The 72,089-nt window shown below is 34.6% G+C and overlaps 2 protein-coding genes across 2 annotated transcripts; both read right to left on the bottom strand.

Moving 5' to 3' along the window:
• Positions 1-29,880: 29,880 nt before the first annotated feature.
• Positions 29,881-31,356, bottom strand: LOC148202227 (beta-glucuronosyltransferase GlcAT14A-like). Its single transcript, XM_088109564.1, has 5 exons — positions 31,331-31,356; positions 31,097-31,188; positions 30,751-30,812; positions 30,122-30,166; positions 29,881-30,028 (listed from the first exon to the last, which is right to left on the bottom strand). The coding sequence occupies exons 1-5, from the start codon at positions 31,335-31,337 to the stop codon at positions 29,881-29,883; spliced, it is 354 nt and encodes a 117-aa protein (XP_087965690.1). The 5' UTR covers positions 31,338-31,356.
• A 22,148-nt stretch (positions 31,357-53,504) lies between these two features.
• Positions 53,505-67,821, bottom strand: LOC124847231 (protein LURP-one-related 15-like). Its single transcript, XM_088110311.1, has 4 exons — positions 67,580-67,821; positions 60,079-60,309; positions 59,931-59,993; positions 53,505-53,801 (listed from the first exon to the last, which is right to left on the bottom strand). The coding sequence occupies exons 1-4, from the start codon at positions 67,778-67,780 to the stop codon at positions 53,700-53,702; spliced, it is 597 nt and encodes a 198-aa protein (XP_087966437.1). The 5' UTR covers positions 67,781-67,821; the 3' UTR covers positions 53,505-53,699.
• Between the last annotated feature and the right edge of the window lie 4,268 nt (positions 67,822-72,089).

Below are 72,089 nucleotides of genomic sequence, written 5' to 3'. Positions count from 1 at the left end.
AAGAAAAGTATTCTCATGAATATAATTTATTTTTATGAATCTACATCACTCGTGTTTTCTTATCTTTACCGATTGAAAGAGTAAGAATCTTGTAGTTGTAACTGTGTTAATGGAAGATTTTTCTTCTCATGTTTACCTTATTCTATCTATTTTTTTTTATCTTTTAAAGATATTTTAGTTTTGAATTGAAATAAATTGAAGAATATTCTTAAGAAATGATAATGTTTTACCAAAATTAATCTGAATCAATTCTCGATCACAGTGTTTTCAGAAATATCATTCCCTCATGTATATATGGTTTAATCCACACAAATGAAATTCAATTAAGGTGAATAAAGCTAATGTACGAATATTGTTGGTATGTAGTGTCTTCATGTGTGTGTGTTTTTAATTTCTGGTTTTTCTTCTCCTTGTCTTTCTTTGTATAGATTACATAAATTATAGATGCCGAAGAATATGATATGTGTGGCTTGTGATGACTTGCAGAGTAATGAAAGATGGAGTGGTTTCTTGAGAGAATGAAGATTGAAAGAGTTTGGACCATCAGACTTTGTGGTTTTTCATCAACTTGATGTGACAGACCCTTCCAATGTTTCATCCTTAGCACATTTCATCAAAACCAGATTTAGAAAACTTGATATATTGGTTAGTGTTACTATCATAAAACTTTCACACAGGTAAACCTGAGTGTTGGAGGTGAATAATGCAGGTGTTCCTAGGGGAATAGTTAATGCACAGAATTACCTTACAAGGGTAAGGTTCCATGTTATATATGACAAGTTCTATGTCAAGTTTAATATATGACAAGTTCTATGTGGTTGAAAGTTGAAACTCTATATCAGGAGTATTGGACCATCCATGTTTGAAGCAGAGGCTCTTGGTTTAGGAGTTATGTATGAAATCGGGACTGTCTATGTACCTAACCTATATAAGGTGAGAATACTTAACATTTGTCTATGACAAACTATAATTTAGTATTTACTATCTATATCATGCTGGAGTGAGCTTGAGTTGACTTCCTGCTAGGAGTTGTAGTTTGGACTGCTACCTACTAGTGGTTCTTTCATCATCATGGAATTCATACAATTTGGTGCATCTAGAGGCTATCAGGTGAGAAACCTAGAAATTACTTCTGATTAGGAAAGTTATAGTATCAACCATTTACAATATATAACATTATGTGTATGTTGATTGGAAGCAGGTCAAGGGGAAGTTAGAGGTTGAAAGGTTGAGTTCGTAGTTGAAGTTTTGCGTAGTTAGAGCACACAGTTGCAGGCATTAAAAGCAAAGGCAACAGTTACAACAATTCGCACGGTTGCTCAATCTTCACCTACTTAATCTTCACCTGCTCGGTTGCTTTTATTTTCCCTAAACTACGGCTAAGGTTATTTTAACCTTCTCACTGGCATGCTAATTCCTTGTCCCTCATTTCAATTACAAACCAATAAACTTTCTCAATCAAAAAACATCATACACTACTGCCACAAGAACATCAAACGGATTCAAGAACAATGTATCTCATAATAAATTTTTAAATGCACAACTTACCTCAACCAAGAAAGCCCTTGACGATGGCAACCTTTGTAGAGCACGACAGTGACAGAAGCCCACAACGGCCCCTCCAACGAAGTCCCTTAAACAAGTTCCTTCAAGTTCAGAGCACACCGTCGTCAGGTCGCCACAACACCATCGTCATGTTGCGACAACAACCTCGTCAGCAAACACCTTCGAACAACCCCCTCCGAACAATGTAATCCGTCAACCACCACCCTCCTCATCGGCACTATCTTAACGTCGACATAGCAATTGTAGCAAAATAGGGGTTAAGCTTGAGTTCAGAACGAGAGAGGAAGATGCGATGCTAGGGGGGTTCTGAAGTGAAGACGAAAAATTGGGGGAAAGCTTGTGCGGAAACAAAAATTGGGAGAATGGGAGAGGGAAATCCCAAATTTTCATTTCATTAAGTCGATGCTTATACCGACGGTCTTAGTTCTTCGGTAAACTCAATGCACCTTCGATAATCAACCACTTACATGACCGTCGGTACATCCTTTGGTAAATCAACTTTACCGAAGGCCCCAGAGGCTGTTGGTTTTATTCCTTCGGAAATTAACACTTTTCCTGTAGTGGATATCAATAACAGTTGATAAGATTTTGACTGAACAACATGAATATTGAGGGACCACTGGTATTTAAGTACTGGAATCACATTTAACTACTTAACTTATATACAATTTTTCATTTTCTTTGTTGTGTTTTTGCTCCTCTTAACAAAGGAATCTCACTGATTTGTGTTTGACCTTGGGAAAACGCTTCTTCCAACATCACGGATTATGTCCTGTAAGTTGTCTTCTTCCGGTCGATCTTCCATATCCATGGTGGAATCATATATATTTTCATTTGGAGAGATAGTTGGAAAGTATGTTTCTTCGCCGTGTCATATCCATGTTGTATAACTTCGTACGAAACCATTACAGATAAGATGTTCTCTAATATTGATTGTGCTCAACTTCCTCTCATTCAAACAGTTGACATGGGGACATCTAAACTTGAGTTCATCATCACCACTTGTATTCGCATTGCGTTGCACAAACTGTATAGATTCTTCTACCCCTCTCTCGTACTCGACACTGATGCATGGTGAATTCATCCAATGTTGATTCGTACACATATTTACTGAAATTGTTTACGCAATTTTAATAATCTTCAATGATGACTTTGATCATTTTTGTATTCAAGGTGTGACCCTATCCCATTCAAGAAAATTCACTTTTTTTAGTTTATTAAACATATAAGTTTTAAACAACATATAAAAAATTTCATGAAATTTTGCCAACATTTCACATTGGTCTTCAGGTTACACGAAATGAAAGTGATTATAAATCACTATCAAATATGCACCCGAAGATCAATACAAAACACAACTGCAAAATTTCATGAAATTTAAGACATGAATATTAAAATTGATATGTATTAATAAACTATGAAAAAGTTATTACTCTTCTTAAACTGTCCAATCGGACAATTCAAGATTCAATACTTGTAAATTATTATTACCATCTCCTCTCTATTCGTTTGTAAAAACTACATTTGATCAAAAAATATGGAGATAGTAAACAATTTTTGTATTGAATCTCAAACTTTTAAAATCTTTTCCACAGAAAAATTTTGCCTTTATACTTTTCTCGAATCGCAATGTAAAATATTTTCAATGCAGCGAAAACTTAATCGAATAAGTACAGAAAGTAATGGATTGAATAAAAGAGAGTAGGGATCAGAAAATTCAAACACTACATTTTTATACTGGTTCGCCCAACCTCCTACATCCCGTGTGCTTCGAACCACGGGAAGCAAATGCACTATAATGATTCAGGTTTTTACAACAAGGTTTCTAAAGAATACCTCACGTCAAAAATGTAAAACAACTCTCTAACCCTCTAATCAAAATATAGACAATACACAACAAGACCAGAAGCATGAATCCCCTCTCCTGTCGTCTAACCCCTTTGAGGCACCCTCAAAGTCAAGAACACACGCGTTCTTCTTCCTGTAGTCATAATAGGGCACTTAAACCAATCTTCAAGAGATTGCAAAATCTGATCATTCAGTAACACCCAAATGTGCAGATTGATCAGTCTTTGAAACACGACACTCTTACTCTTCCAAAAGTCACAAGTTGTTGATCACCACGATCAATCTTGTTTCTTCGAGCTTTTCCTCTCTTTTTGTAAGATCACAACTTTCTGTAAAGGATGTGAAATTGTTAGAATCACAAAAGTTCTTACAGAATTCAAATCTGCGTCAATTTATAGTATAACACATATCAGACGCATATTAATCGATTGAGCTACTAACGTAATCAAATATAACAATTAGTTATAATAGATTTAGCAGCAGTAAAACAAATAGTTGAGTGTATAATTAATGCAATCGACTATCATTTAATGCTTGGTCAACATATTTAAAGTATGAACGTTGTGTTAGTTGTTACAAGCATTTAACAAATTTTCAAAACATCAACTAACTTATTCGAATATAGAGAGCATGCATTCAATTAAGTGAAATCTTTTTGCACAGTTTTGAAAACTTTTCTCTTTGAAAAATGTCATAGCGCACGTCAAAAAAGATTGTGCAAACAAACAAGTTTTAATCGATTCACCCAATAATGTAATCGACTTAAACTGTTGTTTTGCCACACGTTTAAAGTTCAACCATAGTGCTTGTGATTTTCCTTTTCCAAAAACATATGTCATGCATACACATAAAATCACATATTTAACACAGTGATATGCAATGAACAACACAAACATGTTCTGATATATGCTTTAACAGTTTTAACACATTAAGGAAAAGCATAAAACATGTAAACATAGAACATGTAACACATAATACACATGTGTTATTAATTATGTGTTGTCATCATCAAAAACTCAGATATCACTAAGATTGTGGGTTAAGGTTAAGTTGTGCTCCCCCTATCAATAATCTCAACAATCTCCCCCTTTTTTTATGATGCACCACCATGATTAATAATCAACCATGTTGCACAAATCAATGCATATTATCAACCAATTACAGAAACATTATAATTCTCCCCCTTTCGGCATTAGCAAAAAAGGTAAGAACACTGTAATTGATACACAGATAATCAAGCACAATAGAGATGCATCAAATATAAACATATTAAGATGCTCCCCTTGACAGTATTATTCACATGATTTAGGATATTCTCCCCCTCAAATGAAGACATGTAAAAAAGATCAATAATATGCAATGCTCCCCTGTCATTATGCATGTTTCAATCTCAAAACACATATGCACAATGCAATAATCAGAGTATATATCAGAGCATGTAAAATCATATTCCAAGTAATGAATCAAAGCAGATATGTAACAGTAGTATCAGATCAAAAGTTGATACATTTTCAATCAGCAAAAACAATTTAATCTCTTATGATCTCAAAATATGTATATCAATTAAGCAAAGAGATATAAGAAGAATAAACATTCAAAAATATATAAAGCAAGATTTAAAGATATGAGATATTTCAAGTTTGGAATCTTTAAACCCCTATTGATACTCAATCGATTTGAATCCAGTCAGAATCAATTTCTTGCTATAGCATATTGTTCATTTTCCAATTTCATCTAGCCAGCAAGTAATGTTCCTACAAAACCTTTCATGGTCTTTCTATATCAAGCATTTTAGAATCAATATAATACAGGAATTATCATAGATAATTTGTGAGTATGCAAAGATATGAATGTAATAGTAAGCAATAACTCATTTGCATACAAGAATGGTGAAACTGATTTAAGTGCTATCAGTTTTACTCAATCATAGATATAATTTTTCATTCATAGATTGAGTTAACCATAAACTTTGATTTCATTGAAATTTAATCATGAATTACAATCAGATTAAAACAAAACAAAAGTGGCATATAAAGCCAGCAATAAAAAAAAAACACAGAAAACACTACAATCAAAACACATCAACCAAAAACTCTAAATTGTAACCACATGACCCTTATCCTATTTCAGATGACTCTACAACCTTCTCATCTACACTATTCTTCTCGCTTTCAAAATAACCTACAAAGGTGTCACCAAATGCATTTATCCTTAATGCATAGTCCATTTTCCTATGCAGCTCAATAAAGGATCTTTGAAGCATTGACATTTTCTCATCAAGTCTTTTAAATCTTTCATCTACAAACTCTTCAAATCTTGTTTGAGGTCTGAACTTATATCTTGATGTGTCAATATTTATCGGATTAACTTCATCAGTACCAGGACAATACTTATCCTTGAAAATCCATCCTTCTTGCTTTTTCTAAGCCCTAAGTGATCCAGAAATAACTTTTCAATTACATTCTTTTTGTTACAGCTAATGATAATCTCATTTGTGGTGTCCATATTTTGTAATCTCAGAATTCTTCTAATGAAGACAGCGTATGGTAAATGATATTCATTTTGGTATGCAAGCTTAATCATATAATCACCGATTACAGATGCCCAGTCTGTTTGTGTTCTTGTTTGCAATTCATACAACAGGTACACATCTTCTACATTCAACAATGATTGATCTTCACCTCTTGGAAGTAAAATTCATGTGATAACATATGCACATATTCTTTCTTCTTTGCTTAGATGATCAATACTTAAGGAGTCATATTTCCCTATCACATCCTGATCCTTCAAAAAGTTGTTATAGATATCAACTTTGTTGAACCCCAGTATGCCATGATGTGCTTTCAGTCCTCTAGGCTTAAATCCAACAATATATTTCCATATGGAATCATCAATGCGGATAGTCACACCCTTTACTCTAGAAATGAGATAGTTCCTCTTCCTCTTTAAGTTGGCATAAAATACTTTCATAAGATTAGAATAACAATCTCCTTGGAGTTCAAAAAATTTTGTTAGACCAGAGTTAACTAGCCATTCTTGAAACAAGAAACCCTCTATGCGAAAGAACAAAATGCTTAAGTATTTGTATCTGATCACTTCTTTGAATCCCCACTGATAGATGAAGTCGGTTCGTTGTTCTTCATCATTAAACCAGCCAAAAGGATTTGCTTCTCTGACCAAAGAGGCAGGACGCTTTCTAGGACGAGAAGATGAAGTGGCCATGACAGATATTGAAGAATTTGCAAAGACTTCTTGGTTCAAATAAGGGTTTTGCGTTTCATAGTTTTGAGACTATCACGGTGTATACAAGTCTATCACATCATATAGTTATAAGGGCGTGCAATAGCATATTCAGTATAAAGCCCAATTTAAATTTTCAAAAACACATAAAGCCCATAACAGAGACTATTAATTGATTTCCTTAAGAGTATAGTCGACTTGGTGTTTAACACAGTGTTACAAAAAATAGCGAATCACATACCCAAAACATATTCGACTTAACACTTAATAGAATCGATTAAAAATTGAGCAACTTGATTTTCACATAAAACATTCACTCAAACAAGCATACAACAAACATGCATTTAACAATCAATCATACAAACAACTTTGATGCATATTGCATTAAGAGAATTGCAACAATTACCACTTTTTGAATCTCAAGAGCTTATGAATACTACATTGTACTTCATCCTTGAGTTCTATACTGCTTCAGCTACAGCTACTTCTTGCAAAACAATCAAACGGTTTTGACACTAGTACCCATTTGAACTTGGGTCCTCTCTTGTTAGTTGCAGGAGGCAGCTCCTTAGGAATCCATTTGTATTTTCCTTTGGGAACTCCAACCTTTTTGTAATAGCAATTTCTAACATTGTGACTAATGTTGTTGTAGTAAAAACAGGCATTAGTAGCAGGTTTACTTAGATCAATAAATTTCTAAGTTTATCTTATTACTTTTAGCCTTATAACCAATACCCTGTCTGTTGATTTCTCTTCCAGAAGCTCTTAGCACAACATCTAAATTTTCTTTACCTTGTGTAAATTTTTCTAGTGTGCTAGTTAAGTAATCAATTTTGTCAGTATGTACTTGACAGTTATCACAACTTTTATCAACAATTTGTATTTCAGTTCTAACTGTCTTTACAGATTTTAAAGCAATTTCAAGTTCTTTTTCTATCTTTTCATTATCCTTTACTAGATTATCAATTCTATATTCATAGTCTTTTCTCTCATAGGATAATCGATTTACCTTATACTGGAGTCGCATGGCTTCTGCATGAATTTCCTGAAATGCATCCAACAACAAGTGATACTTGACCTCTATTGGCTCATTTTCGAACTCTTCATCACTATCATAGTTTGAATGTGCAGAGCCTGCCATAAAACACAAGTTTAACTCCTCTTCAATGCTATAGTCATCATCACTTGAAGATTTAGTATCATTTTTCTCCCAGGTTATGTATGCTTTCTTTTGCTTTCTCCTATTATCCTGATGATAGTTTGTGATTGCTTTTTTCTTGTTCCTCATGTCTGGACAGTCAGGCTTGATATGACAATCTTTTCCACACTCAGAGTATTGTACAACATTGTTTTTTGAATTCTTTCTTCCTCTTCAAGGACCTGCATTATCAGTGGTAGAAATTTTATTTTTCATAAATTGATTGAATTTTCTTACCACCATGTTCATGATTTATTTGTCCTGCAGTTCTGCTTGTGAATCAGTTTTTGGCTCAAGTTTCTTTGAGGCTTTCTTGCTCATGGCCTTGAGATCAATTGACATCTTTTCCTCAATTTTTTCTTCCTCTTTTAGCCTTCCAAGTTCCAGTTCATGCTCCCTTAGCTTTCTGGCCCTTTTCACTTCTTCTATGTTAGCATAAAGCTAAAGAGTAGAAATTTTTTATGATGTCTCAAAGTTAAGTCTCAAGTGCTCTTATTGCAGGAAGATCTTCATGAAGACTTGTTTTTATATTAAAGCTTTTATAATTTAGTAGATTTATGTATAGGATGTGGTTTATATTTGATTCTATGTATTGTTTGTCTTAGGTTGCGTTAAAATTTATTTTGAATTAGAAAACCTCATTTTATACTCAAGATAATTTATTATTAGTTTATAATAATCGATTATCAGTAATCAATTATGACTTGCCATAATTGATTATAATGAGCAATTATGAGAATTTTTAAACAAGTTTTTTTTTTTTTACCGTTGTGCATTCATTAAATGCATAATCAATTACCATAATTGGATAATTGATTATCACACGTTAAATAGTTGACAACGGATTTTTGGAGGTATCATTGAGTGAGATCTCTATAAATCAGATTAGGACTCTCATTCTAAAATACGAAATACGAAAATATGAAATAACTGTATATCAGAAAATCTTATCTGTAGTGTGCGGTGATAAGTGCTCTAGGGTTTGCTGAACCCTTGTGTTGTGGCTTTGAGAACTTTGCGTGTTGGCATAGAGCGAGAACTTTCACAAGGAGTGTGATTGAGTGTTGTTGTTGTTGTTGAGTTAAAAGGCAATCATCCTTCGTGAAGCATTAGGAGGAGGTCTTCATCCTTTGTGAAGATTCAGAGGAGGTGTTCATCCCTTGTGGGTTACAAGGAAAGTGACTTTCATCTCCTAGGGTAACAAGAGAGGTGGTTTCTAAACTTTTACAAATTGTTTCTTTGTGATTGCAATTTGTAATTGTTTTGTGAGTAGTGAACTGTTTATCTTGTTTTGAGATAAGCGACTGGATGTAGGATTGGTAAGATCCGAACGAAGATAAAATTATCTCTGCAAATTTTTCTCAACCTTACTCTCTTTATTTGTTATTATTATTTGCTTGGTAAGTTTAATTGAGTAGAAATTAAAAGGCACACATTCGTATTAAAAACCCTCTTCGTTTGTTATTCCATGCTAACAATTCCACTGTAGTCGCTCTGACATTTTGTTCCTTCATGCGTCACTTCAAGAACCTCCCACATTTCTTTGGTTGTTCTACTTTGGGAAATCCTGAAAAATTCATTCATGGTTAGTGCAGACGCAATAACATTTCTTGCCTTTACACATACTACGCTCTACGATTTTCATCCGGAGTCCACTCTGAGAAAATTTTCAAAACAGATTTTCCATTTATAACATGAGTGGGCTCATATGGACCATTTAGAGTTGCATCCCAAACTCATTTATCCACGTATTCAAGAAAGATTTGCATCCTTATTTTCCAAAAGGCATAGTTTTCTCCAACAAATAGGGGTGGTCTATTTGTGGAATTAAAAGCCATTTTCCAGGATTGAAAGCCATTTTCCAGAATTGAAAAGGCATCCTTATTTGAGAATTGAAAGCCATTTTCCAGGATCGATCGATTAATTGAAAATAGTAATCGATTAGTTTTTCAAATATTTTATGAAAACTAGCTTGGGTGTCAATTGTTAAAATAGAATGACTCAATTTCTCACACCAAGAGGGGGGTGAATTGGTGAAGTGTAAAAAACAAAAGCTTTTAAAATCTTTTCCACAAAAAAATATCCCTTTATACTTTTCATGAATCGCAAGGTAAAAGATTTTCAATGCAGTGGAAACTTAATCAATAAGTATAGAAAGTAATCGATTGAATAAAAGAGAGTAGTGATCAAAAAATTCAAACACTGGGTTTTTATACTGGTTCGGCCAACCTACCTACATCCAATGTCCTTCCAATCACGGGAAGCAAATACATTATAATGATCAAGTTTTTTACTGCAAGGTTTCTACAGAAGACCTCACATAAAAAATGTAAAACACCTCTCTAACCCTTGAATAAAAATATAGGCAATACACAACAAGACCAACACCAAGAATCCCCTCTCCTGCCGTCTAACCCCTTTGAGGCACACTCAAAGTCAAGAACACACATGTTCTTCTTCCTATAGTCACAACAGGGAACTCAAACAAATCTTCAAGAGATTGCAGAATCTGATCACGCAGTAACACCCAAATGTGCAGATTGATCAGTCTTTAAAACAGAACAGTCTTACTCTTCAAGAAATCACAAGTTGTTGATCACCACGGTCAATCTTGTTTCTTCGAGCTTTTCCTGTCTTTTTGTAAGATCACAACTTTTTGTAAAGCATATGAAATTGTTAGAATCACAAAAGTTCTTACAAAATTAAATTTTGCGTCAATTTATAGTATAACACAATCAGACACATATTAATCGATTGAGCTACTAACGTAATCGAATATAACAATCAGTTATAATAGATTTAGTAGCAGTCAAACAAATAATTGAGTGTACAATTAATGCAATCGACTATCATTTAATGCTTGGTCAACATATTTAAAATATGACTGTTATGTTAGTTGTTACAAGCATTTAAAAGATTTTCAAAACATCAACTAACTTATTCGAATACAAAGAGCATGCATTCGATTCAGTGAAATCTTTTTGCACAGTTTTGAAAACTTTTCTCTTTGAAAAATCTCACAACACACTTCAAAAAAGATTGTGCAAATACACGAGTTTTAGTCGATTCACTCCATAATGTAATCAACGTAAAAATGTTGTTTTGCAACACATTTAAAGTTCAACCATAGTGCTTGTGATTTTCCTTTTCCAAAAACATATGTCATGTATACACATATAAAATCACATATTTAACACATTGATATGCAATGAACAACACAAACATGTTCTCAGATATGCTTTAGAAGATTTAACACATTAAGGAAAAACATATAACATGTAAACATAGAACATGTAATACATAATACACATGTGTTATTAATTATGTGTTGTCATCATCAAAAACTCAAATATCACTGAGATTGTGGGTTAAGCTAAACCTGTGCTCCTCCTTTCAACAATCTCAACACTATATCGCCTCAGTTCAATGTCCAACCGATGCCTATTCCTTTCAAAGAATGGCAGATTTGAGGCTGAAAAGAACTGAGGCAGTATCAGTTGACAAAATGGAGTTGGAACGTTCCATTTCAGAAGTTTCATGTGTCCGACATGACATATTGCCTCGGTTCCCCTAGCAACCGAGGCAATATCCCTGTTTCAGAAAACATGTCAAGTGTAGAGTTTGAGTTGCAGAAGGGGTAGGTGATTTTGTAGGGTATTATGCCTCGATTCCCCTTACAACCGAGGTAGTAGCCCCTGTTTTTCAGATGTAAAGTCTGACTTGCAGATGGGGCAGGTGATTTGTGCACGGTGTTATGCTTTGGTTGCCTATATAAATGATGCAATAGACCTTTTATACTTCGGTTGCCAGTGAACCGAGACATATAATTTCGTCATATTTACATAAATGCCACTGTGTTTTTATATGGTTTTTACGAAATTGAAGCATATAATGCGTGTTAAAAAAGTGTTCTTTTACTAGTGTCTTGATCACAATTACCCTATCATATCCTTGAATACCTATGAAGAACACAAAGAATGAGTAAGAGATTTACATGTTGATGACATGACAAACGATGTCATTGTTATAAGAGCAACTGCATCTTAATTTATTTTCACTTCCTTTCACTTGTACTTCAGAAGTCCCATTTCTTTCCATATTGCATGGATCTACGCTTAAATCCCAATCCTTCTTCCCAAGTGTGTTAGTATATCTGTAAGAGCTTCCACTATCATAAAAAAATCATCAACAACTTATTTATCATCTTTCATTTGATACCAATTTCTTATATGAAACCATGTCCATCATTATGAACTTCGCACAGATAAACAATAAGATTCACTAAGGAGTGGTTCTTACTAGAAGTGCTTAGCATAAGCTAGAACTTTATCTTTGTTGACCAATGCAAAAGTATTTTAGATTCATAATACTAGCTAACAAAAGATGGCATAATTGTAACATAAGAAATCAATATCGCATGGCACAACATAACCAAAGTAGCATATTGATTTAGGTAAATTCCCAGGCTCAAATCCCCAAGAGAAATCCTCAGACTCAAATCAAAGATTATAGCAAGTGTATGCTTAAATTAAAAGTCAACTTTCATGAATCAATGTTCTCTAAAATTGCTCTCCACTTTTTCTTCATTATACTTGACGGAAGACATAGGATAAAATCGACACAAAGAACATACAAAATCAAGAAGCCTTTTGGATTAAACTCCTTATTACTCTACACCATTTCATTCATATAAGGACAATAAATTAAGTATCCCAATAAATGACTATTGCAGACCTTTCTCTTTGGATAACCTTGTCAATGGCACACAAATTCATCAAACCTTACCACGGTGATAAAAAATAAGTAATTGTAGCTCTACTTATATACAACTTTTGGATAATAGTGTTTGATAACTTGCACAAATTTCATATAAAACCTGATTAACTAAGATGTGAAACTAAGAATATAATGAACTAAAGTTAAAAGTTTAAATTTGAATAAGGTATATAGAAGTTCTAACATCTTGCCAATAAATGGTCTTATAGTTGGTTCTCCTCTGAGTTGCGTTTCTCCTCGATATTACACTGATTTGTCGATGAAGAATAAGCACAAACTCTTCCTTAGTCAAAGCTCTCATCTGCAACTCAATAAAATCATGAATTAAACTGTGACAAAAAAATCAAATAAAATTGATAGCTTACCATGCTCAATAACTGCTTCAAATCCTCCTCATAATCTCTCAAAATAAATTTTATATCAGCATATACTCCACGATAGCAGCCTTATCGTACGCTCTGTGCATAGAACAATATCAAGTTTGCGAACAAGTGTTACAAATAAGTAAACCATAAAATGTGGTTGCAAACAATGCAGTTTTAGCTCAGTCAAAGTGCAGTCCTTACCTTGCAACATCTAGAGCAGTGTCAAATCGACCTAACAAACATCAAATTAGGCTTACTCAATGAACGAAATACACATATACTTGAAACTACATTTATGCTTATGAACATTTGTGGTTGCAAAGACCTCTAAAACCATGTCATCAACTATAATCACAAAAGTTTTAAGGAACTTTCTACAACCAATTGGAGCCGCAATGTCAAGGCTTTTTTGGGTCTCTACCACCACATAGTTACCACAATTATAAGGCAACAACAACATTGTTCACCACTTTCTACTATGTTATGGATCGTTGTAACTTTTAAGTTCCTCTATAACTATGTCCAAAGTACATTGAAATAAGTTCAACAGAAAAACCACGTCCTCATTCTGATATGCAATGGGCTTTATCCACAACAAAAATACTAATTCCAACCTTTAGTAAGTTGGACTAGAAACTACAAAAATAAGTTCAAGTGAACAAAATATCATAATCAAGTCCAACCTTTAAAAGCCATCACTTGTTTTTCCATCTATTCTTATTAGAGAATCACTATTGACAAGTATAGAAAGACATTGAGAGCATAAAAATGTGAAACAAGAAGATTCGTTTAAAAGAACCAATTAATTGACCTGGTCTTGCATCAACAATTTTAGAGGGCTCACAATTATTCTAGTCTTTTTAACAGCATGGGGAGTACCTGTTAAGAAATAAAATAACGTTCACCTTTGAACTCTCCAATTTAGGAAATTAGGTTCAAAAAGAGGTAAAAAAAACACAGAATGAGACATTAAACTAAAGAAAAAATTTCGCAAAAATGCCTGAAGGTGGTGGGCCACATTCTCCCTTGTAAGCTTTTTTATAAAGTATAATGCAAATTCTAGAAGAATGTAGAAGCTCCTTAGATAGAAGAATTGAAATGTAATATAAGTTCTAGAATATTGTAGAAAAAACCAAAGATAGGAAGAAAAATCAAGAATATTCTACATAGGTAAAAATCTAGAACATTCCACATAAGTTGTGGCTAGTATGTTCTAGAATAATCTATGGGTTTATAAATACCCATGAACTCTATCATTTGATGGAAGATGTAGCCAACATCTACCATTTGTAAGAAGCCAACATCTACTACAACTAAAGACAACTACAACACTTCTTTCAACTACTACTTCTATATTCTACTATCTCTACATTTTCTCTACCACATCAACTACTCCTTTCACAACCTTAAAATACTAACAGTGGTACCAGAGCTACGTTCTGTCATCTACTGGGCGTAGATAAAATTTTCAACTACCTCAAACAAAACTATAACTCATTCTACTACTTCCAAATATATTCTCAACACATGGCTACACTACTAATCAAACATCATCAATTCCAGTACCTATTTTCAAAGGAGAAAATTATGATTTTTGGAGTGTCAAAATGAAGACATTCTTCCGCTCTCAAGATTTATGGGATATCATAGAAGAGGAATTCACTATTCCAGAAGACACCTATACTCTTACTGCAGCTCAAAAGAAGGAGTTGAAAGAAAACAAGCAGAAGGATTCAAGGGCTTTATTTGTTCTTCAACAAGCAGTTGATGACACGATTTTTCCAAGGATAATTGGTGCCACAAGTGCAAAACAAGCTTGGAACACAATACAAGAGGAGTTTCAAGGAAGTGACGAGGTACGCAATATTAAACTTCATTCTCTAAGACGAGAGTTTGAATTATTAAGAATGAAAGAATCTGAGACCATTAAAGACTACTATTCTAGAATAAAAGAAATAGTTATTCAGATGAGAGCCTATGGGAAAAATATTCTTGACAAAAAGATCGTTGAGAAAATTTTAATTTCTATTCCCCAAAAGTATGATGCAATCGCAACCGCAATTGAACAAACAAAAGATTTGGCTACATTATCAGTCACACAACTAATGGGCTCTCTTGAAGCTTATGAACAAAGATTGAAAAGGCATGAAGAAGACTCGGTTGAAAATGCCTTTCAATCAAAACTAAAATTACGGTCTCAGAATAAAGAATATGAAGGAAATAAAAGTAGAGAAGAAATTTCTAGAAATAAAGAAAATCCTATAAGCTTCTCTATGACTCGTCAAGAAAAATATCCTCCATGTGGCATATGCAAAAAGACAAGTCACTTGGAAAAAGATTGTTGGCATCATGGAAAACCTCAATGCCACTATTGTAAGAAATTTAGTCACATAGAAAAGTATTGTTGTAATAAAAATAAGCACCAAGCAAACTTTGCGGAAGAAGATAATCAAGAGAAACTCTTATTCTACGCCAATCAAGAATCTTCTAGTAGAGAAGGAAGTTGGTACTTGGATAGTGGATGCAGTAATCACATGGCAAAAGATCAAAGTATCTTCAAAGACATTGATAAATCTGTCAATGTCAAAGTTCGGCTAGGAAATGGCACCACAGTGGAGTCTCGAGGCAAAGGAACTGTCATGGTGGAGACAAAGAAAGGTACGAAATTCATCAAGGATGTTTTACTAGTTCCAAATCTTAAAGAAAATCTTTTAAGTATTGGCCAAATGATGGAGAATGGATATTCTCTTCATTTTGAGAAAGATACATGCAAAATTTATGACAGTAAAATGATAGAAATTGACCAAGTAAAAATGGAGAAGAGAAATAGAAGCTTTCCTATAAGCTTCAAACCTGGAACTAATATTGCCATGAAGGTAGAAGTTGATGACTCATGGCTTTGGCATAGGAGATTTGGCCACTTCAACACACATGCCTTAAAGCTTCTATATACGAAAAACATGATGAGAGATCTTCCATGCTTGAAGGAGAATAATGAATCATGTGAAGGATGTCTCCTCGGAAAACAACATCGATTATCATTCTCGACAGACAAAGCATGGAGAGCAAAAGACTTATTGGAGTTGACTCATACCGATGTTTGCGGACCGATGAGAACACCTTCACATCATAACAACAGGTATTTCATCCTCTTCATCGATGACTTCTCTAGAATGACATGGGTCTATTTCTTAAAGGCAAAGTCAGAAGTTTTTGGAGTATTCAAGAAATTCAAGGCCCTTGTTGAGAAGCAAAGTGGAAAACAGCTAAAAGTACTTAGAAGTGATCGTGGCAAAGAGTACACATCTCACGAGTTTGAAAAATTCTGTGAAGATGAAGGCATAGAGCGAGAACTTACAGTCGCATATACTCCACAACAAAATGGCGTGTCAGAGAGAAAGAATCGCACAGTTATGGAGATGGCAAGATCAATGCTGAAAGAGAAAAGTATGCCTAACACTTTTTGGGCTGAAGCAGTTTACACTACAGTTTATATTCTAAACAGATGTCCAACTAAAGCAGTCCAAGACAAGACTCCTATTGAAGCTTGGAGTGGGAGAAAGCCATCAGCTAAACACCTACGAGTATTTGGATCTATCTACTACATACATGTTCCTGATCAAAGGAGGCACAAGCTTGAAGACAAAACTATACGAGGAATATTTTTGGGATATAGCACACAGTCAAAAGGCTATCGAGTTTACAACCTATAAACAAAAAAGCTCATCATCAGTCGAGATGTTGAAGTTGATGAAAATGCTTCTTGGAATTGGAAAGAAGAAAAAGTTGTTAAAAGCAACATTCTACTTCTAGTGCAACAATCTCAAGAAGAAACTCAAGAAGAGGAAGAAAATTCAGGTACGCTTTCTCCACCTCCACAACAAGATTCTTCACCTGAATCTAGTCCAAGAAGAGTAAGATCTTTGGTAGACATATATGAAACTTGCAATATGGCCGTGATTGAGCCTAACTGTTATGAAGAAGCATCAAAGCAAGAAGTATGGGTCAAGGCTATGGAAGAAGAGATTAAAATGATTGAGAAGAATAACACTTGGGAACTTGTAAATTTCCCTCATGGAAAAGACATCATTGGAGTCAAATGGATATATAAAACAAAGCTCAATCCTGATGGAACTATACAAAAGCATAAAGCAAGATTGGTTGCCAAAGGCTACTCACAGCAACCAGGAATAGACTACAATGAGACATTTGCTCCAGTTGCTCGCTTAGATACAATTAGAGTTTTAATAGCTCTTGCAGCACAAAAAGGATGGAACATCTATCAACTAGATGTCAAGTCAGCCTTTCTAAATGGGGTGCTCGAAGAAGAGATTTATGTTGAACAACCACAGGGCTTCATCAACGAAGGCAATGAAGGCAAAGTACTAAGACTTAAAAAAGCATTATATGGCCTGAAGCAAGCTCCTCAAGCATGGTATAACAAGATTGATAAATACTTCATCGATCAAGGATTCAGGAGGAGCAAGAGTGAGCCAACACTATATATTAAGGCACAAGGTCAGTACCATCTCATTGTCTCTATATATGTCGATGATCTTATCTATACAGGAAACAATATAGAGATGATGAAAGAATTTAAAGAAGACATGATGAAGACATTTGAAATGACCGACCTTGGCTTGATGAACTATTTTCTCGGTATAGAGGTGAAACAAGAAAAGGAAGGTATATTTATCTCTCAAAAGAAATACATTGAAGCTCTATTAAAGAAGTTCAAGATGAATGGTTGTAAACCTGTCACTACTCCACTGGTGGTAAACGAGAAGCTACAGAAAGATGATGGAGCACAAGAGGCAGATGCATCACACTACAGGAGTTTAATTGGAAGTCTCCTGTATCTCACAGCCACACGACCAGACATTATGTATGCTACAAGTCTTCTATCAAGATTCATGCAAAACCCAAGTCAGATTCATTATGGAGTAGGAAAAAGAATTTTAAGATATCTACAAGGCACAAAGGAGTTTGGTATATGGTACAAAACCGTGACTAACTCAAGGATGATTGGCTACACAGATAGTGATTGGGCAGGATCAGTGGACGACATGAAGAGTACGTCAGGATATGCTTTCTCACTAGGATCGGGTATTTTATCTTGGGCATCAAAGAAGCAAGTAACCGTGGCACAATCAACAGCAGAAGCAGAGTATGTAGCAGCTGCTGAAACCACAAGTCAAGCAATATGGCTAAGAAGAATACTTGAAGAAATGGGTGAACCACAAGATGGACCGACTATTATCTATTGCGATAACAAATCGGCAATAGCAATAGCAAAAAATCCAGTCCATCATCAAAGAACAAAACATATAGCCATTAAATATCACTTCATTCGAGATGAAGAGACAACTAAACAAATTCGACTCGAGTACTGTCCAACAGAAGACCAAATTGCAGATATATTTACGAAGGCATTACCAAGACCAAGATTTGAACTACTACGCACAATGCTTGGAGTTACCGAATCTGCATTAAGGAGGAGTGATAAAGTATAATGCAAATTCTAGAAGAATGTAGAAGCTCCTTAGATAGAAGAATTGAAATGTAATATAAGTTCTAGAATATTGTAGAAAAAACCAAAGATAGGAAGAAAAATCAAGAATATTCTACATAGGTAAAAATCTAGAACATTCCACATAAGTTGTGGCTAGTATGTTCTAGAATAATCTATGGGTTTATAAATACCCATGAACTCTATCATTTGATGGAAGATGTAGCCAACATCTACCATTTGTAAGAAGCCAACATCTACTACAACTAAAGACAACTACAACACTTCTTTCAACTACTACTTCTACATTCTACTATCTCTACATTTTCTCTACCACATCAACTACTCCTTTCACAACCTTAAAATACTAACACTTTTCAACATTCATCAGGTCAAGAACCTGTTTAGGCACAGGTTCTGCAGAAAGAATTATTAACAATAAAATGGTTAAGGACCTGATACAACTGGGAACATTAGGCCCAAAAGAATGACCCGAAGGCCTGCAGGGTGGTCAAGTTTTATCCATTCTTAGAATGTTTCACTGTCGTACACATTTCTTAAAGTATTCTAGAAGGAGTTTGTTTTATTTCTGTTAGGCCTGTGTGCCACGTAGCTAAAGGAATCTTATCTCTATCTTTCTTTTAAATTGTAGCACTTTTGCATTGAATGAGAAAAAGGAAAATTGTATTCTCTTCTTCCTTATGATCTTTTCTAAGGAGGCTGCACTGACCTCGAATCCAGTGCCTAATTCTCTCACTTTTAACAATTGGTGCTTTCATTGTGCTTTTTCCATGGCTGACGGTACACGTTTAAAAAATCTCTCTGACAAATTGGATGAGGTGCTCACACAAATATCCCTTTTCTCCACACAAATGACAGACATCCATACTCGTGTCTCCCACCTCGAAGCTCACCCCCTCACCCCTCCTTCTGCACCGCACCGTTTCCATTCCAGTGCCACCTCCTCTTCTCAACGCCATTTTCTAAAACTTGATGTGCCTCGTTTTGATGGCACTGACCCACTCGGGTGGATCTTCAAAATCACACAGTTCTTCGACTATCACAATACTCCTGAAGAAGAACGCATTACCGTCGCTTCGTTTTACTTAGACGGCGCTGCCTTGGCCTGGTTCCAATGGATGTATCGTAATGGCCAGCTCCATTCATGGCAACAACTGCTCCAAGCTCTGGAAACGCGATTCGCCCCTACGGCATTCGACGATCCAAGGGGCAAACTCTTCAAGCTAGCCCAAACCACAATTGTCTCAGATTTCCTCACCGAATTTGAATCGATTGCTAACCGTGTGGCTGGGTTACCTCCTTCGTTTTTTCTCAGTTGTTTCATCTCCGGTCTTAAGCCAGAAATCCGCCGTGAGGTGGTGGCCCAACAACCCCCAACACTATCCCATGCGGTGGGATTAGCTAGGTTGCAAGAAGAAAAAATTTGGGATCTCAACCGTGTCCCGAAACCCAAATCCGTGTCTCCTTGGCCTCCTCCCTCTATTAACCGCACTATTACGTCACAAACCCACTCACAAACCACAAAACACCTTCCCCCACTCCTAACCTCTCCTATCGAAAAATCCCTTCCGCCACTTCTACCCCTCCTCCGCCCAAAACCCGTTACCGACAACTCACTGAAGCCGAGATGGCGGACCGCCGTGAGAAGGGTCTCTGTTTTAACTGTGACCAAAAATATTCCCGTTCCCACCGTTGTCCAGCTCGTTTTCTTTTTTTTATTGCAGAGGAAGCTGACTCTGTTGGGGAAGGTGACTCAGAAATGCCCACTTTCGATGGCGTCTTGGAGCCAATGGGTGATAGCCCAAATCAGTCAGCCCAAATCAGCCTTCACGCCCTTTCTGGCACTGGGGCTCCCGAAACATTGCGTCTTATGGGCCAAATTGGGCTTCATCAGATCAATGTTTTAGTAGATGGGGGTAGCACCCACAATTTTGTTCAACGCAAGGTTGCTCAATTATTAGGTCTGGCCCATTCTCCTTCACCTCCTTTGAAGGTTCTGGTTGGCAGCGGTGAGGAGCTGGCCTGTGCCCATGTGTGCCAAGGGGTAGAGCTCTTTCTTCAAGGTCACTCATTCACATTGGATTTGTATGTCCTGGACATGGGGGGTGCCGATGTGGTTCTGGGAGCCCAATGGTTGAAGCAATTGGGGCCTATTTTGATAGACTATCAAGCTCTTACCATGAAGTTTGTCTTCAACGAAACTACGATTGAACTGCGCGGTGATTCGGGATTGAAGCCTTCATCTATTTCACTTCATCAACTGAGGCGGGTTGCGAGAACAGACCCTTCAGCTCAATTCTTTTCACTTTCGGTTCGTCCGTCTCACCCTCCAGACCCTTCTCCATCTCATCATAACACTCAAGTACAGCAGTTGCTTCAATCGTATTCCACACTGTTCTCTGAACCATCGTCCCTCCCCCCTCAAGAGCCACCGATCATGCCATTCCTTTATTCTCACATGCTCAACCAGTCAATGTACGACCTTATAAATACCCCCACGCACAGAAGTTCGAAATCGAGCGTCAGATTTTGAAGATGCTCGAATTAGGATGGAGCCAACCTAGTACCAGCCCATTTTCCTCTCCGGTCCTTCTTTTGAAAAAGAAGGATGGCTCTTGGCGCATGTGCATTGATTATCGGGCATTGAATGCAATAACGGTGAAGGATCGCTTTCCTATCCCAACCGTGGATGAGCTACTGGATGAATTGGGTTCTGCTCGTTGCTTCTCCAAATTGGACCTCACTTCGGGGTTCCATCAGATTCGGTTACAGTCCAGCGATGTGCACAAGACAGCCTTTCGAACTCATGATGGCCATTACGAGTATCGTGTGATGCCATTCGGATTGTGCAACGCCCCAGCAACCTTCCAATCCACGATGAATGAGATTTTCCGACCCTTATTGCGTAAATTTGTTATAGTTTTTTTTTTATGATATCTTGGTTTTTAGCACTAATTTTGAACAGCATTTATCTCATTTAAAGCAAGTCTTCCATATATTAGAGCATCATCAGTTCTTTCTGCAGCCACACAAGTGCTATTTTTTCCAGCCACAAATCTCTTACTTGGGGCACATCGTGGCTAATGGGGGTGTGTCTCCTGATCCCGTGAAGATACAAGCGATGGTTCAATGGCCTACACCCCAATGCATTAAAGGGTTACGTGGGTTTTTAGGACTCACTGGATTCTACCGAAAATTTGTTCAAAATTACGCTGCCATTGCACTGCCTCTCACGGATTTACTCAAGAAGGGGAAATTTCAGTGGTCTTCATCAGCTCATTCAGCCTTCGAAGCCTTGAAGTCAGCCATGACCAGTACCTCTGTCCTCAAACTTCCAGATTTTTCTAAACCATTTTATGTCCAGACGGATGCTTCGGGTTCGACCATGGGAGCTGTTCTATTGCAGGACAATCATCCAATTGCTTTCTATAGTAAGGTTTTTTGCCCTCGCTTGTCTAAGTCCTCCGCATATATCCGTGAGCTACACGCCATCACAAGCGCCGTAAAGAGGTGGCGTCAATATTTATTGGGTCATTTCTTCATCATCCAAACAGATCAAAAGAGCTTGCGTGAGCTTTTAACTCAAGTAATCCAGACGCCAGAGCAACAACATTACTTAGTAAAACTGTTGGGTTACGACTATGAGATCCAATACAAACCAGGAAAATTGAATGTTGTAGCTGATGCTTTATCTCGTTCTCAAGAACAAATTCCAGCTAATCTTCTCGCCCTCACTATTCCCCAGTTTGCTTTCCTGCGAGAATTGAAGGCTTCCTTGCTCACTGATCCCGAATTCATATTGATGCGTGATAAGGTTATCGCTGATCCCTATTCCCATCGACTATTTCGAGTGCATGAAGGGTTGTTACTGTTTAAAGGAAGGATTTGGCTTAGCAATAAATCTCAATTTGTACCACTGTTATTGCGTGAATTTCATGAAACTCCGATAGGGGGCCATGCTGGCGTCAACAAAACTTTAAAGCGTTTGAGTGCAAACTTCTATTGGGGGTCTATGGCTAAAGATGTGAAGACCTTTGTTTCTCAGTGTGTGGTTTGTCAACAAACAAAGTACAACACTAAACCTCCAGGGGGACTTCTTCAGCCCTTGCCCATTCCGACTGGAGTTTGGGAGGACATTTCTTTGGATTTCATCACCGGCTTGCCTCCCTCAAAAGGTTACACGGTTCTCTTAGTGGTGGTGGACCGTTTCTCTAAGGCTATACATATAGGTGCCTTACAATCCAATTTCACTGCCTACAAAGTTGCAGAGCTCTTTGTCTCTATTGTTTGCAAGCATCACGGTTTACCCCGCAGCATAGTGTCCGATCGCGACCCCATTTTTATCAGTCGTTTTTGGTCCGATTTGTTCAAATTCAGTGGCACACTTCTTCGTATGAGCTCCTCGTACCATCCACAAACAGACGGACAAACCGAAGTTATGAACCGAACCATCGAACAATATCTTCGTGCTTTTGCTCATCACCAACCCAGTCTTTGGTTCAAATTTTTGCCCTGGGCTGAGTACCATTATAATACTTCTACTCATTCTGGTTCAGGTTTGTCTCCTTTTGAAGTAATGTTTGGAAAGCCGCCACCATCAATTCCGCATTACATCGAAGGTTCTTCCCCTAACGATGGATGTGACAATGTGCTCTCCTCACGTGAAGAAATACTTTCGCTATTAAAACGTAATCTGTTAAAAGCACAAGGGCGTATGAAAAAGCAGGCGGATGCTAAACGCCGCGACGTAAATTTGGAAGTTGGTTCATGGGTCTACGTAAAACTGCAGCCCTATAGACAGATTTCACTATCTGGTAACAAATATAATAAGCTTTCTAAGCGTTTTTATGGGCCCTTCAAGGTCTTGGAGAAAATTGGCCCGATGGCTTATCGCATAGAACTTCCTTCCCACTCAAAGATTCATGATGTGTTCCATTGCTCTATGTTGAAGCCACATGAGGGTCCGACTCCGTCCCTCATAGATCAGATTCCTCCTACTTCTGTTGATAATAATCCTCTCATTTCACCCTTGGCAATCTTGGCTTTCAAAAGAGTGAATATGGGAGGTAACCCAACGCGTTATGCTCTGGTTCAATGGAAAGGACTCTCGCTAGATGACACTTCTTGGGAAAACTGGGATGAGCTTAAATCACTCTTTGACCTTGAGGACAAGGTCAATGTCGAAGGGGATGGTATTGATACAATTGGGAACATTAGGCCCAAAAGAATGACCCGAAGGCCTGCAGGGTGGTCAAGTTTTATCCATTCTTAGAATGTTTCACTGTCGTACACATTTCTTAAAGTATTCTAGAAGGAGTTTGTTTTCTTTCTGTTAGGCCTGTGTGCCACGTAGCTAAAGGAATCTTATCTCTATCTTTCTTTTAAAGTGTAGCACTTTTGCATTGAATGAAAAAAAGGAAAATTATATTCTCTTCTTCCTTATTATCTTTTCTAAGGAGGCTGCACTGACCTCGAATCCAGTGCCTAATTCTCTCACTTTTAACAGGACCTCAACATTTCATTGTTATCACCTACTCAAACAGTTTTATCTAATGCACAATCCTTCTATTATGGCTCATTAATCCTCTATCTTAACTATAAGTGTCTTTGTAATAACTAATAGCAATGATGCTTTGGCATACATTCTCGTGTGAAACTCCTAACAATTTTGTTTTTATTCATAAAAAATCAAAAGAAATAAATAATTTACCATAGTCTTTCTTCTGTACGAGTATCAAAAGAAATATGTAACTTTTCAATTATTATTAGCAAAACAGTATGTGGTAAGAGAGAAAAAAATAATGTCTCAAGCATGGAGTATTTGAATGTCTTTATGAAATATGTTAGTATCTCATTATTTACAATTTTGTAAGTATTTAAAAAGACTTTAGTTTTATCTTTTTAGTTAATATATCAGTATCTCACCGTATAAATAACTTTTAAATAAAATACAATCTTATATTTCTCTAATTAATATATATATATATATATATATATATATATATATATATATATATATATTTGTAATAGATATGTAAAATATATGAATTAGATTTATTCATAAATCTGTGATTAATTTATGAATTAGATTCTAAATTGGTCTTGAATATTAGTTATCAAGGTAAACTAATGTTAAAGATAAATTTAGATTTAATTTATATATTAATTATAACTTTGTATTATTAATAAAGATAATTTAGGTATTAATAATTTTTAATTTATAAAATAGTGTTTAACTTAATTCATAATAACTAATTTTTTTTTGTTTATAAAATAGTTGTTATTTAAAACCAAGTAACTTAAGAAACATAAACATAATTTTATATTGCAGTAGTTTTTAACCAAAATGAAAGATTAACCATTTATTAAGGCTGGGCATAATTAACTCAAATATTCTAGACTGTAATTTATCTATATTGTTTTATAATCTAAGAAACTAAACTATTTATACTAAAAACTAATCATACTATTTAGTAGTTCAGTTTAGAAAAAAACTAAACTGTTATAACTTGCAGTTAACTGTTTTGAACCGTAATTTTATTTCTGTTTAATGGTTTTTTCTTTTTTATCAAAATCTTTTCTCCATCAAAATTCAAGAGAACTCGCTGTTTTTGCTTTTGTTTTTGTTAGCGCAACGTGCTTGATGAAATTATGCAGAAGGAAGAAAAGAGTGTTACGAAAGAGAGGGAGAGAAAGCGAGATATTTCTCATTAAGCATGAATGAAAGAAAACAACAGTATTTGTGGTAGAGGAAGAGAAAAGGTCTTACTGTCATTTTGATAGTTAGAGTAGTTTGGATTATAAGAACAGTTTTTACTTATATGCTTGGTACGTTTTTGGTTTGTGTCACTAATTATCTATTTTTTTGCATTAATATTTAATTAATAGTATAATCACTCTGTTGGTTTTGAAAGTGTTGTGTTTTTGAATATGAGAGAAAAAAAAGTGTTGAAATGTTAATTAATTGTATATGGCATGTATAAGGACTGTACTTTTAAATGTTCTTATAATTATCTGAAGTTTATTATTAATAACCATCTTTTATTTTTAGATAAATTCTAAGAAAAGATAGATTAGACAAAAGTTAAATAAAGTTAAAACAATAAAATAGTATTAATTACCTTCCTTTTTCATCCTCTATCAATAAATTTTTCTTATACTTTTTTCAATATTTAACTTGTGTATTCATGCTACCTAATATAGCTAAATCTGTGTGGTCTATTTAAATTGATCTGAGTCTTATAAAATGCATTGAGTGTTGGTTTAGAATTGTTTTACTGCAATGTAATTGCAGTATAATTGGAAAAAATTAGTATCATTTAAACATTGAGAAACAATTTATTACCATTCCAGATTATTCAAATTGAATAGTATAATTTCTATAGGTTTTCAAACCTCCTTATTCATTACCCACACTGATCTATGTTGAATACAAAACACAAACAATATTAGTTCGACTCAAAATTAGTACAATTAGCAGTTTAGTTTAATTCAAAATTAACATGGTTAGCAGTTGAATTTCTATTTTAGTTCAGTACAATTCACTACAATTACATTCAATGTAATATGATTAAACAAATTTTAGTGCACTTCAATTCAGTACAATTAGATTTAGTGTAGTATGATAAAAAAAATTAGTTCAATTTGTCTTAACAATTCTTTAATTCAGTTTAGTTTAGACAAACTAGAATTTAGTTCAATAGTTTATAATAGTGCAGTTAAATTCAGTTCGTTTTTCCCACCCTACCATTTATGGGCTAATTTCATCAATATAGATGAAGCTTTTCTTCCTTCAACATTTAATCAGTTAGTATTGTTTTTTCTTTTAGTGGGATTATGTTTGGTTTATCATCACAATAATTTGACCATAAATTGTACCGATAACAATAATATCAAGAGTTTCAATAATTATTTCATTTTAAATTCCAACAAATTGGTTATATTGAATGTGGTCACTTCGGACTAATTTGGCTGGATGTTAGTTATTTTAACGGATTTTCTACATGTTCTTTAGTCAACTAGTTTTGAGAGTTGACCAAAGTCTAGTATTTAAACTAAGTTTATTTGCAAACACTTCAAAAAAAAAAACTTTTAAAATTAATTTATTTACTATTTAAATTAAAAATTTAGAAAATTTATATGAGAATCTAAAAATTAACTTAGACATTAATCAACTTAATTTATAAAACATATTTATTTTATTTTTCATTCTTGTTTTTCTTTTATAAAAAATATTATGCGAGAAATTTATCCTAAAATATTCGTAGTTTAATTTTGACCGTGATGGTTTGAAGCGTTCATCATGTTATCATAAGAAAACAAATTTGGAAAATCTAAATACTTATTTTCAAAAGAGAGTAGAATTATAAATTTTAACCAATTACAAAGTTGATGGATTGTTTTAGCCGTAGTAAAAAGTCCATTCGGCGATATGTCTCTTCCATCATTTTTTTTCTTTTCTCTTCTTTCTTTTTCTCCTTCTTCTCCTTCATTGTCGTCATTGCCTATGCCTTTATCCTATTAGCATCGCCTTCATTGCAGCTGGCGTTGACTCTACGACAACCATGATTGTCATGGACTCCTCTTTATCAATAAAAATATTTAATTCACCAACCAATTTTATCAATTAATTTATTATTGTCAGAGTTATCAATTAATTATTAAAATTTTAAAATTTATTACTAACTCTAGTAAAAAAAGTTTCTAACGCGCTATATACGCTTCGGTTTCGTAAAAACCAAAGAATATAAAAACACAAAGGCAGTTTCGTAATAATAGCCAAAGTATACGCTTTGGTTCATAAATAACCGATACCTAAAGGCTTTATTGTCTCGATTAAAACAACAATCGATGCATAAAACACTACCCCAACCACCTACCCTATCTACAAATCAGACTTGTCTGACACATTTTTGGGAATAGCATTCTACCTCGGTTATCTATCAACCGAAGCATATAACTCTGCAAAATCCCTCTGCAAGCACTGATATCCTCTGAAAAATCCCAGAGCAGGGCATAATGCCTCGGTTGTGCTCAGAATCAAGGCGGTATGTCCAGCCACAACTCATCAACCTCTGAAACTGAATGTTTCAAAATCCATTTTGGCAAGTTGTATTGCCTCGGTTCCCGCCTAGTCGATGTCGTAGGGGATTTAGGCTTCGGTTTGCCCATGGACCGAGGCATATACATTGGCTATAATTTCAAAATTGCTATTACAGAATGTGTTTTGAATTTTTTTTTAAGGGTTTAGCCATTAGTTAACTATACAACCAGGGCAGTAGAGTGCCTATTGCCTCGATTATTTTGAGGAACCGAGGTAGTAGTTCTTTCGTATGTTAAAAATTGAGAGAGTGGAAACACATTACCCACTGGTAATTATCATGCAAAAAAAATTCTTTGTCCGATGGGTATGGAGTATAAATGGATACATGCATATTCGAATGATTGCATATTATATAGGAATAAGTATGAAGTTTTGACAAAGTGTCCAAAATATGGATTATCACGACACAAGTCAAAAAATAATAGTGAAGATAGTCGTCGCATAGAAAAGAATGGTTATGCTTTGAAAGTAGTTTGGTACCTTCCACCCGTGAGCAAACTTCAACGTTTGTTCGCGAATACGAAAGAGGCTAAAAACCTAAGGTGACATGCAGATGAGAGAACAATTGATGGGTTGCTTCGGCATCTATCTGATTCAAAGAAATGGAAAAAATATTGATAATGAATTCCCCTAATTTGGTCAAGAATGTAGAAATCTTAGGTTTGGTTTAGCTATTGATGGAATGAACCCATTTGGTAATTTAAGTACCAATCACAACTGTTGGCCCATTATACATATAATTTACAACATATCTCCTGGATTGGGCATCAATAGAAAGTACATGATGTTCTCAATGTTGATATCTGGTGCAAAGCAGCCTGGAAATGACATAAATGTTTATCTCAGGCCACTAGTTGAAGACTTAAAGTTGTTCTGGGTTGATGGGATTGAAGTATTTGATGCCTTTTCTTCTGAAACATTCATGATGCATGCCATATTATTTAGCATCATTAATGACTTCCCAGCTTATGGTAATTTATCAGGGTACAGTGTGAAGGGTCATAACATGTCCAATATGTGAAGAAAATACTACAGCTCATAAATTAAAACACGGAAGGAAGACAGTGTATATGCATCATTGGAGATTTTTACAACCTAATCATCCATATTGAAGGTTAAAAAAAGCATTCAATGGACAACAAGAGAAAGACGATGCACCAATTCCACTTACTAGCTTGAAGTCCTTGAAAAAGTTAATAAAGTGCTTTATGTATTTTGGAAAACATCCAAGAAGTCATCTGTAATGAACCCTTGGAAGAAGAAATCAATATTCTTTTATCTTCCATATTGGTCAAAGTTAGATGTTAGACATTGAATATATGTGATGCATGTAGAGAACACTACAAGAAAGAGCGTTATTATCGACGGGTATTTACCGACGGTCTTTAGGCCTTCGGAAAAATGTTGTTGACATAATATACTGAAGGCATGTAGGCCTTCGGTAATGTCAACGATGGGTTAAATTAGAAATTTGGGTTCTTTTGCCCCAAATTCCCAAATTTCAGAATTCCCTCTTTCCCCTTCTCTCGTCTCCCCAGTTTTAGAAATCCCCACTAGTAGAAAAATGACATTTTATAACATATGACAAAGATATTATAACGTAGATGTGTTAATACGTTATAATATGTGATATATTATAACGTAGATATGATTTTTGGAATCAACGTATTATGACGTACATTGTTTAGTACGTCATAATATATGTTTTTTTTATAAAAAAAAATAATTATTACAACCACCTCACGGGCACTACTATATTAAATAATAGGAAGTTTTTAAACTCCTAACTTTCAATTGCTTAACCAGCGTGCTAAGAATACTTATTAACATTCTCTTTGCTCTTATTTATTTATTTTTTTTCATAAAGCTGAATAAAAGTTCTTATTCTATTGACAAACCTTCTCGATTAGACCAATAAATATAAATATAAAAATTAATGTTAACCTATCTAAACCAATATTCACTATATATTCTAATTTCTCTGCATATGTTATTTTATATATATATATAAATTATATAAAAAGAAATTGCGATGTTCACCATATGCTTAAAATTCCTCAAACTCATGGTATAACACTTTAATGGAGTGATGTCTAATATTTAGTTTAATGAAGCTCAACCTAATAAGAGTAATTTGCTGACTCTTAAGAAAGACCCAATATATTATCAAGTTCAGAGTTAAACAACTATTAATCAACAGTTCCAATAAAAATTAACAAGTAGCTCAGAACTCACTGTCTCTAAAATAGGTTTTTTAAATGTTATAGATAATGGATAGGGACATACCACTAAACAGTTTAAAAGACGTGGGAAGGGTTCTTCGTTGAGTGGTCAATGCTAAATCAGATTTCTTTGATAAGTAAAGGGCAGGATCAATAATGATGGGCCTTGCTCTTTGATTCCTGCATAGAATAAGTAATATAAGTCAGGGGAGAAAAACATGCAGAATATAGTCTACAAAAATTTTCAGATGCATAATAATCAAATTCACTTACAATTTCCAACCAGCAATGTGTGTATGCTCAATGAAATTTAGATTCCTTGACAGATTCGAGAAAACATAAAGCAAATGTGCAAAAGTACAAAACAAATATCAAATGGGTTCAGGGAGTAAACTTTTTGCATGTTTGTCTTGATAAATGCTTAAACTAAAACTATAAACAGCATGGAATGATCTATACGAATCTGGATTTATGCCAAATGATACACTATCAGACAGAAAGAAGATGTTGAAACCAGAAGACTAAAATCATTGAGTACAAAATACCATGAAGCAAATTGTTACGCAGTTATGCAGGTACTATAAGCTTTCCTTCTTGGTAACAGAATCTATTTCAACAACTTAAAGAATAGAAGAAAAAAATCAAGCAACCTCAAAGAAAAGTGAGACAAATTATAAGATAATATATTCATATGTACAATAATCATATAAACTATATACCATGAAGCTGCAAATTCAAGTGCACAAGTCTCATTACTATAGTGCATGTGCAAAATCTTAACTACACTGGCCAATTCTTAAGCAATCAACTTTGCAACAAAGGAGTTACAAGTTTTCAGAACAACAAAAAACATTAATTAGCAAATATAAGCTCAATCATTAAATAAGAGGATATCCTAGTACCATAAATGCAACCAAAAATGCACTGCAAGGTGGATGGGAAATTGTTTTCTGCTGCAATTGACCTGCAGAATATAAACATCAATATTTTAACTGTTTACAACTATTGATAGTACATATAACTTCACAAAAATGCCAACTAATAAGAGTAAATTTCAATGTGCATATTAGAAAAGCTACCCTTCAAAGTAGACTATAAGCTTAAGCGATTAAAGGAACTCGTGGTCAATAAATTTTTGTGAGTGGAAATTGACAAGCTATATAGAGAGCACAACTTGCACAATCTAAAGTTAAATATCCACATGGTTAAGAGAGAGGAAAAAAAAATCAGCACATCTTGTTTCCTTACTAATTCACCACTCAGATTCATGTAAGTCCGAGGAGGCTTTGCAAGGAAGACAAGAACTTCACCAACAAAACCTGCAACAAACCAACTTGCGAAAAAAATTCATCAATACAATAAACATAGAGAGAAAAACAGAAAATAGAAATATCTAAGCAAGGCAGGCGGGCAAACCTTTTCCGAAAATGGCTTTGGAATAGGAAGTCTTCATAGGAATCCCCTACGACTCAGCAAATGCATCAATCATCTCAAAGCCCACCTAGACAAACACTGAGGGAACCGATTTCAATCGGTGAAAAATGAAGGAAAAGGCAAAACAATCGGTCAAAAGGTGAGAAGATGAAAATACGAAGAAACCCTAGCAGTTGAGGGTGAAAGATGCAAGTGAGAGGCTGAGAGGTAAAGGAAAGTGCTTAGGGCTTGAACTGTTGTTCAACGAGATGATGGAGAGCCAATGAGAGCCTTCCATGATGGAGAGGCAGCGAAAGCCTTCGATGATGGAGATGAGAGAAACGCTCTCGTGAGGCTACGCGAATGAGAAATGTGGCGGATGAACGGCGGAACGAGAGTGAATGATTGAGTGAATGACGGATGATGGAGAGGGAAGAAAAGAGGAAGAGAGGAAGAATGGTTCAATGGCAATGGTGTATTACGGTGAACGAAAGTGAGGAAGAGAGGGAGGGAAGAAAAATCGTGGGCGAACAAAATTTTTAACTTTATGACAGGTATTCAAAACTCCGTAATAATAAGTTTTGACGTTATTTACAAGTTTGCCACCGCGTTTTATATTATAACTGGTTTTTTTAACTACGTAATAATATGTTTTAAACTTATTTACAAGTTTGCCACCGTATTTCATATTATAACAGATATATAAAACTACGTTATAATATATGTAACTTTTATTACAATTCTGCCACCGATCAACCTATTATAACGGATGATTTTCATCAGTCATAATATATGTCGTTATAATATGTTATTTTTCCACTAGTGCCCTCTCTCCCCTTCCGTGGTCTGTTCGTCATTGCCCTAAGTTGAAGTTGGTCACCCTAAGCTATTGTCGTGTTGCTAACGCGGAGGTGGGCTCGTTGGCGGCTATTACTTTGCGGTTTGTGTGGCTAGGGTTCGTGGCGTTTGAGGTAGGGTGGTGACTCGTGGAAGTTGGCGTTTACGTTAGGGGTGGTGGCGGTCAGTCGATTCAACACTGCGGTTTGACGGTGCACGTTTGGTGGTGTGGACGCTGATGGAGGTTCGTTGCTGAGTGGCGCTCTTTCATTCCCTACTCTCTATTCCAAGCGGTTCGTTGGTTTGAAGCGTGAGGTTGTCGCGCTAAAGCGGTTTGAAGTGGTTGTTGTTGCAGATGCTGACGGCGGTTCGTTGGTGGCTGGTTTGCGGCTAGGGTTCATGTTTTGGTCCTTGTGAGTGTTGTGACAGGGGTAGGCGTTGTTGGGGGTTGGCGTGTCGAGGGCGTTGCAGTGAAGTGGTGTTGACTGATGCGTAGTGCTCAATTGCCACAACAAAAGGCCGTGTTTTGGTCTGATGTGAGATTAGTCTTCAACTTACTAACTAGTTGTACTAATGTAGTGTTGTTGTATCCTGTGTTGAGTGCATAATTGCTTGTGGTAGATTGTATGTTAGATTTGGGTTGTATGTGAGGATGTTGGCTGGTGCGTATTTCATCTTGGGTGTGAATGCTTTAGTAGTGAGTAAATGTTATTTGATGAGATGATTCTAGTATGTGATATTACAAAGTGCCTTTGTACTTGTCGTGGTGCCTCATTAACCTATTAAGGGTGTCTCTGTTGTGAATCCTTCCTGTGTATTCTAGTGGTTATTTATGGGTTAATAGTTTATGTATTTATGGATTAAAGTTGACTGAAATTAACTAGATGCTATCTTGGGCAGTTTATTTGGAGACTGGTACAATTTTGATTGGTGAGTGATGTTTTTTATTTCCTGTTTCTTAGAGATAAGAAATATAAAAGTGAATATGTGTACTCTGTTTTACATGTATAGTGATGATAGAATGTGGAATGATTGGGTTAAATCGTGTAAAATTGTTGCTTGAGTCATGAAATAGATGTGGTAAGATACTCTATTTTAAATGTGAAAGTGATACATGCCAAGATTTAATCCATGTGTATTGTAATAATGTATTGGTTGTGAAGAGAGCATGGTGTCGTGAGCAATATTGCGTGATTGGAATGTTGTCCTATCACTTTTAAATGCATTAAATCAATTGATGAATGATAATCAAATGATAAATGTTGTAGTATAGGTAAATAAAACTGAGTTGTAGGTAAGTTTGAATAAAGTTGCATGATCGATCTACTATGTCTCTTTATATGTATAGTTAATATAAGTTGGCTATGGATGCTTTGGTTGTGTGTGATCAGTCCGATCATAAATGTTGTGAGTACTATAATATGACATGAATGGCTAATCTTTGGATTTCATATTAGATGCTACACATCAGTTATTGTGACTGCATGAACTCTGTTGCTGAATAGGATAATGTTGACCATGGAATTTGAAGGTTATTTCATTTGGAAGTGGCAATGAATTTGGGCAAGATTAATAACCTATTGAAAATTATTCCAGTTGCTGAATGGTAGATAATAGGTTTAGAGGTATGTTTGAAAATTAGTAACTGGTTGGTGTTAAAAAAAAATTGAATTAGCCTAGATGATGTGAGCCATATGGTGGCATTAATAGGACATTGATAGGGCAGGGATTTTGGTACATTGGAATTAATAAGGGGTGGGACCCTTTGTGTACTTATGATGATATAAGTTTAATGTAATTAATAAAAGGCCTAGGTAAGTACGTAAAGAAATGAGGGTGATGCAATGTCTGGATATAGGGGTTAATGGGGTAGCCTTTGAAAGATACATATCTATGTAGGAGACAATAATAAAATAGTAAGATAACATGATATTGGGGGAAATAATGAACTTTTAACAATCGTGAAACTCTGATGGTGTGATGCAATGCTGATGTTTGTTGTTGAAATTATTTCAACTTTGAAATAGAAATTTGTTTCCAAAATAACTAGTTTGGATGTGGATGGAAATCCTAACTAATTGTTTTTATTGTAAGGAAAAGTTTAAAATTTAAAAAGTGTTACTTTTGGTCGTGATGTGTTAGGTGGTTGTTATTTGTCTTTTCTGTACTATCTATTTTGTTGCACGGTTTGAATGATTCTGTGCGTTGGTTGAGTAATATGAATGCATTAGTTAACATTGTAATTGAGTAAAAGCTGTCATAAACCAGGTGTAACCTGAATGCCTATTTCTCTTAGAGGTTGTTGTCACTAGTACAGAAAGAAAGGGTTTAGACGTCTGTTACTTTGGGCTTTTAACGTCAGATCCCGATCCGACGTCTTTACGAGTGACGTTAATGGGACGTCAGACTCTTATGAAAGACGTCGGATTACACCAAAACTGACGTCTAAAGGCACTATAGACGTCGGACAAGGATTAACCGACGTCTACAGTAGCTCGTATCTTTGGGTAGCGTAGTAGCACCTTCTTCCTTTTGCTAGTTTCCTCATAAGAAAAGCTTGCGTCTTTTGAATCTCTAGTGGCATTTCAATCGAAAACCAAATCTGGGTCCTTGTCCAGTTCCATTCCAACCGCCAATGAAAAAGAATACAGTGACATGAGAACTAGACAAGGACCAGGTTCGATTTTGGGTTGAAATGATATAAGAGATACAAAAAACACAAACTTTTCTTACGAGGAAACTAGCGAAGGGAGAAGGTGCTACTACGCTCCCCAAAGACACGAGAAAAACTACACGAAAACACAACGAAAACTCATTTTAATCGGTTTAAATGGAACATAATCCATCAAAGACTAATTTAATCGAAGTAAAAGTAAATTTAAACGGTTCAAAAGAGATAAAACGCACCTGGAAATGCAACGTCGCGGAGAGAAAAGGCGAGGAGAAAGATGGTGAAGTGTGCGTAACTGCAGGTTCGTGATTTCTGATTTAACAGGAATCAAGACGTTGGTGCCCCCAGTGCCCGACGTCTATTCTCAACTAGACGTCGGGGACCTCACTAATATGACGTCCATTCGATTTAAAAATTAGTATTCGCAATGTATATAAATGTCGGACATCGCGGGATCCGAGTCTAAATGGCGAAAAAAAATGACTTTTCACCTACCTATTATGCATATAGACGTCGGGTATGGGGGACCCCGACGTCTATAATATTATAGACGTCGGGGCCCCTCCTAACCGACGTCTAGATGCCCAACTTATTTACGAAAATGCCATCGGTCAATAATATCCTGGTTCTTTGATTATTGCAATATGTTATGATGGGTGCAATAAGAAGATGAGGGTTTTGATTTATTCTTTTTGCGAATGGTTAATAGTATGATTATCTATGTTGTGTATGAGCTGGAATAATTGAAATACATTCGCTGAAAATGTATGTAATAACATGATTAACATTGGTTTGGTATGTGTTTGAGTTAATTAAGGTTTGTAGGGATTAAGGGATGTTGGAGTAAGATTGTATCTGACTTGGGAACGTATTTAAAGTTGAATAAAACATGTCTCTTTCTTTTGTACAGGTTGAAGCAATTAAGAATATATCAGAGTATGTGGCTCAACTGAGGAGGGTTGGAAAGGGTCACAGTATGTTTTGCTACCATGACTTCTCATATTGGTTGAAAAAATATGCCTTTGATGTTCATTTCCAATAGTATGGTAATTTTCTCCCAATACCTATGACTTCTACTTACATTTATACTTTATGGCTTCCAGGTGTGTGGCACTTTGATGAAAGTCTACTTCATGATGCCGCTTGAACTTGGATAGTCTTTATAGTCTATATTAGTTCTCGTTTACATTTTCTCTTTCATTGTCTTCTCAGCTGTTTTCTTTTTTAGAAGTAGAATTTAAATGTTTTTCCTCTGTATTGAGGTATAAGAACTTGTAGTGTTGTGGCAGCAAGTATATTATGTAAAAGAATATATTATGCAATATCATTTGATATCTCCTTTTCAACTGTCCTTCTCCAGTACAAATATCAGTGGTTAGTTTGACTTGATGCCATGAAAAATTTCATAGTCTAAACTAGTGGAATGAAACTTCTTTTCCCTTCGGTAACTAAAGGGCAAAGGCTGTCGCTAATTCGTCGGTACCGACGACTTGTTGCTGTTTCCGACGGACTCGGGTCGTCGGTAATGCTCTTTTTTGGTACACTACTCAACATCCAGGGAAAAACAAAAGATGGAGTGAATGTTCATTTGGATTTGGTTGACATGAAGATCCGAGAATAGTTGGCACCAAGAGAGATTGCTAAACGTACTTATTGTGCATGTTACACAATGTCTAGACAAGAGAAGATAAGTTTTTGCCTTTGTTTAAAGAGTATGAAGGTACCACAAGGATACTCTTTAAATATCAAGAGCTTAATGTCAATGCAGAGTTAAAGCTTGTTGGACTAAAGTTTCACGATTGCCACATCTTAATGCAACAACTGTTACCGGTGGAAATTCGTGGTATTTTGCCCAAAAAATTTAGGCACACCATAATCGATTGTGCTCATTTTTCTCATCAATATGTAGTAAAGTCATCGATCTTGTAAAGTTAGATGAACTTCAAAACAACATTATTATCATCTTGTGTTAGCTAGAAATGTTTTTCCCTCCACCTTTTTTTGACATCATGGTGCATTTACTTGTTCATTTGGTTAGAGAAATCAAGTTGTGTGGACCAGTATATGAAGATTTTGAAACGATACGTCAAAAATCAATATAGTCCAGAAGATTCAATGATTGAAAGATATATTTTTAGCAAAATTATGAAGATAAAGTTTTGATGATGTCCAAATCAAGTCAAGATATATCAAGTTTCAAGAAGATCCTTTGGAGACTTGTAGTATTATAGAAAGCTTTTGTAATAATTATAATTAAGTGTTTAGGACTTAAGTTCTTAGTAGTTTTTTATTACATGTACTTTCACATTTCAAATTTGATGTTTAGAGTAGAAAACATACCGTATTAATCGATTAAACCTAGTGATAGAGAAATAACTGGTTCATTCACTTAGATCATATACCAGTTAAGTGCGATAATACAAGTGTAATTAATCTTACAAAGAAGCCCATAATGCACTTTAAAACCAAGCATATAGAGATTAGGCACCATTTTCTTAGAGAATGTGTGTAGAAAGGAGTTTGTGAGATAGAATTGTTACCAATAAGGAGTATTGGTAAATCTTGAAGAAATTTGTTTTGATGATGCTACAAGAAGTTTTAGTTGAAGAAGATATTAGAATTAGTTAAAAGCAAGTTGTAGAAATTAAATGTAGTAGGAAATTCTTGTAAACCTTGTAAAACTTGCATTTTTAACCTGCAATAATCGATTATGATTAAGCAATAATCGATTATCACAAGTCATACTTGAATAATCGATTATCACTTCATATAATCGATTATCACATTTTTGAAAACCTGTAACGGACTTGAATAATCGATTATCACTTACAATAATCGATTATTCATGGCAGTTGGGAGCTGTCCTTTGGCATTCAGTGTACTTGGCTATATATTTTGATTTGGAGAAATCAGAAGGTAACGTTGTTGAACAGAAGCTCTTGCAGAATACTGTTTGTCAGAGGAAGTTCTTAGAAGCTATAGTTCAAGTTCCCTTGCTTGGTCTCGTGAACAGGAGAGGCTCGCGTGTCGTGTGTCGATAGTCGGAGCAAGCTCTCTTCGAGTTAGCAAGGTGCTCTGCCTGGTCTCGTGAATAGGAGAAGCTCGTGTTTCGTTTGTCGGAGCGGTTCTCTTCGAGTTGGCAGAGTGTTCTTCTTCCGGTTCGTTCGTCGAAGGAAGGTTTATTTATCTGCTTTATTCACTATTTCTTGTAATCTGTTAAATAACTTTTTAGTGAAAAAGGTTAATCACTATTTATAGTGATTAACGACTGGACGTAGATTCTTTTGAATCGAACCAGGATAAAAATTGCTTGTGTGATTTTCTATTCCCTACACTCTTTATCTTTTACGCATATCAACTGTTTGATAAATTTTCTCTAAGAAAATTGTTTTTCTAAAATGGACCATTAAACTTGATTTGTGACCGTAACACGCTTTCCGAATATTTTATTCCGCTGCGCGACTCTATAACGGTACCGATTGTTCCAACAATTGGTATCAGAGCTTGCTTTGATAGTTTTTCAAAATTTGTGAAAATGGCTGGTCACAATCAAAACCATGTATATGCTGAGGGTGCTTCCATTAACAGACCTCCATTGTTTACTGGTGATAACTATGCTTTTTGGAAAGTCAGAATGGAAATTTTTATGGGGTCTGTTGACAGAGGCATCTGGGAAGCTGTACTAAATGGTCCCTATATTCCAAAAAGAACTATTGATGGTGTAGAAGTAGAAAAACCATACTTTAACTGGACTGTTGAGGAAAATAGAAGAGCCCAATTTGATATTAAGGCTCGGAATATAATTTTTTCTGCACTAACCATTGATGATTTTTTCAAAGTTTCTGTTTATGAAAGTGCTCATGAAATGTGGGAATTTTTAAAAGTCACTCATGATGAAGTATCGAATGTGGCTAAGTTGACTTGTTCGAATTCATGCTCTACATCAAACTCCTCAAGCTCAAGCGATTCTAATGAGCAAGAAAATCTATGCTTGATGGCCAATGATAAATTATCTGAAAGCAAAATCTTGAAGGAAAAGAAGGACTATCAAGGTTCCTCTTCAAGTTTCAAATGTTATGGATGTGGTGAAAGAGGCCATGTGAAAGCTTATTGTTCAAGCAACAAAAGAAGTAAAGAAAGAAAAGAAAAGAAAATTCACAAGAAGAAAAAGGTTCACATTGCGTCGGAGGATAATGCATCAACCACCTCTAGTTCAAGTGATTCAGTTGAAGAAGTAAACTTATGTTTGACAGCTAATGTTGATGACACTGCAAGCCAAGTAAGTTGTTCTAATTCTGAATCTAGTGAATTTGATTTGCAAAAAGCTTTTCTTGAATTGCTTGATGAATCTGAAAATTGAATGTTGCTCATAAAAATTTGAAAAGGAATTTAAAGAATTGCGAATTAAATATGAGAAGGCATTAGATGAGGAAGTAAGTTTGAGAAATAAAATTTGCAACTTGGAAATGAAAGAGTCTTCAAATGTTGAACATCCTGTTGAATGTCTTTCATGTAAGAATCATATGCTTGATATTGATATTCTTGAAAACCTTCTTGAAGTTGCAACTGGAAATAATAATGTTGAAATGCCTATAACTGTTAGAAAGGTTTATAAAAACAAAAGTGTTTTTAAAAGTAAGAACCAAATTAAAAGAACCCGTAGGGTATGGGTTGAAAAAGGAACTGTGTCTTATAGAAATCCAAATGTTGTCACATGCTTTTATTGTATGAAAAAGGGGCACACTTCTAACAAATGTAGAATTAAACATTTTGATGTTCCAAATGGAAAATATGCTTGGATTCCTGTTATAAAGTAAATTGTCTCTAACCTCAAAGGACCCAAATGAGATTATGGGGACCAAAACTCTATTGTTTTGCTTTGCAGGTTAATTTTTCAAAAGGAAAAGAAGACTCTATGGTATCCTGGTATTTTTTAAGAGCCTTGAAATAATTTATGAATGTTAGATGTGTCTTAAAGTTGAAAATTTGGCCCAAATTTGTGTTTTTCGGAAATTAACGTAAATAATCGATTACCAAAAGTAATAATCGATTATCTCGTCCTCAAAAATTTGGATTTTGACAATTTGGCTTGTACATAATCGATTATTTAAAGTAATAATCGATTATCTTAAGTTTTCGTAAAAAAAAAAAAAAAAAAAAAAAAAAAAAAACTTTTTTTATATTTTTTATTTGGAGTCTGTTTCTAAAAGGGGATTATTACATTCAGGGGAAGATATATGAGGTATTATGCTCTTTCATGTTATGAAATTTCAATTTTATTTATGTTTTGAATTGCATCTTTTGATTAATTGAGGGGGGAGATCATATTTAGGGGGAGCCTTTAACATCAGATCTTTTTGCTTCTGATCAAAAAGGGGGAGAAGAATAATACAAGGGGAGAAGTATAAATTATTACAGGTATTGCTAACCTTATTGTTGTTTGTTAGCTTGTATGTTTCGCAGGTAAGCCAAACTTGCTTTTAAAATTTGAATTTTTGATCATCATCAAAAAGGGGGAGATTGTTACCAATAAGGAGTATTGGTAAATCTTGAAGAAATTTGTTTTGATGATGCTACAAGAAGTTTTAGTTGAAGAAGATATTAGAATTAGTTAAAAGCAAGTTGTAGAAATTAAATGTAGTAGGAAATTCTTGTAAACCTTGTAAAACTTGCATTTTTAACCTGCAATAATCGATTATGATTAAGCAATAATCGATTATCACAAGTCATACTTGAATAATCGATTATCACTTCATATAATCGATTATCACATTTTTGAAAACCTGTAACGGACTTGAATAATCGATTATCACTTACAATAATCGATTATTCATGGCAGTTGGGAGCTGTCCTTTGGCATTCAGTGTACTTGGCTATATATTTTGATTTGGAGAAATCAGAAGGTAACGTTGTTGAACAGAAGCTCTTGCAGAATACTGTTTGTCAGAGGAAGTTCTTAGAAGCTATAGTTCAAGTTCCCTTGCTTGGTCTCGTGAACAGGAGAGGCTCGCGTGTCGTGTGTCGATAGTCGGAGCAAGCTCTCTTCGAGTTAGCAAGGTGCTCTGCCTGGTCTCGTGAATAGGAGAAGCTCGTGTTTCGTTTGTCGGAGCGGTTCTCTTCGAGTTGGCAGAGTGTTCTTCTTCCGGTTCGTTCGTCGAAGGAAGGTTTATTTATCTGCTTTATTCACTATTTCTTGTAATCTGTTAAATAACTTTTTAGTGAAAAAGGTTAATCACTATTTATAGTGATTAACGACTGGACGTAGATTCTTTTGAATCGAACCAGGATAAAAATTGCTTGTGTGATTTTCTATTCCCTACACTCTTTATCTTTTACGCATATCAACTGTTTGATAAATTTTCTCTAAGAAAATTGTTTTTCTAAAATGGACCATTAAACTTGATTTGTGACCGTAACACGCTTTCCGAATATTTTATTCCGCTGCGCGACTCTATAACGGTACCGATTGTTCCAACAAGAATATATCAACTAAAAACACTAGTTAGCTTATATTTTCACCAAAGCTTTGCCGAAAGATAGATTTTTGAGCTTAGGAGGGATTTTGGAATATTAGAAATCTCTTAAAATTGGTTTTTCTTATTTTTTTTCATGTTTGTCAAAATTTATCGTTTTTAATCGATTTGTTAATCAATTAAAAGCGTTACCCCTTATGAGTTTATGTATATTATTGAGATTATACATGAAAGGTAATAAGTATTGTGTTATGAATTGTGTGACTAATGAGCAACGCATACTATTGAGAATGGTGTTATAAATATTTTGGTTAGATGAGATGATACATGTGCTTGTGATTCGATGTGTAATTTAATGAGAATTATGTTTAAACCTTGTGGTTGGTTGTATAATACTATGATGCATGATAATGAGAATGTGTATAGAATTGTGATGTGAACATGAAGCTATGTTATTTCCTTGAACTGTCGTCGGTCATGGTTGAATTTTTCATACTAAGCTACGGTAATAATGTGTTGGACTCTTGTTTAAAGTTAGTGATTGGAGTGTCACTTTCCTCTGCGGAGGGATGTGGATGTCTCGCCCAAAATGACTTCGGCTCGTGTGAGTATAGTGTTCGATAGGTGTGCCTAACCGAAGTTTTTACTCGTAATTCCTTGAGAAGTCAGGGAGATAGGTCAGAAGTTGCGATGGAAGACGACTCAAATTGCCTTGTTAGTGAGAACAGGTTCCTGCTAGTGATAACAGGTTATGACAAAACAGTATAAGAAAACGACATTGGTTCATGAGTGGATTGACTATGATGTTAATATTGTGATGGTATGTTGTATGGTTATATACTTTGTAGTTAATACGATTATTGTATATTGTATGCTATGATATTTCTAGTTTCTCACCCTTGCATGTTGTGGTTGTGGTTTCCACCTACGATGATCGTACTTGTACAGGAGTAGATGGTGTTAGAGATAAAGGCTGAATCGAAGTAGTTGGCGAGAGTTGGGATCTTTATAACGGGATTGATTACTTATTATGTTTAAAACCTTTTCAAACTTAGTATTTTTATGTAAAAGTGATATTCTAGAATTTCAAACAACGTTTATAATTATGTCTTGCTTCCGCATTTTATTTAAATATAGTTTGGTTGTCTTAAAGAATTGTTTTATCGAAATATTTTGTGAAAAAATTTTACATCGTGACATTTTGAAAATTGGGGTGTTACACAAACTATTTTCAATCGTTCTGTGAGATTTTTTCAAAGAGAAATTTTTTCAAAACTATGCTTAACATTGTTACATAATTGATTGCATGCGTGCTATATTCGATTAAGTTAGTTATTGTTTTGAAATTCTGTCAATGCTTGACATAACTATCTAACGGTCATATTTTTAATTGTGTTGACTAAACATTAAATGTTAGTTGACTACATTAATTGCACATTCAATTAATTGTCGTGTTTGTTGCTAACTGTTATAACAAAATTGTTGTATTCGAAGGCATTAGTAGCTAAGTCGATTAAAATGCGTCTGAGATGAGTTATTCTATAAATTGATGCAGATTTGATTTTTGTAAAAACTTTTGTGATTCTAACATTTTCATATATTTTGTAGAAAGTTGTGATCTTACAGAAAGAAAAGAAAAAGCTCCAAGAAACAAGAGTGACCGTGGTGATCAACTGCTTGTGATTTCTTGAAGAGCAAGGCTGTTGTGTTTTGCAAAGGCTGATCAACTTGCACTTTTGGGTGTCATTGAGAGATCAGATTTTACAATCTTTTGAATATTGGTTTGAGGTTCCCTGTTGTGATTACAAGAAGAAGAGCGTGCGGCGTTCTTGACTTTGAGAGTGTCTCAAAGGGTTTAGACAGTAGAAGAGGGGATTATTGTTGCTAGTCTTGTTGTGTACTGCCTATATTTTGATTAGACAGTTAGAGAGGTGTTTTATATTTTTGACATGTGGTCGCTATAAAAGCCTTGTTGTAAAAACTTTGATCATTATAGTGTATTTGCTTCTTGTGGTTGGAAGAACACTGGATGTAGGCTTGGTCGAACAAGTATAAAAACACAATGTTTGAATTTTCTCATCCCTACTCTCTTTATTCAATCGATTACATTCTGCATTCATTTGATTAAGTTTTCGCTGCATTGAAAATCTTTTACCTTGCGATTCAAGAAAAGTATGAAGGCATCATTTTTGTGAAAAAGATCTTAAAATATTTTATTTTTACATTTCACCAATTCCCAACCCCCCCCCCCCCCCCCCCCCCTCTTGGTGTGAGAAATTGAGCCATTCTATTTTAACAATCTTTTCATTCCAAAAATGTTGTTTCTAGTTTAAAACCCTTAGAACTTTTGCACATGGATTTATTTGGTCCTTCTAAGATAAAAAGTTTTGGAAGAAATTATTACGCTTTAGTTATAGTTGATGATTATTCAAGATATACTTGGAATTTCTTTCTCACTCTTAAAAGTGAAGCTTTCAAAGAATTTTAAAAAATTGCTAATTTGGTTCAAAATGAAAAGGATTTGAAAATTCAAGCTATTAGAAGTGACCATGGAGGTGAATTTCAAAATGAATTATTTGAAACCTTTTGTGAAGAACATCGCATTTCTCATAATTTTTCTGCACCTAGAACTCCTCAACAAAACAAATTTGTAGAAGGAAGAATAGATCCTTAGAGGAACTTGGTAGAACTATGTTAAATGAATATAATGTTCCTAAACAATTTTTGGCTGATGTTGTGAGTACTACTTGTTATGTATTGAATATAATGCTTATTAGGCCTATTTTGAAATGTACTCCTTATGAACTTTTGAAGAGTAGAAAACCAAATGTTTCACATTTAAGAATTTTTGGATGTAAATGTTTTATCTTAAATAATGAAAAACAAAATTTAGGAAAATTTGACCCCAAAGCTGATGAAGGCATCTTTCTATGATATTCTCTAAAAGTAAAGCTTATAGGGTATTTAATCGAAAAACATTTGTAATATAAGAATCTGTTCATGTTGTCTTTGATGAAATTGTGGACCTTAGGGAAAAATCTCTTGAGTCAGATGAATCAGATGCAAGTAATGATGCAGACATGTAGAAGACAACAAATGTAGCAAAGAATGATGACAATCCTCAAGATGAAGATCTAACAAAACGTGACAACAACCTAGAGGATTATCATTGGACAACATTATTGGAGACATATCTAAAGGGGTAAACACTAGAAGAAATATAGTAAATTATTGCATGAATGTTGCTTTTGTTTCACAGTTAGAACCGAAAAATATTAAGGAAGCTCTTCAAGATGAAAAATGGTGGATAACAATGCAAGAAGAACTCAACCAGTTTGAAAAAAATCAAGTTTGGGAATTAATTCCTAGGGAAGACACTCATCAAGTAATTGGAACCAAATGGGTGTTAAGAAAAAAACTGGATGAAGATGGAAACATCACCAAGAATAAAGTTAGGCTTGTAGTACAAGGATATAGTCAAGAAGAAGGTACATATGCTCTAGTTGAGTCGGAAAACATTTTCTTATTATTCAAGTATACGTTGATGATATTATATTTGGTTCATCTAATAAATGTCTTTGTGAGAATTTTGCTAAGACTATCCAGGGAGAATTTGAGATGTCAATGATGGGAGAATTAAAATTCTTCCTCGGCCTTCAAATTATGCAAATGGAGGAAGGCACGTTCATTTCTTAAGGGTATATTGAAATATCTTAAGGGAACTACATCCTTTAGTTTATGGTATCCATTAGGAACTGAACCTAGTCTTGTATGTTTTTCAGATGCAGATGAGGGAGGTAGTAAGATGGATAGAAAAAGCACAAGTGGAACATGTCATCTTCTAGGTAGTTCCTTACTTTCCTGGCACTCTAAGAAATAAGCCTGTGTAGCCTTATCAACCACTGAGGTCGAATATATTGTTGCTGGTAATTGTTGTGCATAAATCTTATGGATGAAACAACAATTAGAAGATTATGATATTCACTTAGATCATATACCACTTAAGTGCTATAATACAAGTGCAATTAATCTTACAAAGAATCCCATAATGCACTCTAGAACCAAGCATATAGAGATTAGGCACCATTTCCTTAGAGATCATGTGTAGAAAGGAGTTTGTGAGATAGAATATATCGACTCAAAACACCAATTAGCTGATATTTTCACCAAAGCTTTGCCTAAGGATAGATTTTTTGAGCTTAGGAGGAATTTAGGAATATTAAAAATCTCTTAAAATTGGTTTTTCTTATTTTTTTTCGTGTTTCTCAAAATTTAGCGTTTTTAATTGACTTGTTAATCCATTAAAAGCGTTACCCCTTATGAGCTGCAGAGTTGTTTTCGAATTAATCGATTAATCCAAGTTTTAATCGATTAATTGGTATTTTAATCGATTAAATACGCTCCAGCATGTTGGTTTTTGAATTTCTAGCCGTTGGCAGCGTCTCTAAACAGCTATAAACGGCTATATTGTGATTTTTTTGACCGTTTGGAAGCTCCTCTTATCTAACTTATATCCCTTTTATGCTTCCTTACTTTACTTTGACCTTCCAAACTCTTTTGTGCTGCATTCTTTAGTCCCTTCACAAATGGCTGAATCATTTAGAAGGAGGAGAAGGAGAAGCATGGCATCTGAAAGCAACCCTCCGCAACGTGACGTTAATCTTAAAGGGTGGATTTCTGATGCGCAAGAACAACAAGAATTCTTGCAATTTTGGAAGGATTGGAAAGTTATCACATCTTATGGATTCAACTTTCCTCATCTCATTGTGGAACAAGGGGTGCAATACTTGATGGAACTTCGAGGGAGCTACTATCCCGATCTTGTTCGGATTTTCTACTACAACCTCAAAGTTCATGCTTGTATTTTTCACACAAGGGTCAAGGGGGTTGATATTGTCCTTGACAATGATGTTTGGGCAAATGTTGCTAAGATTCCTATTTTTGAAAATTCTCAGATTATTCCAAGTGATTTTGCCCAGTTTAACAAAAAGATTGGATTCTGCACCACTCCCTTATCCGCTCTTGGTCTCCCGCATATGCAAATATAAAGGTGTAAATGTCTTTAATGAACGTGCTGACTATGTGCTACCTAATCACAAAATTGGAGATAATTCCCTGAGGCAAATGGGTCTTATAAAGCAAGGAAATTTATATATTCATTCTAATGATGTTGGTGCTCAAGGAGATGAAGACAATGAAGATATTCACATGCCATGAGGAAATTTGATGAGAGGATCTGTGGTTTAGAAAAACATTTTCAAGATAGTGATGAATTTTAGGTATTCTTGTTTTTCTAAGATGCTTTATGTTTTTAATTGTATGCATTGAACGTTCTTGTGTGTTTAAATGTTTATTGATATCAAATAAAATATATTATGTTTGTTTACATCTTATGCATACCTGCTTTTTATTAAAGGGGAGCATAACTTTCGATGGAGATATCTTAACACAACTTTTTCATCATGATCAAAAAAGGGGGAGAAAATTATTTAAAGCTTTGCTTATAATTTATCTGTGTTTATTCACTAATGGTTTTTTCTTCCAAAAGTTGTGTTTTTTTATCCAGATTATTACTAAAAGCTTTTAATCAAAAGGGTTTTTGATCATCACCAAAAAGGGAGAGAATGTTAGCAAAATGATGAAGATAAAGTTTTGATGATGTCCAAATCAAGTCAAGAGATATCAAGTTTCAAGAAGATCCTTTCGAGACTTGTAGTGTTATAGAAAGCTTTTGTAATAATTGTAATTAAGTGTTTAGGGCTTAGGTTCTTAGTAGTTTTTGATTCCATGTACTTTCACATTTCAAATTTTATGTTTAGAGTCAAAACGTACCGTATTAATCGATTAAACCTAGTGATAATCGATTAATCCATATAGGAGCTGAAAAACTCTAACTTCCTCTACAATAATCGATTAAAACTTTGTTTAATCAATTAAAATGTGGATTAATCGATTAAAGGTGACCATTGGAGTTTTCTCGCTGTTAAAACTAGTCGTTGTATTTATTTTAATCGCTTAATAAGAATATTAATTGATTAAAAGCGTTAAAATGGCTGGAAACGAAAAACCGAAGAGTATTTGCTTGAGTCTATAAATAGGCTCTCATTTTCCTTCAACAACAACTCTTCCCTTGGGCTCTAGAACTCATAAATCATTGAGAATTGTGTGATCTTGTTCAGTTAAAGAAATTCTTGTTTGTGGAGCTGGTGAAGTGCTACTACGGTGATAGAGAAATAGCTGGTTCATCATTGGTGCATCTAAGGAAGTGTTCGGAAGGGAAAGACATCTTTCGTGAAGTATTCAAAGGAGGTGTTTCATCCTTTGTGAAGACTCAAAGGAGGTGCAGGTTCATCTCTAGTGGTATCAGATGTGGTTTCTAAACTTTTGCAAATTGTTTCTTTGTGATTGTAATTTGTAATTGTTTTATGAGTAGTAACTATTTATCTTGATTTGAGATAACTGACTAGATGTAGGATTGGTAATATCCGAACCAAGATAAAATCATCTTGGCAAATTTCTCTCAACCTTACTCTTTTTATTTATCGTTATTATTTGCTAAGTAAGTTAAATTGAGAAGAAATTTTAAAAGGCACACACTATTATTAAAAACCAATTCACCCCTTTCTTGGTTTCTTATTCCACACTAACCATTCCGCTGTCGCCGCTATGACAATTGACATCAGAGCTTGATTTGATAGTTATTCAAATGACAAGATCATATCAAACTTTTTCAGAGAGTGTTTCTATCAATATACCACCCCTATTTACAGGTGAAAATTATGCATTCTGGAAGGTTAGAATGAAAATATTTATTGAGTCTATTGATGTTGAGATTTAGGAAACTAACCCTTCTGTTCCTACTAACAATATGCAGGAACCAAAGCCCCGTGTTCAATGGACTGCTGAAGATAAGAAGAGATTTCAAAACGATGTAAAAGCTCGTAATATTATTTCATCTACTTTAATTGTTGACGAGTTTTACAGTATCTCTTGTAATATTATTTGATGTTGTATGTTGTACAGACTATGAAATTAATAATTACACATTCTATACGAAGACTATGCATGATAAAAGCATAGTACAAAATAGTGGCGTCATTCTAGAAGCTGAGTCGCTACAATTTTCCACATCCAAAGATCAAAATCTTGTAGTTGATCAATGAGATATTATGGTAGAATAGAAGAGATATGGGAGGTTGATTACATTAAGTTTTCTATTGCCCTCTTCAAATGTAAGTGGGTTGACAATAAGAGTGGTGTCAAAATAGATGAATCTGGTATGAGACTAGTTGATTTTTGAAAGGTTGGTTATGGAGACGAACCGTTTATCATGGCATATCAAGCAAGTCAGGTGTTTTATGTCAAAGATCCTGCATCTGACCATTGGTATGTCGCACTTCAAGGAAAATGACAAATTGAAGATAAAGAGGAAAATCTAAGTAATCTTCATATTACAGACAACCATCCATTTAAAACGACAATAAATTTGGATGACGACCCTCTAGTTGATGATGTACATGCAATTCGAGAAGATCACAACGAGGGAATATACATATGACAAATCCATATGATTATGTATGAATTTTATATTTGTGTAAAAATTTATGGCTTTTGTTAAATAATATATCTTATTTTATAAGTCTTTTATTAATCTTTCATCTTATTTATTGTGACAGAGATATGGCTAAGGCACCACATTCGTCAGGGGATGAAGTCCCCACTTCTAGACCCACTAGAGGAGCGATGACGTTGGGACAACTTATACTTAGGAGAAATGAAGATGAGAGGACACCTGTTATTATTGACGTGGTCACAAGAGTAAGTGTTTATCTGCAATTGCTGAAAGATCTTGGGGGTTTTAGACAAAACTGATGTCAATATATATATTTGGAGAAAAACCTAATGAAACTCCATGTTCTAAATATTCTGCAATTTGCGAAGAAACTTGGCGTCAGTTTGTATAGCTTTGTTCATCCGAGTCGTAGGTAAAATAATTCAATTCATCATCCATAATTATCTCATAACAATTGTTTCATTTTACCATAGGAAACAAGGTCTAAAGCATAGGGTATAAGTGCTCAGAATAAAAATTCACACCTACTATCTCGTGATGGATACAGGAAGCTTGAGGAAAAAATAAAGCAGAAGTCAACTATTTATAAAAGATAATTCTTACTATTTGAAAATTTGGCAACTATATTTGATATTTATCAACTATATAGAACTTTTAATTATTGAGTGCATACGAGAAATCACAGTTTTTTTTGTAAAATAATAAATTACATACGGATTTTTCCGTATATAATTACATATAAATTTTTTTTATATAATTATATACGGATTTTTCTGTATATAATTATATACGAATTTTATATACGGATTTTTCCGTATGTAAATTATATACGGATATATCCGTATGTAAATTTTATACGGATATATCCGTATGTAAATTATATACGGATATATCCGTATGTAAATTATATACGGATATATCCGTATATAATTTACCTACACCCTTTTTATATATGGATTTTTGACCGTATATAATCCGTATGTAATATCATGTTATATACGAATTTTTGATATTATATACGAATTTTGGCTGTATGTAATTGGAATTTTTCTTGTAGTGAAATAGTAGGCTTCCACCTTCCGAGGGTGGTGACCCTCATCCTCCTCCTTCATCACCATCTCGGCACGTGAAGTGGAAGTTAACTCGTCTAAGATCATCGGGCTCCTACAATTCTGACAGTGCTAGAGACATATCAGAAAGAATTGTAAGATGTCATTTCTCTTATTTTGACAACTATTTTTTTATATGTATTGTTAGAATCGCTGCAACGGAATTATTAGCATGGAACAAACCAAGAGGGGCGGTGAATTGGTTATATACTTTTATTGTGCCTTTTATTATTTTTCTCTTAATTTTTCTTACTGGGCGAATGATTAAATATAAATGACAGAGTAAGGGAAAGAGAAAAATTACACAGGTGATTTTATCCTGGTTCAGATCACTAGGATCCTACATCCAGTCGCTTATCTCAAACAAGATAAACCTTTTTCACTAACACAAAACACTTACAAATATTAGTCACAAAGAAAAACAATTTGTAAGAGTTTAGAAATACCACCTCTCTTGAAACCACAAGAGACGAACTTACACTTCCTTTGAATCTTCACAAAGGATGACCACCTCCTTCGAATGCTTCACGAAGGATGATTCTCTTCCAGGCACTTCCTCGGATACACCAAGGATGAACAAGCTATTCCTCTATCACCGCAGAAGCACTTCAGGACTTTGCAGACAAGAGTTTCCTTAGCTTCAACAATCTCACAGAGTTCTCAAAGAGTTCAGAGATCTTTTGCACAAGGGAAGAGTTATTTTTGAGATAAAGAGTGAGCCATTTTATAGACTCAGCCTAATACCCTTCCATTCTTCGAAAACGGGTCCATCTAACGCATTTAATCGATTAACATAAATATTAATCGATTAATAATGAGTACAACGGCTAGTTTTTCAAATCTGAAACCCCCAACGACTAGTTTTTCAAATCTGAAACCCCCAACGGCTAGTGTTTCAAATCTGAAACCCCCAACGGCTAGTGTTAATTGATTATTCTCAGGAATAATCGATTAACTAATCGATTATTATTAGCTTTAATCGATTATTACAGGGGCAATTGGGTTTTCAGTGCCAGCCTCGTTTTAATCGATTAAAACTGGGTTTAATCGATTAAAACAGCTTGTGGATGATTCTCAACATTAAATAGATCAAATATAAATTACAAGAATCAACCCTAATACATATTTGAGCACTATTACATCAACTTTGATTATTATAAAAGCTTTATAAAATACAGAGATCTTCAATTTGTCTTTATGGATCTTGACTTGTGCAAATCTGTTCATCATCAAAACTTCATCTTTGATTTTTGCTAACATGTATTACATATTTCTTTCAAATAATTTTGAAGTTATGTTATGTTACATGAGTCCTTGGTTGAGCAGAGCTCCTAAGGTCAATACACACAGGAAGGTTGTCATGATATTATTTTCACTACTATTGGACAACCTGAGCACCCAGGACGGGTGTGTGCTGTTGGAACTAACATAAGCATTAGACGGTTCTTTGGGTCTTCCTCGCGTCCATCTTCATACGGATTAAGTAAAGAGTATGAACAAAATCTGACGCAGAACATCACAAAAGAGATCACGCAAGAGATCACAAAAAAGGTCAAGGCAGAGTTGTATGATGAAGTTGCTGAAATGGTAATGCGTCAATTCCAACATTATGAGAGTCATGGCATGCGTCTGCAGCCATCTCCTGTAGTGGAACATGTTGTGCCCCTACAGATAAACTTAATAATCATTTTTTTTTGTTAATTTAATTTTTGTATAACCTAATATTTTATCTGTGACAGGTAGAAGTGACAAAGGAAGTTGCTCAGCTGCCGGTGCCCTAGGGGATGACATGGACGAGACTCATCCATGTCAGCCATGTATTCTCTCTCCTACGGGGACTATGCTAGTGGCTCATGTCGGAACAATTGGTACCGTTATAGGGTTGCGCAGCGGAATGAAATATAGATAGCGGAAAGCGTGTTCGGTCAAACTCGTATTAAGATGGTCCGTTTTAGAAAATTAATTTTCTTAGAGAAAATTATCGAACAGTTGATATGCGCAAAATGTAAAGAGTGTAGGGAGTAGAGAAATTCAAGACATAATTTTTATCCTGGTTCGAATAAAAAGATTCTACGTCTAGTTGTTAATCACTATAAAAAGTGATGAACGTTTTCACTAAAAATCAGTTTCACAGATTACAATGGAGTGAAAGAATAGAATGATAAAACCTTCCTTCGACGAATGAACCGGAAGGGTGCTTCCTTCGACCAACGAACCGGAAGCAGGAATCTACACTTTCCTTCGACCAACGAACCGGAACAGTGCAGATAAAATCTTCCTTCCACAAACGAACAGGAAGATCACAGCCTTGCCAACTCTAAGAGAACCGCTCCGACCTTTGACCCACAAAGTGCGAGCTTCTCCTATTCACGAGACCATGCAAAACACTTGAACTAGCTTTTCGGAACTTCCTCAGACAAACTGTACTCTCAAAAAGCTCAGAGTTAACCCTCTAAGGGTTTTGGAACAACTATATATAGGCAACTGGTCTGAGTTTGAAAAGACAGATTACAACTACCACTGATAATCGATTATTGTTAGTGATAATCGATTATTTAAGTCTGTTACAGGTCACAACCGAGATAGTAGAGTCCGAGATACTGCCTCGATTCAGAAGCAACCGAGGCGAAAACTCATTTGGAAAAAAGAGAGTAAAAAAATCAATAACCATAATGCTTCGATTACCTTTGAACCGAGGCATAATAGTATCCCTTTTTGCCTCGATTGCGAGGCAAAAAGGGGTAGACTTTTTACCTCACCTGTATATGTATCGGTTCTGGAACCACTATCTATGGACAAAAATAACCGCTGTCGTTTTCCTTGACTACACTAGTGTAAAACTTGTTGATAAATTTTGTTTTATAAATGAATTGTTTTAAATCAATAAATGTACATTTTCTTGTAATGACAAAGGAAAACACTTACTTTTAAGTGTGCAAAGTACAACTTAATTCATTCTTTATTAGTGAGAGTCTAATTTAGAATGAATAATAAGTTAAAATTTTGGTAGTTACATACCAATTTAAATTCTAATTAAAAAATAAATTATATTTTTTTATTAATGAGAGACTGTTTTAAGTACTATTTTTAATTTATAACATTGTTTCTAATTTGGAAAATATAGACTACTTAACTTTTTATTTCAAGATTAGTTGTTATTTAAAAAATTTCTTATAGAGAAATATATATTCATAAAACAGTTAAAAATAATTTTACATTTTTAACCATATTTAAAATTTAATATTTTACTTTACATTAGAAATAAATCATTTCTAATAACATTACATTATGATCAATTTTAATATTTGAAAGTTAATCCGATATATTTGAAAGAGAAAGATGATAATAAGATAAATTTCACACTGAAATTATATTGTCATGTAAGTCTAATTCGCTAAAGAAGAATATCTTAAATCAGTACAGACTATATGTTAAGAAATAATTTTGTGTCATGTAACACTAAAGTGACACATGGAAATAAAATTTAAAAATTGAAAAGAAAAAGAGACTATGTTGGAATGTAACATACTTTATTTATAGTTTAAATTTAAGCAATTTAACATAAAATAAAAAATTACAAGACTAAAGTTACTGATTTGGTAACTTATAAAACTAAAAACAGTAAAACATAATTTCATACACTTTGGAAACACGCATTAACATGAAAATGGTCGAAAACCAAACCCAATGTTTTCTACATGAAAACTTGAATCAAGCCAATCATTGTTTGCTTTAGGTCTTTCCATAATCCGAGTAAAATTATTAGGGAAGTCCTTTAGTTCATCATGATGCGGAATGCCAGTGGCGTTATTGCCTTTGCAAAATTCCGCGTTCCATCGTAAAAGAAGTTGATATCTTTAACGATCATAAGTAGTGCCTGATAAAATAGCAGAGTATGAAATTGACCTAAACATGTTATATTAACATCACAGTAACACATTCAGATCAAAAACAGCGGAAGCGAAAATGAAAGAATAATGTGCGTACCTCCTGCCATTGCAATTTTGTAAATCTAACCACAGACAGCTTTATTTTCTAAACCTTGACTCACTCAAACTCGATGGTGTGTTTTTCTGAATAGAGGAGTAGGCTTAGTGATCAAAACTGAGAGTAACCCATTCCCTTATATAAAGTCTGGCCATCACAGGTTTCAAAATAAATGGGCTTTACGTTTAAAAATTAATAACTGCTCTATAACCTCTATGCAGTTAAAAGCATAAAAATAATGGCTTAATGGACCACTTTATGTTCCTTAAAAATAGGAACTGAAAATGCTATAATATTTATTTTATATTTAAAATAATGCTAACATTCTCCCACTTGGTCCATTTATCCAATTATTAACCACAACAAGTGACAGAATATATACGAGTCATGGCGATAGGTCCTCTGATAGTGAGTGTTATCTTCCATGTACCACAATATATATTTCTCTCAACATTAGCTCTCAACTTAATGCATAAACCATATGTTTATGCTAGATCAAAACTAAATGATATCTTCTCAAAATAAATGTGCACAAAAACATATGAGAAAAACATCAAACTGAATAAGAGTTTTATCAAAATGAAAGTACTTACAATGATTGTCACAGTCATGGAACCAAGTCCCATTCGCGTTACATGATCCTTAAAATTCTTTGGTGGCATGCCTTTAGTTAAAGGATCAGCAATCATCAACTCAGTGCTAACAGTGCTCAATAACCACTTTCTTTTCTTTAACACGTTCTCTTATGGCCAGATATTTAATGTCGATGTGCTTACTTCGACTTCCACTTTTATTATTCTTAGCCATGAAAACAGCAGCAGAGTTATCACAGTACAACTTCAGTGGCCTAGCAATTGAGTCCACAACTCTAAGCCCAGATATAAAACTCTTCAACCATACACCATGTGAAGAAGCCTCAAAACAAGAAACGAATTCAGCTTCCATAGTAGAAGTAGCAGTCAAGGTCTGCTTTTTGCTACTCCAAGATACTGCTCCATCAGCTAACATAAAAATGTAACCAGACGTTGATTTTCGTGAATCAACGCAGCCATCATAGTCTGAATCGGAGTAGCCAATCACTTCTAAATTAGCAGTTCGTCTATACATGAGCATGAAATCTTTTGTTCCTTGAAGATATCTCATTACTTTCTTTGCAGCTTTCCAGTGGTCAACACCTGGATTACTCTGATATCTTCCTAAAACTCCAACTGCAAATGCAATGTCAGGTCTAGTGCAAACTTGAGCATACATAAGACTTCCGACAGCTGAAGCATATGGAATATTTTTCATCTGTTCCCGCTCAAGATCATTTTTCGGACATTGACTTAATTCAAGTTTGTCACCCTTTACAATGGGAGCTACACTTGGTGAACAATTCTTCATATTAAACCTCTCTAAAACTTTGTTGATATAGGTCTCTTGAGACAAACCCAAAATGCCTCGAGATCTTTCCCTATGAATCTTAATGCCGATGACATAAGACTGCCTCTCCCATATCCTTCATGTCAAAGTTATTTGAGAGAAATTGTTTCACTTCATATAGCATACCCTTGTCGTTGGTTGCAAGCAAAATGTCATCCACATATAAAACAAGGAAACAAATCTTACTCCCACTGACCTTTTGGTATATACATTGATCCATGATGTTTTCTTCAAAACCGAATGAAGTGATAACATCATGAAATTTTAAATACCATTGGCGGGAGGCTTGTTTTAATCCATAGATGGATTTATTAAGCTTACATACCAAGTGCTTCACTGTCTTTAGAAAAGAATCCTTCAGGTTGTTTCATGTAAATCTCTTCCTCTAGATCACCATTAAGGAATGCTGTTTTCACATCCATTTGATGTAACTCAAAATCAAAATGAGCTACTAATGCCATAATTACTCGGAAGGAATCTTTCTTAGATACAGGAGAAAAAGTCTCTCTGTAGTCAATTCCTTCTCTTTGAGTGAATCCTTTGGCAACAAGTCTTGCCTTATGTCTCTCAATGTTGCCTTGTGAGTCTTTCTTGGTTTTAAAGACCCATCTACATCCAATGGATTTTACACCATCAGGCAACTGAACGAGATCCCAGACTTTGTTGGATGCCATAGAATCCATCTCGTCTTTCATGGCATCATACCATAGGTTTGATTCTTTAGAACTCATGGCTTGTGAAAACGTTTCAGGATCATTTTCGGCTCCAATGTTGTAATCCGATTCTTGTAAATACACTTCATAATCACTAGAAACTTGCTGGTCTTCTGATTCTAGTAGATCTTCTTAATGTTGTGTCAACATCTTGATGAGAAGCTTGTTGTTCAACTGGTTGTTCAACATTTACTTGTTGCTCCTCGTTAACAACTTGATCTATATTATCATTTTCAGCAATTTGTGGAACATCAATTATTGGTTGTTCAATACGCTTTTGAACTGAAGGAGCGTGAATGACTACCAATCTTTCATTTGATTGAGAGGTTTGAGCTTCATAGTGATCTTTTTCAAGATCAACGTCTTGATTTAAATCACTCCCACTAATCAAGTCATTTTCAAGAAACTTTGCATTTCTTGATTCCATAATCCTAGTGTTATGATTTGGACAATAGAATCTATACCCTTTGGACTTTTCAGCATATCCAATGAAATACCCACTAATAGTCCTTGGGTCTAGTTTCTTCTCTTGTGGATTATAAATTCTCACTTCAGACGGACATCCCCAAACGCGTACATGTCGCAAACTAGGTTTCCAACCTTTGAATAACTCAAAAGGTGTTTTTAAAACAGCCTTAGTTGGGACCCGATTTACTATATACACAGCCGTCTTAAGTGCTTCAGTCCACAAGAACTGAGGAAGTTTTGAATTACTTCTCATACTTCTCACCATATCCATCAAGGTTCGATTTCTTCTTTCTGCTACACCATTCTGATCTGGAGAGCCAGGCATGGTATATTGGGCAACAATCCCATGTTCTTGAAGAAATCTAGCAAACGGACCAGGTGCTTGTCCATTCTCCGTGTATCTCCCGTAGTACTCTCCACCTCTATCTGATCTCACAATCTTAATTTTCTTTCCGCATTGCAATTCTACTTCAACCTTAAAAACTTTAAAGGCATCTAAGGCTTCATCCTTAGAACGAAGTAAAGTACAGATACATGTATCGTGAGTAATCATCTATAAAGGTGATAAAGTATTTCGGACTACTTGCATCCATATCCGGACAACAAATATCTGTATGAATAATTTCTAGTAAATTTGAACTCCTCTTAGCACCTCTTTTGGACTTGTTAGTTTGCTTACCCTTAATGCAATCCACGCAAGTCTCAAAATCAGTAAAATCCAAAGTACTAAGTACTCCTTCATTTACTAATCGCTTAATTCTCTCAATGGAGATATGTCCCAATCTTCGGTGCCATAAAACAGAAGAATCCTCATTCATAACACATCTTTTTAACCCAGCGGAAACATGCATAGAACTATAGGCAGCGTTGTTTTGCAATTTAATAAAGTAAAGACCATCGCATAATTCCCCAAAGCCAATAACCTTGGATTTATTCAATAAAGTAAAACCAGAATCCATAAAATTAAAGGAAAAACCCAAAGGTGCAAGTTGTGAAATAGAAATCAAGTTCTTGCTAAAACTAGGAACATAAAAGGTCTTTTCTAAACATAAAACAAAACCACTGCTTAAAACTAAATTGCACGTCCCAATGGCTTCAACATGTGAACTCATCTTGCTTCCTGAATAGATGTGTTGCTCACTTCCCATCGGTTTCCTTAGGTTTTCCATACCCTGCAAGGTATTAGAAACATGGATTGTAGAACCAGAATCAATCCACCATGTGTTATGATTAAAACTAGTCAAATTAGATTCATAACAGACAAAAGCAAATGGAGATTTATCAGATGTCGTAAACTGCTCATCAATAGCCTTCAGTAAATCCTTGACATTCTCATACTGATCAACCGAACCCCGGATTCCAGCGGAAATATTGGTTTTTATGAACGTTACGGAGAGACGATTTGACCTCTCCCATTTTTCATAAAGTTCAATGGCATCTGAATTGCTAGTCTCAGTAATACCCGGTGGTTCAGGTTTTCTAATAGCATAATCTATGTCCATCCAGCCTAAATGAAGAAGAATTCTCTCCTTCCAAATCTTATAATTATCTCCTTTCAATTCGGGAATACCACACTTGATATCAGAAATATTCACAGATTGAGAAACTGCAAATTCAAAATTTTCATGTTCATTATCAAAATTTGAGACTAAAATAAATATCATGTTTTACCAATGTAAAACATGTCTTTACCAATAAGTCTATTAACATAAAACTTGCCTGTGGGCTAAAGTCTTACTCAATTAGACTCATTTAACCTTATGATAAAACTATTAAATTATATCACATTCCTAATTCCTGTGGGAAATTTAAGAATTATAATAAATATTTTATCTTAATTAATCATACAAATGTAAGGAAAATCCTGTGGGTATATTTCATCACATTATATATAATTATTTACAACTAATGTTTCTCATGTAGCAAAACTTTATATACAATTTTAATTTATTAAAGATGCTGTGGCTACTCTTTAATTTATTAAAATTATATTACTAATAAAACATTAATAATATATAAATATTTACATAAAATTCATAATATGTAAATATAGTAATAATAATGTATATTTTATTTGCACGTATAACAACAAATATATACATACAAATAATATCCATAAAATATACATAATTATCAACCCAAAAAGATTTAAACATATATATATATATATATATATATATATATATATATATATATATATATAACATGATATGCTTACGTATCATAATAAAACGTAATATTATAAAAACATATTCTATATAATATGTTAAATAAAAATAAAAATAATAATAATATTATTTAAACATAAAAGCATGCATTAGCATTTAATGTATGCGTGCAAAATAAAGCTGCAGAGCATTCTTCAGGTCATTAAAATGACCTATAAAAATAAAAAATAATTTCTGAATTCTCCAGTACGTGGCAGAGGATTAACCCTCACTTTCATTATAATATTGCAATGTACAACAATCAAGAAAAAGAATAGGGTTTATAGACTACAGAAACCCTTTTAAGCAATATGATCATGTACGTATCCCAATCAAAATAATTGCCTTTTACTGCAATTCTGTAGAGGGGAAAGCTGAGAAATTTTCTAAGCCCAGCAATTAAATTGGAGACACGCAGTATAAAAAAAAAAAATTACAATGCTGTAACAGGTCATGAGATGACCCAAAAACTGAAACGCAGAAACAGGGTTCCCTCTTTATATTAAAGAGATGAAGTCCTGAAACGGGAGAGAAAGAAAAAACGAACAGACATAAACTGTTTATCGACTTTAGACAAATCCTCTTGATCCGGTTTTAGTTTTATCTTTCACTTTTATCGTTTAAGATTACAAAAATTGTAATCAAATTTAACGTTAATTTGGGAAATATTATTTGGATCAAAAGAATCAAAATAATAAAAACCATAAATCTAAAATCCAAATCAACGAAAAACATGCAAGGCAGAGGAATAAACAATAGCTCTGATACCAAATGATAAAATAGCAGAGTATGAAATTGACCTAAACATGTTATATTAACATCACAGTAACACATTCAGATCAAAAACAGCGGAAGCGAAAATGAAAGAATAATGTGCGTACCTCCTGCCATTGCAATTTTGTAAATCTAACCACAGACAGCTTTATTTTCTAAACCTTGACTCACTCAAACTCGATGGTGTGTTTTTCTGAATAGAGGAGTAGGCTTAGTGATCAAAACTGAGAGTAACCCATTCCCTTATATAAAGTCTGGCCATCACAGGTTTCAAAATAAATGGGCTTTACGTTTAAAAATTAATAACTGCTCTATAACCTCTATGCAGTTAAAAGCATAAAAATAATGGCTTAATGGACCACTTTATGTTCCTTAAAAATAGGAACTGAAAATGCTATAATATTTATTTTATATTTAAAATAATGCTAACAGTGCCACTATGAATGCATAGTCCACGTTGCGATAGACAATGACATTGAAGCCACCATTATTCTGCATCTGCATTATAGTGACAGAAACACTGTATAATTAACCTCGTACAACACTGTTTCTATGTTGTTTGAAGACGTAACAGAGTACATACCGAGGCAACAACTGTGGGAGATTCACCTGCATATACATGGCATGATCTTTTGCCACTCACAACATCTACCCTAAAGTCACACTCACTTTCTTTTTTGTTGTATGCAAGGAAGACCTCTAATCTCATCACTCCACTCTGGAGAAGTTCTGCCTTTTTCACTGAAAACAGCAATCTGGAGGAATCATTGCTTTCACCCATGAAAACTTGGCATCGCCGGTGCATTGTCATGATCTACATCAGAACATTCATTCATAATGCAGTAACTGAGATGGATTTGCTGGCGTATGGAATTTGTTAGAATATCATGCGTGAATAGGCTTTAAGAGGGAATTGATACATGAATACAGTATGACCTATATATTATCCCATCAATCCTTAGAGTAAATGGAAAAACTATAAAATCATGCCTAAAATTAAGGTTACGGATAATAAGAAAACAGCAACTTCCATGAAATACAAATGACACTTGACATGTGTTAGAGGTTTATCAATCACATTACACCCCCACAATCCTTGTTGTTATTGTTGTGATGTGCTTACTAGGTCATGCATGTGCTAGATATTCATGAATGTTTTACAAATCATACCAAGATCTCATGTAAGCATGATTGGCCCTTAAGGTATGCTGCAAATCATACACTACCCGTAAGGGATATGAAAATTATTAAAACCTTTGTTTAAACTAAAATTTTTTCACTACGTAGAATTTTAATAACAAAGTTTAACATCTCAATAATACAATCTCTAGCACTTTCACAAACACACACACCATAGAAATAGACATATTTGATTTAAAATCAACATAGTGTTATCGAAACTAACAAGTGACTTATTTTTATCCATATGAACCTTATTCATTGGATCTTTAATCACAAATATTTTTTTACCATCACTTGTTTGTTTGGAAGTGGCTTAAGTCCCCTTCCATCGATATTTCTAAGATCATATTTTTTTCTCAAGAGTTTAGTTAGAGGATCTGTTAGATTCCCTTCTGACTTCACATAATCAATGAAAATAGTTTCACTATTTAGCAGCTGCTAAACCAAATTGTGTCTCAATTGTATATGTCTGTTTTTTTCATTGTAATTCCTTTTTAGCTATAACTATTACTGATTGACAATCACAGTGTATTGACACTGATGACGTTGGTTTTATTCCTAGTGGAATGTTTGTTAAGAAGATTTCAACCACTCAACCTCTCTATCAGTCATCTCAAGAGAAACAAAATCAAATTACATTGTTGATCTTGCAATATTAGTTTGTCTGACTGGTCTCCATGTAATCGCACCATCCCCTAGTGTGAATACATAATCACTAGTGAATTTTTTCTCATTTGAATCAGAGATCCAATTAACATCATTGTAGCCTTCTATAGTACAATAGGAAATCCACTATATTCAAGGGCATAATCCATTGAATCTCTTAAGTATCTCACAAGCCTTGCAACTACATCCTAGTGTTCCTGATTTGCTATATTAGATACGAAAAACTCATTAAATGTAGTAAGCTCCCAATTATTTGGGCATAGTGAGGCTGAGATATAGATTCTCCTCTATTTTTTATTAATTTAGAGTTAGCATCATAAGGGGTACTCATAGGTTTAAAGTCATAATACCCTAACTTCTTAAGAAGTTTCTTAATGTATTGTTCTTAGGATAGTAATATACTATCTCCCTTCCTTATGATTCTAACACCTAAATACTTTACCTTCACCCATGTCTTTCATTTCAATGTTCAATCCTATAAACGACAATCTCATTGCATGCACCAAAAATTAACATGTCATCCATATACAAGCATATAATGACACAATCACCATTTTAAGATTTAGAGTACAGACATTTATCAATATCATTAGGTGAAAATTCATCACATAACAATACATTATCAAGTTTTCATGCCATTTTTTTGGTGTTTGTTTCAACCCACACAAAGATTTTAAAAATTTTCATACTTTATTCTCTTGACCAGGTACAATACATCATTCAAGTTGAGTCATATATCTAAATCACCATTCGAAAAGGTAGTTTTAATGTCCATTTGATGTATCACTAGCTTATGGATACCTGTTGAGTTTAACAACACTCGAATGAAGCAAATCCTAGTCATAGGGATAGGGATAAAGGTGTCAAAATAATCTATGTTGGGTTTTTGTTACTAATCTTGCCTTATACTTCTTTATAGATTCATTAGGGTGATATTTTTCTTAAAGATCCACTTGCAACCAATGCGTTTTGCTCTTTTAGGCAAATATACTAAGGTCCAAGTATTATTTTTCTAAATTGATTCAATTTCAGTTCTAATGGCCTTATCCCACTATTTTGCATCAGAAGCACTAATAGCTTCTACAAAGCTACTTGGATCATTATCAAAAAAATAAGTATAGAAATCATTATCAAAGGAAGTTTCCTTCCTCTGTCTTTTTCAAGGTATCACTATTATTATTATCAACAGGTTGAGACGTTTCACTAACTTTTAAAGGAAACACATGTTAGAAACAATCATTGTTCTTCATCTCCACTATAGGACTACTATCAAGTATATCACTTTTAAGAACCAAAAACATATAGGCACCACTATATTTAGCATAGCCTAAGAGCTTATTTTCCTTTTCTTAGGATAAAGTAACATCACCTTAGCTAGGCAACACCACACTCTTAGATATTTAAGGTTAGGTTGATTAACTCTCCACAACTCATAAGGTGTTTTACCAGTTTTCTAATGCGGTATTCTATTTTATAAAATGCATGCAGTAAGCATGATTTTGCTCCAAAGGTTATCAGGTGCACTAGAACTAATAAGCATGACATTCATCCTTTTCTTAAGAGTTCTATTCTTTGTCTCTATTAGACTCAGGTGAATATGAATAAATAATTCTTTCTCTAACACAAAATTAATTAAACAATACATAAGCTTTATCTAATATAATCCTCTTAATTCTCTTATTTAGTTGATTTTCTACTTCTGTTTTATAAGTTAAAAACACATCAAAAGCTTCACCTTTATGTTTGATTAAGTACACTTTGGTGTATCTAGAACGATCCTCTATAAAGGTTACAAAATAATTTTTTCCTTAAGACATGGTTTGCTTTAAATGAGCTAGATCTGTATAAATTAGCCCTAACAATTCAATTTGAAGATCTAAAAAATAACATGTTTTCTTTATTATTTTAGATTCCACACATATGTCACATTTACCGCTCTGTTTATCATGCATATTAATTAATCCCTATCAATATAATTTCATAATATATGAGGAATTCACATGTCCTAATCTAGCGTGCAACATATCATATGAATCAACAATATAAGCAGAAAAATAAGATTCATTAATATTTTGAGAAATGTTACAAAGAGACCTTGATCACAATATCGTTGCCCAAACAAAACATTATTTTGTCATTACAATGTTAGACTCAAATGACACTTTAACCTCCATTTTTCCACATAGTACTATAAAGGTTAAATTAACTTTGATTAGTGGCATGTGTAGCAGATCGCTCAAGGTTAGAGCCTTTCTATATGTGAGTTTGAAAAAAATTTGCTTTTCCAAGAACAAAGTTGTCTTGGAATCACCGAGGTAACAGTTTCTTCTCTATCCTTTACACTAATGTAAGAGGTAAAGACACTTCTGTTTGCACAGATATGCAGTAACGTAAGAGTCTACTACTTATTTGCTCACATTGGTAATCAAATTTACTTGTGAAATGACACCAACAATAATATCATCTCTTTATTTTCCCTTTCAGGGTTGTCATTTCTTACTCTGTGCCTACACTGTGATGCATGATAACTCGACTTTTCACACAGGAAGCAATTTCTTTTCTTCTTAAAAGAAGGGTTAGATTTGTTGGGGCGAGATTTTTGAAAATTATTTTTTCTATTGTTATCAAGTTTGTGTTTGTACCTTTTTAGAGCATGTTTGCCCTCTATCATAATTGTTTTTACAAACAAAGCTTTGACCCTTACAATAACACATTTTTTTCTGTTGATATCTTCAGTAATTATGTGTGTGATGACCTTTGGATACCTTTTTGGAGCATGTTTGTCCTCTATCATAATTGTTTTTACAGACAAAGCTTTGACCCTTACAATAACACATTTTTCTCTGTTGACATCTTCACTAATTATGTGTGTGATGAGCTTTGGAAATAACATCTATTTGTGTTTGTGTTTTAGTTTTTGTTTGTAATCAGTGTAGACGGTGGCTCTCGATCAGAAGTTTTGAAATAAATTCATTCGTACAAGACTGTTCTCCGCTTTGATATCTTCAACCAGCTTGTGATTCTCGTTAATTTGAGACTTTATATCCTTATCTTCAATAATTTCCCAACGATAATAGTTCTCAATGATGAACCTTTGTCTAATGACAGCTTCAATAGTCTATTTGAGAATAAACGAATCCTAAATGTCTTTTGCTTCCTTACAGGAACAATACACATCAAATATGTTTCACGAAGACCGTATAAGTTCTTGAAACAATGTTTTGATCCTTCAAAACTGGATTGTGGATGTGAGTTCACTAGTACAAAATGTGTTTTTAAACTCGCACATTAGACCTCTGTTTACACTAAATCGCTGCCTATTCAGACGCGGTGGCAGTGTCGTAATTAAAGAAACCTTATAGGCCTCGGTTCAAAAAAGACCGGTGCAGAACAGCTCTATTACCTCGGTTTCAAAGGCAACCGGTGCCTAAACATGGTCAGAAAAAATAATACTGCTTCGGTTGCATGCAGAACCGAAGCATAAAAATCTGCAACTCGTCAAATCAGTCAAATCAATATCAATAGGCACCGGTTAAATTAAAGAATCGAGGCCGTATGCCCACAATAGGCACCGGTTAAATTAAAGAACCGAGGCCGTATAGGCCCAGATCCTCTGCGCGTACCAAGTGGCCTAGACCTAATTAATTAAGGGTGAAACTTCTTTCCTAACGCGCACCGCCAGATCTCTTTCTTTCCCTCGCACCGCACCAGATCCCTTTACCAAGTGGCCTCAGATCCTCCTCTTTCTCTTCAATGCGCCCCAGCAGCCACGCCACGCTTCTTCCCTTTCTCTTCTTCCCTTTCTCTTCTTCCCTTGAACGTGGACGAGCAGAGTGTTGTGATGGAGGTGAGTGGCCAGCGAAGACGTGGAGAGACGCGGGGAGGCGCGACTGATAGCGGCGAAGCGAGGCGCGGCGAGGCGCGACGATGCGAGGCGCGGCGATTCCAGGAGCGGCGAGGAAGGCGGTGGCGAGAGAGAGTCGGTAAGCGGAACAGTTGTACGACGGTCCTCCGGGGGCAGCGGCGGTGTCGGTTCGACGATGGGGAGAGCGGTGGCGAGCATGCAGGGGATGGGAGATTTTGGATTCGGAAATTTCATTTTCAGATTTGGGATTTTGTTCTTGTGTTTGCAATTTAGGGTTTCTGAAATTTCATTTTCAGATTTGGGATTTTGTTGTTGTGTTTGCAATTTAGGGTTTCTGAAATTTCATTTTCAGATTTGGGATTTTGTTGTTGTTTTTGCAATTTAGGGTTTCAGTTATTCATCTTTTTGGGGTTCCATTGTATTATCTGAGTTTGTTGAGTTTCTGAAACATTGTATTATCTGAGTTTGTTGAGTTTCTGAAACAGTGTGGTGCTTATCTTTCTCTGATTATTCATTTTCTTATCTGAGTTCTTGGTCATTTTTAACGTTTTTCAGTTCATTTTTCGGTTCGGGGTTTGAAATTGAAATCAGAAACTGAAATCAGAAACGAAACAAGCTAAAAAAAATATCCTACTACCTCGGTTTAGGTTCTAACCGAGGCCGTAGAGACAAACAAAATGACACGGTTCAGAATCGAGGTAAAATGGCTATCACTTTTTGCCTCGTCTGAATATGCCTCGGTTCGAAAACCGAAGCCTATCAGTGAAATTAACCGGTGCCGTATCTTCTTTCTGCACTAGTGTTATAAATCCTTAAGATTGTTGTAAATGCCAATAAAAAATAAAAAACGTGAAAAAAATTTCACGAGACGTGCGAATCAACTATCCTTAGGGACTTATCTGCGGTGTATTGTACAAATCCCCAGAATACAATAAGAACTTCCCATAAATTTATGAAGATTTCAGAACGAGTAAAGAACTCTAAAATGAGTAAAATAATAAACCCATAATATAATAAGAAAGAAAAGAGAGAACGAAAAAAATAAAAGAAAAAAGAAGAATGAAAGAAGTGTTGTATATTTTGAAATGATCACAAAAGAACTATTTATAGAGTGTGGAATGACCCATCTTGGGAAAGAAGCACTCCAAAACTAACTCCCAAACCTTACGGAAAGAGAATTGACCAATGAGAAAGAAAAAACGTTCATCCAGTAACGTTTCTAAGCCTTTTTCAAAAAGATTTCGCAGCACTGCTGTATAACATATATCAATGGTCTTGTGGGTATTCTTGTGTAAGTCTATATATATTGTTTGTTTATACATGAAGTTTCCATTTTGCTGTGTTTATTTGTTTTGGATTCTTTGCAGGTTTTAAGTAAATGGCCACTATGTACATATTTTTAAAAGGATTAAAATGTTATGTTATACTAGTCTACTATATTTATTATATTATTTGTTGATAAAAATAAAATTGTACATAATTATTTAAGCTGAATAAAAAGACTGCAAAATGTCCAAGATTTTATCTTAACTTCATTCTTGTCCTTAGGGTCTTTGGTAATGAATTATGTAATAAATTTATTTGAGTAAAAGAGAAGCTACGTATAAAAATGAAAATAAGACAAATTTAACTTCCCTACTTATTTTGAAAGATGATACTAGTGATCCATATTATTTAGAAACTCCTTCTTAAAGATTCAAACAATAACATATGACGAGTTTCTTAATATTCATAATAATTTAACTTCAAATAATAGTTTTCACCAACACATATAGGCGATGAATGCAAATAACTTCTATTAAGGTGTCACTTTTGTGCTTGAATGTCTTTTATCTGTGTTTCCCATTATATTTTTTAAGTTGTTTTTGTTTTTCTTGTTGCGATATATATGGATGAAGCTTGTTCTGACAAAAAGATACTTAAGAGCGATCAATTCAAAACATTTAAAAGTGTTCTATCCTTCTCCTATATCTCAGATTCCTTTTTATCTTCATGTCCTCTAAGCCCTTGAGTTTCTCCCTTTCTTTATTGGCTCCAAATGCCCTATTCATTCTCATTTTCTGTCTTTATAATGTCCTATATTTATTCTCCGACCATTTACCTTGTACATATAACCATTCTAATAAATGTAAAACTTTTTCCACCACTAACCCAGTTTGTATCTGACCTAACACCACACAAGCTGATAGTTGGAGATAGCTTATAGTGACAATTACTATACTGCAATAGTGGGACACCAGAAGGGATATACAACAATGGAAAAAGGGAGTAAACAAGTTTAATAACAAAGAAATGGATTGATTAAATAGTTATTCAAATAGACTAAACGAAGAAACATCCTTAACAATAATATAGGTGAGAGTAACCAAACCTTCCAATATAGAGTGAGGATGGAGTTTCCGCCAGCATCACACAAGACACAACGGTCGTGAAGGGTTACACGGGGAGATTTGATATGAAAACGACGGACACCATTTCCGTCGTAAGTGGCACCTTTATCTGTGTTAATTTGGAGATTTATAGTGTAAGGAGCACAGTAGGAAAGGTCGATAACTGGGAATGGATATTCCATTGGAGAGAGAGGGAGACGAAGAGTTCTAGGTTATGATTATGTTTTTGCAGTAACATGTAAAGAACATTGCAATAACTAATGGTATCCATGGATACACGCGTTAACTTAAACAAACGATAAGACTTAGTCAAAGTTCACGGCTGAAGTATGCTAGTTACTGAATTACTGCTGCAAGTAGAAGAATACTCTGGTTGACTTCACAGTTAAAACACTGAGAATTACAGTATAAAAGTTATGGTGTTGTTCAGTTTATTTGGTCGTGCTTTTGACATTCATGTTCAACCGTAGAGTTAGGAAAAAAATAATTGAATATGTATGTGAACATAATTGATTATGCAAGATACCTTGACTGATTATTCTGTGACTCCACTTGAAGTAATTAAATTTCAATAATTAGAGACTTCTTAAAATACCACTTCAAAAAAAAAAACTGATGTGAACTCTTGCAATCATTCTGAACCAAAAAACAGTAAACAAAAAGGACCTAATCCACTTGCTAGGGATGAACCCTTTGTGCTACATAGAATTTGGTGGTCAATCCAATACTTTAATTTTTCAGCCTTTCCCAATTCACTCACTTCAAATGAAATTTCAACATCATCCTGCAAAGGACAAATTATTAACTTTTCCTGTTAAAAGTGTACTAATGTCTTAGGAAAAGTAAGAGTTAACATTGTGACCTTTGATCCTAGTTTTCACCAATACTAAAGTCAACTTCGATTTCTAAAGTAAAAAGAAAAAGAAAAATGCTGTGGAGCCCTGTATGAGTTGGCTCATGTTATTTTAAATAATGTCGTTACATCTATACCACAAACCATGCCAAAAAAAATCTAATTATTTGAGTCTAGAGTCAACACTATTTGATCAAGTTGTCTTGAAGTAAGGTCATTTTAAATGTGGCAAGCATCGTCACTATGTCAATGAGAACTGAGTGCATATTTATATCCATAATTAAGTTTTAAAATTCAAAATTTTAATGAGATTATTGTGTTTAAATAGTTGATTTAAAGTAAATTTGTGAAAATTGGATTTATGGGGTTTGAAAATTAAAAATGCTTAAAATGTTATTTCTAGTTGCATAAGTTATGTTGGATTTTCTTATGTTTATTTGGGCAACTAAAGTTATAGTTTTATTCATTTAAAGTGCAATTAGAGGAAATCTTAGGAGTTTTTCTGTAGTTTATTAAAATTAAGAAAGACAAAAGTGGAATTTCAGAGACAATTAAGTTCATATTTAAAGATAATTAATTTAATTTGAAAATATGAATCGGAAATATCTATCAAATATTCTCTTAAAAACTAATTAAATCTGTTGAATATTTGAATGATATAAGATAAAAGATCTTATCAACAAAATATTCAAAGTCTAAGTCCAATCAAGTCTATATAAAGAGACCTAGAGGAGACAAAAATCATAACTCATTCATTCACTCGGACTTCTCCATTGGAAGCAATCATCCACCAGTCTTCGCACTTTTATTTTACCATGTAAGGTTAAGTTGATTAAGAATTTAAATTTGATTGAATTTAAGAATTTTCATATAATTAAACGTGTACTAATTTCTTAGGAAAAGTAAGAGTTAAACTTGTGACCTTTGATCCTAGTTTTCATCAATACTAAAGTTCTTCCTAAAAAAAGAACACTTTTGCAACCATGATTCTTATTATATACATAATTTAAAACCTTTACTACATTAATACTATTGATAAGAAATTCTAACAAGTAAAACTTACCTGTGTTGCTGTGACACCATTAATTTAAAGCAACTTGCATCCTTTTATTTGAAGTCAATTTCAATTTCTAAAGGAAAAAGAAAAAGAAAAATGCTGTGAAGCCCTGTATGAGGTGCCTCATGTTATTTTAAATAATGTCGTTACATCTATACCATAAACCATGCCAAAAAAAAATTAGTCTAAAGTCAACACTATTTTGATCAAGTTTTGTCTTGATTTTTAGAACATGATTTTAGAATATGAGGAGCAAACCAATAATAAAAAAATAAGAAATTGTTGCAATCAACTTGCATGGATGCCAGACCATCCTATCTTGATATCATCGACAACACTTTCGTTCACCCACCCAGGCAAAACCCTTTTCTTCTTTCAATCATCAAAGAATGTTTTTGAGGCATAGTATTTTCCATAATCATACCTTAAAACAAATTCTTTAAACCCTTTATCTGGGATAAACTTATCTTTGGCAGCATTGTAGCTTCCTATCAAGTAGTAATCATGTTTTCTGTCATCCAAACTAGCCTTGAGCACATGCACGCCTGACATAAGTATTGAGCATGACGCTGTCATAATATCTCATCATCCGTAATTTCATGTTTCAGTTCCACACATTTCTCTTCACAGACGCCTCCGCAAGCCTTTGTTGGTCACTATATATGCACTTCTTCCTTTCGATCCCATTCGCAATGTCCACCGTAACACCACCCATCAAGGCCCCGCAACAACCAGCGATTCCATCACCAACATCGCAGGCTTTATCGACGTCATCGCAACACCCGATTCGTCTTCGTTCTTTGTGCAGCTAACCAAAGGCATCACCGGTGATGCCAGCCTCCACCAGACTACGCCAACAGCTACTCACATAAAAGATCTTGAATGGATTTGTACGGTCATGGTGTTTCTTTACTTGGTCGTTGTGTTCCAAATTGTTAAAACTTGTTTTTTATAACTGCCTTAATTTATTTCCATTTATTTTAATTTATTAGTTGCTACACTTTAGGAGCAAGTCTCGTTTCTGGAAACTGCTACTGTTACGTGGTTTCTGAAAACTGCTATTGCTACGTGGATGCTTTCAATTTTATCATTATAAATGTATCTGAGATATATTGAATAAAAGATCCTTTTCCAGAATTAAGGAATTCTCCACCGTCTTCCTTCTTCATTTTCTCGTTGCCTCTTTTTTCTTCTATTAATCCAACAAATTGGTATCAAGAGCATCTTTTTCTTAAGGGACCTGTAGAATGGAAGGAGAGTCAACTTCCTTTCCAGTAACACTTCCCATCTTTAATGGGGAAGACTATGATATGTGGGCTGTAAAAATGCAGTCCTATCTAGAGGGACTGGATTTATGGGAAGCTGTGGAAGAGGATTACACTGTTCAACCGCTGCCAGAGAACCCTACCTTGGCTCAAATCAAAAATCACAAGGAACAAAAAACAAAGAAGGCAAAGGCAAAGTCATCCTTGTTTTCTGGTGTTACAAAATTGATCTTCACCAGAATCATGACTCTTAAATCACCAAAAAAAATTTGGGATTTTTTGAAGGAAGAATATGAAGGAGATGACAGAATAAAAAGCATGCAAGTGTTGAACCTAAGGAGGGAATTTGAGATGCAAAGGATGAAAGAGTCAGAGACAATCAAGGAGTACTCAAACACGTTATTAGGCATTGCCAACAAAATAAAGTTGTTAGGCAGTGACTTTGTAGACTCCAGAATCGTCGAGAAAATCCTTGTGACAGTTCCAGAAAGGTACGAAGCGTCTATTGCCTCATTGGAAAACACAAAGAATCTGTCCAAGATTACTTTGGCGGAAGTGTTACATGCTTTGCAGGCCCAAGAACAACGGAGGCTTATGAGGCAAGAACATGTGGTTGAAGATGCTTTACCAGTAAAGCATCAAGTTGCTGCAACCAGTAAGAAGAAAAGCTTCAAGAAATTCCATCCAACAAGCAGCGAAGATATTACAAACAAAGGCAAGGATAAAAAGAAAAATTATCCACCTTGTAAGCATTGCGGAAAAATGGGACATCCACCGTTTAGATGTTGGAAAAGACCAGACGCGAAGTGCAGTAAATGCAATCAGCTTGGCCATGAAGCTGTCATTTGTAGAAGCAAACTTCAACAGCATGAAGCCAATGCCCAAGTTGTTGAGCAAGACGAAGAAGATCACATTTTTACTGCAGCATGTTTTTCAGCAAGGGGCAACTCAGAATGCTGGCTGGTTGACAGTGGGTGTACCAACCATATGACATATGACAAAACTCTATTCAAGGACTTGAAGCCCACTAAAGTCTCGAAAGTCAGAATAGGAAATGGTAGCTATATTTCTGCAAAAGGAAAAGGAACCATAGTAATTTCAACGAGCACAGGTACAATAACAATCTCAAATGTTCTTTATGTACCTGACATTGATCAAAATTTGCTAAGTGTAGGTCAGTTGATGGAAAAGGGATTTAAAGTGTCCTTTGAACATCAACATTGCCTTATTTATGACATTGCTGACCGGGAAATTCTAAAAATTAAAATGAGAGGTAAAAGCTTCTCATTTGATCCAACAGAGGAGGAGCAGACAGC

This window comes from Vigna umbellata, chromosome 3, assembly GCF_029865625.1.
Source record: "Vigna umbellata cultivar VRB3 chromosome 3, Vumbellata_1.0, whole genome shotgun sequence".
NCBI classification, from domain to species: domain Eukaryota; kingdom Viridiplantae; phylum Streptophyta; class Magnoliopsida; order Fabales; family Fabaceae; genus Vigna; species Vigna umbellata.
The sequence above is the reverse complement of the archived record's forward strand: the minus strand, read 5'-3'. Positions and strand labels throughout refer to the sequence as shown.

Bases quoted from the DNA above. Each gene is read 5' to 3' on its own strand.
- LOC148202227 (XM_088109564.1), bottom strand. The intron at 30,167-30,750 runs GTACTAGGATAT...GAATCTGTCAAG, and splicing joins CATTTTTGGTTGCATTTATG to GAATCTAAATTTCATTGAGC. The intron at 30,029-30,121 runs GTAAGTGAATTT...TATTCTATGCAG, and splicing joins CACATTGCTGGTTGGAAATT to GAATCAAAGAGCAAGGCCCA.
- LOC124847231 (XM_088110311.1), bottom strand. From the start codon at position 67,780: ATGGAATATCCATTCCCAGTTATCGACCTTTCCTACTGTGCTCCTTAC. The intron at 59,994-60,078 runs GTATGTACTCTG...ACTATAATGCAG, and splicing joins CTCCCACAGTTGTTGCCTCG to ATGCAGAATAATGGTGGCTT. The intron at 53,802-59,930 runs GCACTGTTAGCA...CTATTTTATCAG, and splicing joins TGGACTATGCATTCATAGTG to GCACTACTTATGATCGTTAA.